A 72,089-nucleotide genomic window follows, 5' to 3' on the forward strand; every position below is an offset into this window, starting at 1 on the left:
AAATACACTTCCACATTGAATTTAAGTCATAGCCATAAACAAACAAACTTTAACATTATAATCAAGCCATTATTGCATGGCTTATATATACACAAACCAAAATCCAACATTTCCAAGTAATATCTAACCTATACATGCCATAGGTTCGAAATTTGGCTTATAAAGTACCGAAAATAGTCGATAGTGTGATAGACTTTACCGACGATCCCCAAGCTCGTAACTTGATTCCAAAATTTATAAAACAAAAACAAACATACACACACTGTAAGCTATCATACTTAGTAAGTCATAAGAAAATAATAACTCAATCTAATCAAACCAATTTATAATAACATAATCACATTTATATTCATAAGGCCGGATATAATCATTACGTATATTTGTACATAAATCACAAATAAGATATCACTATACATAACCTTTGGCTGAATGTACTTTTCATATACACATATATTCTCATTTACATTATATATGATTTGCAACACATATCAAGTAACCTACTTACCTTATTTCAAATAAGTAATAAGCTATCACATACCTGATCACTTTAGCTTATTCTACACATTCAATTACAACTTATCATTGCCCGTTGAACCATTCAGAATTGTATAGGATACTCGGATAATCACACATATCGTACAATGCCAACGTCCCAGACCTGGTCTTACATGTAATCACATATCGATGCCACTATCCCAGACAGGGTTTTACACGAATCAAATACAATATCGATGTCCTAGACATGGTCTTACAAGTAACCACATATATCGATGCCAACGTCCTAGACGTGTCTTACACGAGAACAAATATCAGAAATCCTATGTCATGACATATGTATCCTAGCTATTCCTAAGGTTCGTACGGGGCATTCGGACGTCGTAACTCGGTCAAATCGAACTCGTACACATAGCTTTCAAGCATATTCACATTCGGCTTTCATATATACATTTTCATATAATTCATTTCAGCATATAAAACTCATATTTATTTAAAATTAACAATATCTATTTGCTTATAAACTTACCTCAGACAACGATGATCGGAACGGCACGACTAATCGACAACTTTGGTTTTCCCCCGATCCAAATATGATTTCTTTGGTTCTTGATCTAAACATATTCAAATTAAACTCATTCAAACATATTTTCACTCAATTTAGTCCAAAAACACATAAATGGGAAAATTACTATTTTACCCTGACATTTTAAACTTTTTACAATATAGTCCAAATTGCATAAAACACAAAACATGCAAAATTTGCACACACCATGCTTAGGCTGAATGTTGTGTTCAAAAAAATCCATACATTTCATTTATTTTTCATTTTAGTCCCTCAATTTATTATTTTTTCAATTTAGTCCTAATTACTCAAAATCATCAAAAATTCCAATACAAAACATATTAATCCAAAACATATCTTTCATAATTCATCAACTAACATCACAAAACTCAATTATTCACCAATGGCCTAACTCAAAATATTCATCAAAATTAGAAATTCAAGCATGGGCTTTGTGACAACCCTATTCTGACCCTAGTCGGGAAGTGGTTTTGGGACCGCTAAACCGAGTCGCAGAAAAAAATTGAATATAATATTTTATGTCTAAAACATTTGATCATGCATGTGTGAAATTTGAATGCTTTGATTTTTGTTAATTTGAATGTGTTTCTAAATAAAAAGGACTTATATGAGAAGCTTTGAATATATGTGTGGCTTATTTTAAGTGATTAATTATTGAATGATGCAAATAAGTGGGTTTGCATGTCAAATTGCCACTTTTAATGTTAGTGCCCGGCCATGATGGTTTTGGTGAGCAAAATAAGCATATTTTATATGTATAATAATGAATTGATATTTTTTTAAGTTGATTATTGATATATTTATTATTATATAGTTATTGATAAAAATAAAATAAGAATGGGGGAAGAAAACAAGAACTCATCTTTGTTTCTTCACCTAGCCGAATTTCATAAAAAGAAGAAGAGTGAAGGATGGTTTTGGGGACCATTCGGTCAATTGGAGGCAAATTTGAAGGTAATTTGATGTGGTTTTGTAAATTGTCGATGAATTAGTGTTTCTCTTTTTTTTCTAGCGAAACCCACTTGATAAATTTAATTTTTATGAGGCATTTTAGATTCGGCCTTAGTGAAAATGAGTGAGGAAATTTGAGTTGAGGATAGAAGATAGTAAACGAATGTTCAATAGACAATTTGATACCAAAATTCATATGTTTATGAGCTTGTTTTTGAAAAGTATGTTACATGTGAGTGATTAGTTCATGAAGGGATTTTCGGTTATGTTGTTTTGTATGAGTAATGGATTGTTGAGTTCATGCTATTATGAATAAAATTGATTAAGAGAGGCTTGAGATAATTAAATATGCATGTTGGTGGTAAGATGAGCATTCAGTTTTTATCATGGAAGCATAGGGAGCTTGTTAAAAGTTGAATTTTAGAAAAGTTAAATGTGTATGTGCTTGTGCTAGTGTCGAATGTGCCTAGGGTGATTTAGCATTGAGTTTGGTGTTATATGAATTGAGTTTTATGGTTTTGGATTTTTAAGTGTTGTTAAATACTTTGAATAATATATATAAGTGGCTTTGATATGTGAAATTCGGCCAAGTGGTTATAAGCATGATTTTAGAAATTCAATGATATTCGGCCGATTTGAATAATTCATGGCACCCCAAGCAAATTAGTTTTAGATGTTAATAAATATTGAAATATTTAAGCATATTACCGAATGTGATTTTAGTTAATGATTCGGTTATGAGTGCTGATTTGTTTTATAATTAGCCGAATGTGTATATGTATACTATGAGGTGGTTTAGCTTAAAGAAAATTAAGGTGCTCGGAAGGTGATTGTCGTGGATAGTTTAAGTAATGAAATTTAATTTCTGTTATGTAAAGTGATGACATTGCTGTTTGCAAATTTGAAGTTAAAAATTGTTGATTGAGCATTAAGAGCTTATGGGGACAAACTCGGATCGAGGAAAAAAAACGAAGGTAGTCGTGTAGTCGATATAGTCGTACGATAACTTTTGAGGTAAGCTCTTAAACGATTAAGTTGAATTTATGTGTGTAAAGATTAAATGAATATAGAATAAAGTTTTAGTATATGTGATATATAAATATATATACTTTCGAATGATTAGTAATGTTCATAATATGAGCCGAAAATGGCTAACTTACTCGATTGAATTGTGCATGGAAATGAGGTATATGCTAAAAGAGTTTTAGAGAATGATATATGATCTCTGTGTTTCGGTTAAGTAATGGTAAATAGAATGAGTATGAATTTAGTGAGGACTTTGTGTGATAGTCAAATGTCTTATGAACTAATATGTGTGAATGGTATTTTGAATACATAAGATAAGATGGAATAACTGAAAGTATCATGAGTTAAGACTCGAATAAATTACTATGAATTTCTTGTAAATGCCGAATAGTGATTACATTTGGCTATGAAATTATGCGTCAAATTCTTGAATGTATTTGAAATCAATATAAGGAAATGGTATTTTAATAAATTATGTGATGAAATTACCGAATGAATTCTGAGATGAATTGTGGATTAATGTTAACAAGTAAGTGAAACTACTAATGTGATTAGGAAATTGAAGAAGGGAAATTGAGATCTTAGTAAGTTCTTAAGTGTTTGAACTTTTGGAAATTTAAGAGTAAATTGTAATAGATCTGCTTGGGACAGCAGCAATAGCGTGATTTTAGAAAATTACCATAAATTGTTGGAGTTGAGTTAGAGGCTAAAAAAATTATGTAATTAAAGCTTAATGACTCTAGTTTCAAATGAAATCAACGAGAACATATTTTGAATTCTTTACAATGAGAAATTTGATTCGAAGTGAAGAGTGGTCAGATTAGTCAAACAGTGAAACAGGGGAAACTTTAAGAAAAATCTGGTATTGATTGGCCAAACAAAAAATTCTGAAAATTTTATGGATGAAAGATATATGAGTCTATTTTCAGGGAAAATTTATGGCACTTGATTTGGAGTTTCGTACCTCCAGTTACAAATAATTTAATGACTATTGCTTAGGAAGACAGCTTGTAGTGAATTTGTGATTATGTTGTAAACATTGATAAAACTGTTTGAGTTGCTTATAAGATATTGATTAAAACCATATGTAAATTTTGAATTGTGACGTTAGGAAATGATATATAAGTGATTTTGATATGATGAAATTGATGTACAAGATATGTATCTGTGGTGAGGCTGAAATGGCTAATATTAAATGTGTGCAAGTTATTTGAAGGGCCTTTATGAAAATGTGTGCTATCTTATTTGTATAGTGAGGCTGAATGGTTACTTAGAAATGTAATATGGCTGAGTGGTTATTTAAATGAAAGAAAAGTATATGATGTATTAGCAAGTAATGATAAAAGCATTATCTTATATATGTGCTTGTGTATGTGGTGCGACCGAATGGGCAAGTGTGAAATGTACATATGTTTATGTGTATATAATGGGGCCGAATGACCAATTGTGAAAAGTGGGTATTATTAGATATTTGATGAGGCCAAAGATAGTAAAAAGTATATAAAATAAATTGTCTTTGAGATCGTATCCGGCTTATAGACCATGAGCTATATGTTGGAATTATATCCGGTTAAATCCGCAGCTTTGTGCCGTAATATATCCGGGTTAAATCTCGAGGCTTCGTCTTGGTAATATATCCGGTTAAATCCATGAGCTTCGTGCTGGTATTATATCCGGGTTAAACTCGCAGCCTAGTGCTGGTATTATATCCGAGTTTAAAGTCCCGTAGGCTTTGTCTTTGGGGTTATGTTTGGGTTTTATACCGCAGCCAAGTGTTAGTGAAATTGATAATGTATATGACTACGAGATCCTATGCTAAGATGATAAATTGAACTCAGTATTACACATTAAGTGATTCACTATGTGATATATATATATATATTATATGTGAGATTGATCGACGGGAATTAAGAATGTGTAATGAGAAGCATATGAAAAGATGTTGTAAATTCATATGTATAGTTGTATATGTGTGCATTCAGTTATTATGCAAAGTTACAAGATAGTTTTCGATATGCTATTTAACTATGAATGTTGAAAGTAAGTGTGGGTAAGAAATGATACACTAGTGAAATTTGAAAGAATTAAAGTTAATCCGGAAGCTTGTAAATACTATGTTTATATGAGTTTGAGTATAAACGGAGTAAAATGATATGTGTTTGTGCATAATCAGCCTAATAGTATTGTACTCAGAAAGTGTTATGTGATTTCGAACATTTGGTTTGTTTTTAAGTTCAACTGTTTAAATTGCTTAAGACTTACTAAGCTTATGAAAGCTTACTTTGAATGTTATGTTTCTCTGTTTATTTTTGTAGATCGTTGACTCTTACTATTAGCTCGGGGATCGTCGGCACTTTGTCACACTATCTACTATTGTAGTAATCATGTGATTTGGACTTAGCTTATGGCATGTATAGGATAGACTATAAATAGAATGATATTTTGACTATTATATATAAGCCATGCGAATATGGCATCTTATGGAAATTTACTTTTATAAGTTTTAACTTCGATCTTTGTTTGTGTCTATTAGTTATATAAATAAATGATCTTTTATTTAAGAAAAGGTTCAAAATTTTACTGTTCTTATCTGATTCCTAATTTTTGGTAACGTCTCGTCCTATTCCAGCGACGGTTACGGGATAGGGGTGTTATAGGATTTGTATATTACACTGCAACAATCTCAAAAACATAAAAAATATAAAAAACGGAGCTAGTTACATACCTTAATCAAGCTCCAACAATGGCCAAACCTATGGAAACCTTATTTCTTTTTCTTTTCTTTTATATTGGGTTGTGCAAAAAGAGTATGAACGCATGGTTTTAATTTTATGTTTTATTTTATACATATTATTACATATTTTACTAAATTAACCTTTATAAAATAATTATACAAACATTATATTCATGTCCTTAATCGTCCATGATTTATAAATATGGTCTAATTGCAACATAAATACCCCATGCAATAAAGACAACAACAATTCGGCTCTTGCAAATTAAACCATCAAATTTTCATTTTACGTGATTATGCCGGTTTAATTAAATCGGGCACTCAAAAGACAAAATTAAAATAGAAAAATTTCACAAATATAAATTCACACATAATAAACACAGAAAATAATTTTTACATATTTTTTTGACTCGGATTCGTGGTCCTGAAACCACCATTCTGAATAGGGTCTAAATCAGGCTGTTACATGGATTGTTTGTTTAGGTGTTATAAATTGGTATCATTTGAACCTTTAGGAAACAGTGAGTGACGCCGCGACATCAAGCTCTCAATGTTGTGAAGAGGACAAGTCAGCAAGTTACCTCGCGACATGGAACCCCCAAGTCGTGACGTCAACCTAATAATTTGAATTCTTTACATTTGTGTCCTCATTTGGTCTCGGGTTATCAAAAGAGTTTTTGTAAGCTCGTATAAGAGTTGAATACGATTGTACAACATGTCATAATGGTGTTTCGAGCTTATTAATATGTATTAATTGTTAATTTGAAATTTAATCTATTGTAGTTTCTCCAACAACGAATATGACATCTCGTATCTTGGACCAATCAATTGGGTTGGGTATAGGGTGTTATAATGCTTGGATATGTCTCACTTATTTTTTGATGTGTCTTAAACTTGTTTTTGTACCAAGGAATAAGTTTGGTGGAAATTTATGGTCATTAGGGATGAATTCTAGCTATTGGTGTAACACCCCTTACCTGTATTCAACGTCGGAACCGGGTACAAAGCATTACTGGACTTAAACTCAAACAAACATTCAAAACTGAGACATGTATTTCCACATAAATTTAAAAATCTTTGAAAATATTCATATTGTTTCTTAAGCAAGCCTACGAGGCCCAAAACATGCACTAGGAGTGGTTCGGGACTAAATCGAGGACTTTAAAAAACTTCTCAACACTTAGAATATTTTTAATCAAAACAGGGGTCACACCCCCGTGTGGCTTTGGGACACGTCCGTGTGGATACACACGCCTATGTCCGTAATCCATGTAACTCTCTGTTTATGACATCATCAACAAATTGAAGTCACACGGCCAAGTCACACACCCATGTGCTCAGGCCATGTAGACGATTTAATTTTCATAATTTTTCATAAAATAGGTGTAAACTTCACATGCCCATGTCCCTAGGCCGTGTCCTTCACATGGCTGAGACACACAGCTGTGTCTCTACCCGTGTGGACAAAATAAGGCTATTTACCAAGCCATTTTTCCATTCTTACTTGCACCAACCTACATCACAACAAGCAACACCAATACAAGCATATACATACAACCAGATCAACCACAAACAAGACATCTGTACATTATTTGCACTTACTAACATCTATCATGCATAAACATCACATACTTTCCTTTCGATTCATGCAAAATTTCATCTTTATGATAAGCATCATCACATAAATATACCATTGACCAATAAGAATAATATTAGCCAACTTCCAATGGCCATATACAAAATGAATCATTAACCATTACAATGCCAACACACTTGGCTAAACCAATATGACACATAACAAAATGACCAAGTCTCTATACATGCCATACTCAAAATATTAAAATCAAGTATACCCAAAACAATCATTTGATAGTGTGAATCGAGCTTCGACATTCCTCGATCTCTGAGCTAGCTTGGCAACACTATAAGGAAAGGAAAGAAAAGTGGAGTAAGCTTTTAAAGCTTAGTAAGTTTGCATGCAAATAATAAGAAACATAAATCATACATTAATCATATAACTACTCAACATAAGTTAGCACAATTATCATCAAGTATCTTAGGCTTAGCCTACTCATTAGCATTCTTACCAAGAGTTCATCTCATACTAAAGTCCATACTCATAAGTTTTACATACATACTTGTAGTAACTCATAACATAGTTGCACACTTTGTCATCTTTGACACACTTTCGGATTACCTGTTGAACACTTGGAATATTATTGGATACACGGAATGTAACACCCTTAACCCTATCCAACACCGGGAGAGGACTTGAGGCATTACCTGAACTTTACACTTTCAGTATACTAACTCAGGTCACAAAATTTCATTTGAATTTAAAACTTTTCAATCATGAACATCTTGTCCCTTATATAGGCCTTCGGGACCTGTAACATATCGAAAGGCAATGCGGGACAAATACGGGAACGTCCGATTAGCCATGGGCTCTTCAGAAAATTTTCCTTAACTAAAAGGGACACACGCCCGTGTAGGTGGATCATGTGGACTCACACGCTCGTGTATCTTGGGGTACGCCTATGCCTTTCAACCGTGGGCAACACTGACTTATCAACACGGCCATGGAACACGCCCGTGCTACCTGCCTGTGGACGAAACTGTCATTTTAACACGGCCATGGGGTACGCCCGTGTGGCCTACCTGTGTACAACTTTGAGCTAAGGTTTTAAGTGCAAGGGACACACGGCCATAGCACACGCCCATGGGAGGGAACCGTGTGTCACACACGGCCTAGACACACGCCCATGTTTCCAACCATGTGGACTTTATTAGGCTATTTTCCAAGCCTTTAGTTACCCCTTTATACTACTTGTGCCTAATGGTTACCAAGTTTGAGAAGAAGCATGATTATATACTTGTAAATAATCTTAATGAAAATAGTTGTATGGAAACCTCATATCATTGGTTTCATACATAAATGGTTATTTCCTATTTAGTGTCATGGGTTCCCATATTACTTTAATCCATCTAAAATTGGCTCATTCATGTGATTCATTGCCAATTGATAGCAACCCATCCTTCATAATTAAAACTATGCATAAAATCGTAGGTCATAGCCTACTTAAATTAAGCCAATTTTCATGGCCATATACAAAGAGATAAACATATTTTTACATGCCTTTACTGGGAAAATCAAATGACATATATAACAAAATACTCAAAAATACTATACATGCCATTGAACAAAATAAACTGAGTCTTTATACCAAAGCTTGTTTAGTTGATAGTGTGCTCACTCCCCAATAGTCTTCCAATCCTTATGAGTCATTGAGCTCTGTGAGACAGGGAAAAAGAGAGGGGTAAGCATTTTCATGCTTAGTAAGCTCGAATAACTAGAAAGTAAACTTACCGAGTAATTAGCATACATCCATATATAAATCATGAAATTAACAATTATGAAATGATTCCCTATCACATGCACTCAATCAATGGGTTAGTCACATGACAAAGTATCATGTAATTTATGTAGATGAGCTCATCATTCATCATCTTATTGACATACATCATATTAATCCCGTTGAGTTTCTAGGAAATCTCGATGGAATACTCATTATCCGTCAATTCTTACGAATGATCATTTCACATATATGCACTCCCGTGAACCTGACATCTCATGGCAGGATTACCAGTCCAGGCTAATTTCCCCATATTATGAACTCATAAGGTGATGTCGGGATTACTAGTCCAAGCTAAATCCCTTATAGCAACAAACACCCTTATTGAGCTCAGATCTGAATTACCAGTCCAGGCTAAATTCAGACCCTAATCGGATTACCTGTCCGGGCTAAATCTATAATGCACACATATTCTTCGAGAGGCTTGATCATTCTAGGAACACCCATCTGGGCTAGATCCTTTCTATACTTGATATCACAGATTACCCGTCCGAGCTAAACCCTTACTGCAACACATGCAGGATCTCAATTCACATGTCAAACAGGGTTTGTCCATCGAATTCCCTATTTCAACCCCAACCGAGACATTTTTCACATGTTATCATCAAATGTACATTTCTATGAAATTGCATGCCAATAATAAATGCAATCATCAAGCATTCATAAATCATACAATTATGCATATTAAGGGTTTACCTTAAGTTATCCGAACTTACCTGGTATTCTTTTCGGAGTTGTGTTTCGGTTATTTCGAAACCTTGCGTTTACCTCAGTCGACCTCCGGAATTTGTTCCTCGGGGTCTATAACAACAAAATTAACTCATTAATACACTACATTATACATTTCAAGTCTAATTCTCACCCTCGGTCTTAATGACTATTTTGCCCCTAACCTTTGACATTTTTACAATTTAGTCCCTAGGCTCGTATAATGAAACACATGAAAATTTCTATCTCACCCAAGCCTAGCCGAACATTTTTCTCTCTTATGGAAGCCCAAATTTTCCATTATTTTCTCATTTCTACCACACATTTACATCTTTTGCAAAATAGTCCCTATAAGGGTTTTTCATGAAAATAAACTAGGAAAAGATGTTTAATACATATTCATCTTTCATATTCCTCCATAATCCATCAAAATACAAGCAACTCGTGCATGGGTAAATTTTTAAACATGAACCCTAGCATGAAATATGGGTAGAAATGGAGAGAGTAAGCTACCGGGATTTCGAAAATACAAAGAGCATGAAAAACGGGGCTTATAAGCACTTACTATTGAGCTTGAAAATTGAAGAAACCCTAGCTATGGTGTCTTCCAAATTTCGACAGCTATGGGAAGAAGATGAGCATATTTTTTCTTTATTTTTCCCTTTTTATTTCATTAAAATGACAAATGACCAAAATGCCCTTATGCCCTTTCTTTAAAATTTCATCCATGTAAGCCCATTTTTGTCCAAAAATTTAGAATTTGGGCAAATTTCTATCCAAGACCTTCTAATTCATAATCTAAAGCAATTTCATACAAATTTCTTCTAGAAACCAAGTTTTTCAATTTATTCAATTTAGTCCCTAATTTCCAATTGGACATCTTATACTTAGAATTTCTTCATGAAACTTTAACACATGCATATACTCATATTCTAGACCTCATAATAATCATAAAATAAAAATTTTGATGTCGGATTTGTGGTCCCAAAACCACTATTCCGACTAGGCCCTATTTTAGGATGTTACACAGAAATTCTTGCACATTAGTGCCACATATGTAGCCAATGCTATCTCATATCTCATAATACATAGGGCTTGTACACGAGCTAATCACAAGCCTGCTCACATAAGTTGTTAGCAAGATGTAGCTACACGGGCTGCTTACGCAAGCTGTCAGGTATCCGCAACACATGCTGGACTACCCAACCACCGATAGGACGTACATGACCAGCACCTAGATTCACATAAATCACATAACTCATGGTTTCCTAGTGATATGTCACTTGTATCCTAAACTATTCCTAAGGTTCAACCGGGATTTTTTCTTATCGTCGAAACTTCGTTGAATATTTCCATAGAAACAATTGTACAATTATGCAATATTAAGCATTAAATACATATTATAACATTACATTATTTATACACAAACTTACATCGGTACAAAATAGTAGGAATTGGACCTAATTGTCAATAACCTTGTTTTTTCCTTTGTCAAGGTCCGAACTTCATTTTTCTTGATCTATAATAGCAAATTTAACTTATTTAATTATCATATTGCTCAATGCTGTCCAAAAATCAACTTATGGCAAAAATTACATTTTTGCCCCTAGACTGACATATTTACATTTTAGTCTTTAGGCTTGTAAAATGAAATGTATCTGTTTTCTTTGTTACCCAAGCCTAACCAAACCTATATCATGCTCATAATAGTCCAAATTTTTCATCAAAAAACATTCCTATTACCCATTTTTACAACTTTCACAAATAAGTCATTTTTATGAATTTTCACTAAAAAATCACTTAGTAAAAGTTGTTTATCACACCTTAAACATACAATATCTTCCATCAAACATCAAAATACATGCATGTCACACATGGGAAAAATTTTAAACATGAACCCTTGTCCAAAATAATGGTAGAAATAGATAAATCAGGTTACGAGGACTTCAAAAATGTAAAGAGCATTAAAAACGGGACTAGGATGTACTTATAATCAAGCTTGAAAGTTGAAGAAACCCTAGCTATGGTCTCCTTAAAAAATTCAACCAAGGTGAAGAAGATGGACACCAATTTTGACTTGATTTTCCCTTTTTATTCTTTTATTTACCAAATGACCAAAATACCCTTAATGCATAACTTTGAAATTTTACCTATTCATGTCCATTTTTGTCCACTAACTTATCTAATGGTCTAATTACCAATTAAGGACACCTAATTTAAAATCTCATATCAATTGGACACCTTTCACAAGTAGAACTCAACTTTTGAACTTTTTACAATTTAGTCCTTTTGACTAAATTGAGTGCCTATACGTCAAAATTTTCAAACGATATTTTCATAGAATAGTTCCATAAACATGTATACCATAAAAATATAATAAAAATGAATTTTTCTACGTCAGATTCGTGGTCCCGAAACCACTATTCCGACTAGCCCCAAAATCGGGATCTTACAGTTGGAAGCATTAAATTTGAGCTTATTTGTAGTTACAAATATATTGTATTGGTAAAAGTGAAATTACACTAGTAGAAGCCTTCAAAATTATGATAGTTGGAGCCTAATATATAGGTAGAAGTCCCACTTGTATTGGTAGAAGCCTGAGGGTTTTAAGGGTTCAGAGTTGTATTGATAGTTATATCGATAGAAGGTGCAGGGGAATTCAAAATTGCTTACTAACTTACTTGTATCGGCTGAAGTCCCCTAAGTATGGGTAGAAGTCTGGAGGTATGCTTAAAGTGCTCTCTGACTTATTTCTATCAGTAGAACTTCCTCCAAGTATCGATACAACTTCCCAAACTTATATAAAATAAGTTTAAAACACTTAAACATATTTTGGATTGACTCAAAAACATTTAGATAAATTAAATCATGTTTAAAGCATGTTTTTGAGTACTTTTACAAGTCTTTAATGCTTTGAAAATGTTTAACCAAAATTTTCAATAACTATTTTCAGCAAATAACTTAGAAAATATAAAAAATTTATCTTAAATATTGTTATATCAAAAGCTTGGAACATGAGAGCTAACATTATAGATAACTAAAATATATTTAACTTTAAACTATAAGCCTTCTCTAAAGAACTATTGAAGTAGTTAAGAAATTGATACTTATTTATAGTGTAAGTGTTTCTTTTCATATAATATATTTATTATTATATATAATGAGGGATAATCTACTTATACCACTATAAAACTTAAATAATTTTACACCATTTTGTAAATTTTAATATGAATTTTCCACTTGTTTCGATCATTTATGTGAAGTTTGGCATAAATTAAAATTTCTATTTGTTTTACGAGAAAGCTTCCAACTGTTACTAATATAGACAATTTTTAGATTGATATGATAGAGATATTGGCTCGATTCAAAAAATTATATGCATGACAAGTAAAAATATCTTGATAAATTCAACGGTTGGATTTTTAAAATATTAATGGTATAAAAGGTTTCAGAAAGGTGTAAAATCACTTAAGTTTTACACTATGGTAAGTGGATCCCCCCTGTAAATAATATACATTATTATATAAATAATATATTTCTATATATAAATTGTAACGCCCCAAAATATGAATTCTTGTTTTGTTGAGATATGTCATAATTAAGTGTTTGTCCCAGTGGTTAAGAATTTGAGTATGTGTTAGAGGTTTGGTCTTTGAGTCTCGGAGTGAGTAAAATGGGAAGGTTTTGCTATATTTTTGTTTATTTGTTCAAGTTGGCCTGTTAGTGGTTAGGTTTGAATTAAATTAGGTTTTTGAGTAATCTGATAAGAATTAAGTAGTTAGGTTGGTTTTTGTTTTATTTTATTTTTAATACTTTATTTTTTTTTTAAAAAAAATCCCAACAAATCCTCTAAATCCCTTTTCAGTTTTGCACGTCCCATTTGTTTCCAAGTTTTTTTCATTTGGTTTTGTACCCAAATTATCTCACGTTTGTTCCTTTTCTAAAACCATTATTCACGCCGTCATCTACTTTCCATGTTTTAGTGTTCTGTTTCTTTAATTTTTGTTCTTTTTCCTTCTTTTCTAATCTTTGTTCTTTTATTTTGATTCTTGATTATTTCTTGCCTTAATTTTCCTTTACTTTCATTTTCTATCCTTTGTTTACATCTTAGGTGGTGGTTATGGCATTTGTTCATTTGGTAAGTTGTGAAATTTTGAAGGGTTGGGGTTCTTTTTTGTGTGGGTTGAGTTCTGGTGGTGGAATTGGGGTTTTAGTTGTGTTTAATTATTTTGTTTGTGTGTTGTTAGGTGAGGACCGAGAGCAATTGGTTGTTCCTCCAACGTCATAAATTTCGTGTAGTGCTGCTCATATCGGTAAGTGCACAGGGGCGTGTTTAGAGGATGTTGTGAATTTGTTGTGTTTGATTCTCGATCAAATGGTGTTTCATTATTGAAATTAGTCATTTAGGCTGAGAAATTTTGTTGTCAATTCGTATGGTTTCGTCAATTTAGGTGCTAGAATCAAGTTGTTGGCTTTTCAGCCGTTGCGCGCTAGTGCGCTTCTGTTTTTCAGCAGGCTTCTTCAAATATCCCAAAAAAGTAGGGGTTATAAACGCATCGGGTTCTTGATCAGGTGTGTTTAGAGGATGTTGTGAATTTTTTGTTTGGGTCGTGTGGACCACACAGGTGTGTGTGAGGCCTTGTGGGCCACATGGGCTAGCTCTTTTGTGCGTGTGGGCTCAACACTATGAAATTTCCCTAAGGCCATACACGTCGTTCCATCGACCGTGTGCCTTCTGTAGGATAGACATGTGACTAAATGTACTATAAAACATGAAATCCAGTCATCTGTTAGTATAAATTCTAATGGTTGTAAGTATATTTGAGTTGCCATGTGAATAATAATCTCGAAAAATGTTATATATGAAATCTGTATCTGATATGTCATGCGTGTAAAATTGTAGCATGTATGATTTTTGTTTTGACTATATCCACTTTTGGGATGGGTTATATTACGTGGAGGAAGTGTTTCTATAAAAGGCGATAATTCACCTATCTATCTGGCAGCACAGCTGCGAATATTCTGTAAAGTGTGTTATCGACACTAAGTGGTGTGTAGGGCTGGGTGGGTGTTTCATAACCCACATGGTGTGTTGTGATAGTCAGAGTTGGTGTGTAGCAAATGGGGGTAGGATTATATGTCAGTATCTGTATTACTCTGATATGATTCTGTTAAATCTGTCTGTTATGCATTAACTATTTAAAGTTGTTCAGTATATACTAAGTTTTGAAAACTCACTTTCTGTTTAACTAATATTATCAAGTAATCATCAGTGGGTCGGTGCGATGGGAGCTCGGTTATATAAGTTTAGCTTTTATTTTAATTATTTTAATTTGGAATTTAAGTGTTTTGTAAATTTTGGACTTTGTGGACTGTTTGGGATTTTTGACATTATTTATCGTTTCTGAATTATACTGTTTAAACGGTTTTACAACAACGATTATTTTCTGCAGAAACAACAAGTTTCAAATATCAAATTGTGTTTTCAAATATAGTACTTTTTATTAAGATATCTGCTGCAAAATCAGAAGTTTTTTTTGAAACATTAACAAACAACGCTTTTAGTAAAATTGTTAAACAAGATACAATTTTGAAAGATCCGTGATTTTAAGAGTTATCATCAGTTTTCAAAATATACGCAAATTAAATTTTCAATCGTTCTATGTAGCAACTCTAGGTTTAGCCATAACGTCTAGGTCGAGTTTAGGGTGTTACATTTAGTGGTATCAGAGTCAGGTTGCAAAACTCGGGCTATGAAATTTAGGCTCAAATTTATTTTTGTTAAAACTGTTTGTTCGAGTAAAGTTTATTTCTTCACGAATATAAAAAAATAATTCTATGAATACTGAGTCTCTGGCGCCGATCCTATATGTACTTTTAACTTAGAAAAACTTTATTTTAGAAAACTCTGTAATGATTAAAACTATACTATAAAGACTGAAATATATTTGAAACTTCTTCTGATGACTCAAGCATAAAATATCTGCTAATAAATACTAGATTGATGCATATAATTCGTAATGTAGATATTACATACAATGAGCACTTGTGGATCATGTAGACGCAATACCCGTGGGCGCAACGGGCTCCGTAGAGAGGCTTAAGTTGAGTCATCGTCGATGGGCAGTATAGGGTGTTACATTTAGCGGCATCAGAGCTACTATTTAGTTGATTCTCGGACTAACATAGCGTGTGTAAGAGTCAAACTATACATGCCATAAATGAACTGTGATAGTGTGATGACTCTTGACAATTTTAAATTTCTGTTTTCATATAGTAAATGGATCCCAACCGAGCTGAGGCTGATGACGTTGAAAGTAATGCACCGGCTTGTGCTCAAGGGGTAGCGTCGTCTGGTAGTAGACCTGCAACGGTTGGTTAGAGAGAAGGGGCTAGGGAAGCCTTTCTCCACATGATAAACAAGTGGTATACAAAGTTTGTTCGAACAAATTCGAATGCCCAACCTCCTCCACCCCCACCTATTCCTCGACCGGTTCCCGTATCTCCACAAGGTCTGGAATTTGTAAGAATGAACAAGCCCCCAGTTGATAAGATCCAAAAGCACAGGGTTGAAGATTTCAGAGCTAATGTGGATAATTATCCTGAGAGAACTGAGTTTTGGCTTGAAAACTCCATTAGGGTATTTGATGAACTGTGTTGTACACTAGCTTGCTTCGTTCTTCGTTCTCTGTTGTCCTCGTTAATCAAAGCTGCTACGAACACTTCAATGTTTCTCCAAAATAGCTGATGAACACCCCTTTTCCAAGGGAGGAAATTGGCAAGAGAGCAAGGGAATTTAGAATGGCAAAGAAGAGAGAAAGTGGAGAGAAGAGAGAAAAGATGTGAAAGATTTGAGGTGTGTTGAATGATCTGCCAAGGGGGTTTTATAGTTGAAGATGGATGCTAAAATTAGCTAAAAATAGCAGCCAAAGAGCCATCCCTTGCCCAGCCACACATGTGACAAGGTTGATAGTTTCAACCTTGCTAAATTTGGCTTGGGGCAAATCTACAAAGCCACAAATTGTAGAGGGGTTTGAATGCAACTTGAACAAGTCTTCCAAGGCCTCTTTGCAAGCTTAAATAATCAGCTAATAAGCCGATTTGGGTCAGCTCTTGGGACGGTTTTGGGCTATCCATTTCTTGGGAGGTTCGGTTTACTTGGTTTGGTTCAACTGGACCACTTTTTCATAATTAATTAATCATAATTTGTTAACCTAAATTAAATTGGATATAAATTAAAGTTAATTATATTATGAATTAATACATATAATTTTGGACCGTCTTAGGTTGAAATTTAGTTCGCCTCAATACTTCAAATTGCTTCTCGATTTTGTGCTTCTAGTAGTGTCTGCCAAGCCATTTTTCGCCTTTGTGCAAATCTGTCGAAAATAACCAAAATTCATCAAAACTAATTATAAAATTAACTAAAATTCAACATGTTCATATTTTAAGTGCACTTTAATTATTTTATAAAACTTAATTATTTTTCGACAAGAATTTTATTGAAACTATACGACTTTAAGTTAAAAAGGTATGTAAAAATACGTAAATTTCCGTGTTTCCAATAAGCCATATACAAATAAAGTCATCACATAACATTTGCATAACAATTCAAATATGCTAAACATAGTTAATCACATTCAAATTCACAAACCTTTCTCATTGAACCTATATTCAATGTCTTAATCGAGATCATCAATTACTTTCCCTTTTTAATACTCGTATGAATTTTGTACGTACCTGAGTCACTTACATATTCTTTCTCGATTTGACTTTGCCTGTTGAACCATTCGAAATTGTTAAGGATACTCAGAAATCACATAAGCTCGTACAATGCCATATCTCAGATATGGTCTTACATGTTATCACGTATCGATGCCACTGTCCTAGACAGGGTCTTACATGAAATCGATTAATGATGCCAATGTCCCAGACTTAGTCTTACACTTAATCTCAATACAATGCTAATGTCCCTGACATGGTCTTACATGTAATCACATCTCGGTAACCTAATATCATGACATCCGTATCCTATACTATTCCTAAGGTTCGTACGGGACTTTCAGATATCGTCACTTTGTCGATTCTTGCTCGTAATTTCTCATTCAACATTCATTTCAATTTAATCATAATAAAACATATATAATTTAATGTAAAGATGTTTATTTGCATATGAACTTACCTCGTAGTCAAAATAGAGAAGCCAAATCGACTATTCAATAACTTTTGACTTCCCCCAATCTAAATCTGATTTCTTTCGTTCTTGATTTATATACATTCAAAATTAACTATTTTATTTATCAACACATTCAATTTCATCCATAAACACATATTTGGACATTTTTGCACTTTAACCCCTAAAGTTACACATTTATTCAATTTGGTTCCTATTTCATAAATACACAAAATTACACAATTTCTTTCAAATACATGCTAGCCGAATTTCTGTAGACTCCATAACAACCTATATTTTCATTTATTTCACACTTTGAACCACAGCATTTCACATTTTCTCAATTTAATCCCTAATTGACATTTTTACTCAAAATCACTTTACAAAACATGTATATCAAATACCAAACTTTCATATTTCATCATCAAACATCCAAGAACACATGAATTCATCAATGAAAACTTCCAAAATCATCAACACTTTCAAAAATTGAGACATGGGCTAGCTAGTACTCAAAGAAACGATCAAAAAAACGTAAAAATCATTAAAAATGATAAAAAATCATACCTTAATTAAGGATCTATATTGCCGAACCCTATAATGCATAAAAGCTTTCTTATTTTTTCTTTGAATTTTTTGGCTAGGTATCAAAAAGATGATACAAAATTTGGTTTGATTTTAATTATATTAACATAATTATAAAATATCAATTTTAACCTTTAATAATAAACATATAAATTACTTAATAGTTGGCCATTTATGTCAAATTCTACTAATCATGGTCTAATTACATCATAAGAGCCTCACATTTAATAAGCCACAGTAATTAAGCACTTTTAATATATGGAATGTAACTTTTGCATTTTACACAATTAGGTCATTTTTCTCAAATTAACCACTTAAATGATAAAATTAGCACACGAAATTTTCACACATATATATTCACATGCCGTAAACATCAAAAATAGTATTAAAATAATTTTACGACCTCGGTTTTGTGGTCCCAAAACCACTATTTTGATTTAACTAAAACCAGGCTGTTATAAATCTCCCCCTTAGGGATTTTCGTCCCTGAAAATCTTACTAGCGAATAGGTTTGGATATTGCTTTCTCATAGCATTCTTGGGTTCCCACATAACTTCTTCAACCCCGTGCCTATTCCATAATACATTTACTAATTCTATTCTTTTATTTCTTAGTTCTTTGACCTCACGAGCTAGAATTCAGATCTGTTCTTCATTATACGATAAATCTGACTGAATCTCAACTTTGGTTGGGGAAATAACATGCGAAGGATAAAATCGGTATCGTCGAAGCATTGATACATGAAACACATTATGAATCTTTTGTAACTCAAACGAAAATGCTAGCCGATAAGCCACTAGTCCAACTTGCTCAATAATCTCATACGGCCTGATGAATCTCGGACTCAACTTGCCTTTACGACCAAATCAAAGTATTTTCTTCCATAGAGATACCTTTAGAAACACTTTATCCCCAATCTGAAATTCAATATCTTTCCATTTCAAATCTGTGTATGATTTATGACGATTCGAAACTACTTTCATAAAATCACAAATTACTTTCACTTTCTCTTTAGTCTCTCTGATCAGATCAACCCCGTGAATCTTATTCTCGCTTAGCTCAGTCCAGTACAACAGTGTTCGACACTTTCGACCGTAGAAAGCTTCATACAGTGCCATTTTTATACTAAATTAAAAGCTATTGTATCAATGGAAAATATTTTTCCCACGTACCTTCGAATTTAAGGATGCAACATCTCAACATATCCTCGAGTATCTGAATAATTCTCTCGGATTGACCATCTATCTGCGGGTGAAATGCGGTACTAAAATGTAGCTTTGTACCCATTGCATATTGTAGTTTCTTCCAAAATCTCAAGAAGAACCTCGGATCTCTATCTGAAACAATAGAAACAGGTACTCCATGTAATCTCACAACCCCGGAGATGTATAACTCAGCAAACTTGTCAAGTGAATAATCTGTACGTACCAGAATAAAATGAGCCGATTTTGTCAATCAATCAACAACAACCCAGATTGCATCTTTCTTTCTTAGAGATAGGGGCAAACTCGAAACAAAATCCGTAGTCACTCTATCCCATTTCCATTCGGGAATCATAATATGCTGCAATAAACTTGACGGCACTTGATGTTCAGCCTTAACTTGTTGACAAATCAAACTTTTCAACATGAAATCTAAAATGTCACATTACATACCATGCCACTAATAGAGCTGCTGCAAATCGTTATACATTTTTGTACTTCTCGGATGAACAGATAAATGACTACTATGTGATTCGTTCAAAATCATCTGAATGAACTCTGAATTCCTCGGAACACATATTCAACCTTTGAATCTTAAACAGTTATCTGAATCAACTTGAAACTCTAAATTAGTGTTCAAATCACAGGGAGCTCATTTTGCTAATATTTCATTATCAACTTTCTAAGCTTCACAAATTTGCTGTAAAAACAATGGTCTTGCTTTTAACTCAGCTACAATTGAGCTGTCATCAGATAGAGCCAACTGAGTATTCATTGCACATAGAGTAAGCAAAGATTTCTAGCTTAAAGCATCAACAACAATATTAGCTTTTCCCGGATGATAGTCAATCACTAACTCATAATCTTTTAACAATTCGAACCATCTCCGCTGTCGCAAATTCAAGTCTTTCAAAGTCATTAGATATTTCAAACTCTTGTGACCTGAGTAAATATGGAATTTCTCACCAAATAGATAATGACGCCAAATATTTAACGCAAACACAATGGCTGCTAACTCTAAATCGTGCGTCAGATAATTCTTTTCATGCGACTTCAATTGTCTCGAGGCATAAGCTATAACTTTGCCTTTCTGCATCAAAACGCAGCCCAAACCATTCAACGATGAATCACTATAAATCACATATTCTTTACCTGATTCTAGTTGTACTAATACTGTAGCTTCAATCAAAAGAACTTTCAGCTGATCAAAACTTTTCTAACATATCTCGAACCATTCAAACTTTACATATTTCTGAAGAAATCTCGTCAATGGAGTCGCAATCATCGAAAGGCCCTTAACAAATCGTCTATAATAACCAACTAGTCCCAGAAAACTGTGGACTTCAGATACATTTCTCGGAGGCTTCCAATCCATTATTGTAGAAATCTTGCCCGGATCGACTCAAATACCCGATGCTAACAGAATGTGTCCCAGAAAACCAACTTTACGCAACCAGAATTCACATTTACTAAACTTTGCATATAACTGCTTATCTTGCAGAGTCTACAATACAATTCTCAAATGCTTGGCATGCTCAGTTTCATCTCTCGAATAGATCAAAATATCATCTATGAACACAACAACAAACTGATCTAGGTATGGCCTGAAAATCCGGTTCATTAAATCCATAAAGACAGCAAGTGCATTCGTTAGTCCAAAAGGCATAACCAAAAATTCATAGTGACCATACCTCATTTTAAATGAAGTCTTTGGCACATCAGAATCTCTAACTCGCAACTGGTAATAACCCGATCTCAAATCTATCTTTGAAAATACTATAGCCCCTTTCAATTGATCAAACAAATCGTCAATTCATGGTAGAGGATATATGTTCTTGATCGTCACTTTGTTAAGCTGTCTATAGTCTATTCACATTCTTATCGTGCCAACTTTCTTTCTCACAAATAATACGGGAGCACCCTAGGGCGAGAAGCTCAGTCGTACAAATCCTCTATCGGTTAATTCTTGCAATTGAGCTTTTAAATCTTTTAACTCTATTAGTGCCATTCTACACGGAGCTATTGATATCGATGTTGTACTCGGCATTAACTCAATACCATACTCAACCTTTCGTATTAGTTGTAAACCGAGTAACTCTTCTGGAAACATATCTGGATACTCATACACAACTAACACTGATTCAATCTTCTTTTCAATCACTTTCGTATCAAGCACATATGTAACACCTCTAACCCATTTTCATCACCGGAATAGGGTTACGAGGCATTACCGGACATATCAGAACATTTACATATATTTAATCATAACATAATCAAAACATATAATAATCATTCACAATTGTCCCTTATATAGGTCTACGAGACCTTAAACATGCTTTAGAAAAGGGTCAGGACTAAACCGAGCTCCTACAAAATTTTTCAAAACTTAAACATTTTTCAAAGTTATAAAGGTCACACGCCCGTGTGAACAGGCAGTGTGCCTCACACAGCATTAGGCACGCCTGTGTGTCTAGGCCGTGGAAAAATAGGGCATACATACTGACTTGTCCACATGGCGACAAAACACAGGCGTGTGCTAGGCCGTGTGAAAATTAGGGTGCCTACTGACTTGGGTCACATGGCCAGTCACACGCCCATGTCTCTAGCCTGTGCTCGAAACTGACTTGGCCACATGGCCTAGCACACGCCTGTGTGTGAGACCGTGTGGTCTGCCCAGGCTCATTTCGAAATGGCCATTGAGCAACACGGCTGAGACACACGCCCATGTCCCTGCCCATGTGGACAAAAATAGGCCATTTACAAGGCCAACATGCCACCCATTTATGGGTCCTCCTTACAAGCATCAAACCACAACATTCTATACCAAATTTTCAACCATAATATACACATCATATATACCATATCATTATCAACCACTTTCATGCTTAATATCTAAACCAAATTATATCATAATCACCTACCAAACACATTCAATCATACATATTCTTACCACAAAGTTTCATATCCATTCTCATCAAAATCAAAATCATGTCGTTTATAAAACTAAATCACATTACCAACTTACCAAATTGACCATTTGTCACAAGGTCATATATATACACCAAATATGCCATTTTTGCATCACATATCCAAAATTAAACCTTAAGTTCAACTATAATCAAGCCATATCACATCGCTAAATATACACTTCACAAAACATATCCACAAACTTCTAGCCTATACATGCCATACTTCAATATATACATTTTCAAAAAGTACAAAAATAGAGTTCGATAGTGTGGTGATGGTCCTCGTTGATCCCCGAACTTCTAATAGCTTCGATATCTATAAAACAATTAAAAGCACACACAAATTAAGCTTTCAAAAGCTTAGTATATACAAATAAACTTAACACATAACATTAATCTAGATCAATTCATTCATATAATTCAAGACAAAATACATTCACATAGTCATATATCTCTTATGGTTCATTTGATTATGATTCACATATATATATCATATCTTATCCTTATAGCAACTCATACTTATATCATGTGTTCACCAAGGTGCATGTACTTACCTTTCATTCTCAAACATGGTATACAATTCAAACGTACCTGGTTCAGATACACATTCACATAGTCATCCATTTTCTCGGAATGCCCATTGAACCGTTTGGAATTAATAAGGATACTCGGATAGCTCAAAAAGCTCATACAATGCCAATGTCCCAGACGTGGTCTTACATCAATACAGCAAAATAGGTTTTTAGCGGCGTTTTTTTTTTGCTCTATAGCGGCGCTTATAAGAGCTGCTAAAACAATTTGCGGTGTTTTTATAAGTGCCGCAAAAAATGCCGCTATAGATAACGCTGCTAAAATTTACGGCATTTATGTGAAAAAATGCCGCTAAAGAACATGACCTTTAGCAGCGCTTTCCCCACAGACGCCACTAAAGAACATGACCTTTAGCGGCACTTTTCTAAAAACACCACTAAAGAGCATAACCTTCAGCGGCACTTTTCCCACAAACGCCGCTAAAGAACATGACCTTTTATAAAAATTATTTTAATTTTAAAATAAATATTTATTTCTATGATAAATATTATATTATGTTTTATTTTTGAAATTTGAACTTCAAACTATATATTTTAAGGATAAATAAAAAATACTATTTAAATTAAATTTTTATGAAAATTTTAACTTTAAAACTAAATATAAAAATTGATGAATTTAAATTTAGAATTTAAAATAATAACTTAATAATGTAATTAAAATCCAAAAGTTAGAACTCAAGTTATCTTAAATATTAAAATAAAAATAAAATATAGAATCAAAACAAAATAAATAATAAAAATTAGATCAAATATAAAGATATAAATAAAATATATCAAGTCCTTTACTAACAAAGCAAGTCCAAATATAGAATCTTGTTTGCGAACCTAAACAACATTGAAGATTGGAAATTTGGTCTTTTATAAAAGACAAATTGCTAAGTTTTGAACTAGGAATTCTAATATCTCGGAGGACAATGCAAAGTTTAAAGCTTCATAAACTACACTCTCATCAGGACAAGATGCTAATGAACCTACAAACAGAGGGGAAAAATATTATAGATTTGAATAATCTACAAGTGTCTAAAGGATTTTTATACACTTCTCTAGTCTGTTAATGCAGAAGTCATTGAAAAGGCTATGCATAATATGTACCTACAACATACAAAATAATGTAATGTGAAACCCAAATCCATTAACTACAAAATTGCAGGAAAAGAGAGAACAACTTAATATTTCGGTTAATTTGGTTGGTTTTCGTTAACGAAACAAAATTAACCTTCAACATTTTTTCAATGGGTAATTCTACATATCCAACCAAAATATCAGAACAAATAAAAATCTAGAAGCACAATACAATAAAGATATAAAAGTTCAAAATTAATCACCATCAGATGTTAAATTAACACATACTAAAAGTTCAAAACAAATAAAATGAAGGTATAAAAACTTAACAGGACTAATCCTAACTAATAACCAAAATAACATTCAAATATCAAATTTTCTTAAAATCTCTTCTGTTAACCAAACTAAATTTTTTATGGTTAACGAACAAACCGAATTTGGTCAGTTAATTCAGCTAAAAACAAAAGAATATTAGCAACAAATTATAAATTGAATTTCAGGACCATGTCAAATTTTCATAGAAAACTTCTAGTCAATAAAAATTTTGAGAAAGCAGTCCAAAAACTCCAACACTCAAATAAACTACATATGAAAACTACATCCAAATTGTTTAAGATAAGGGTTGATGTATCAGTATCTTAACCTCAGTTTTCTTCAAGTAACCAAATTACATACACTCAACACCTCAAACAGATTATGAAGGTATAACCTTGTAATGACTTACCTGGATTGCGACACCAAAACATGACTCAGCAGTTGTACTACTCTGAAACATTGTTGGGATGTTTTCAAACAATATTTCTAAATGTTGGTGGCACTGAATCCTCGGAACAAAAAAACCAAGTCAGTACAAAATACTCATGAGGCCTTAAATATGACATCATAGTAAATTAATAATTAAGAAACTCCAACTGATATAAGAAAAAAAATTCTCATATATTAAGAACTAGCCTTAGAAAGCTGGATGATAACAACTGTTTCAAAAGGGTATAGATGTCTTGTTTGTCAGGAATGATAATCATCAATGGCTGCAAAATTTAAGACATCAAAATCAGCTGACATTTTTAGGAGGTTCTTCGGTAGATAAAATCAGAGAAAAAGATCATATAAAAACTAAATGGAAGGAGCTTTTAGTGATCAATAAAATTTGGAAATGGACACAGTGCATTCCTGATATATTGAAAATAAATCTCGATTTCCAGAGACAGAAACAGCTAAAAGAGGAAGATGGACCAAGTGAGATGGTCTCCTCAAGAAAACCATGAAGGTTAAACAAAACCTTCTCACAGCAACCCTAATCCCCCCACGTAATGTGGGTTCACAAACACATTTGACATGTTATTAGCACCATGTTTCTTTCTATACCCACCGACCAAGCAGGGGTTTTTGAGATTAGTCAAAGCAACTACTGTTTGTTACCATCCCAAGTAAGAGAGGGTAGGAATTCAGATATTTCTTGCAGCATCATGGTACCTTAGCCAAAAATGCATGGTGCACCAAGTAAAACACTGAACCACCTATTGCCCTAGCTAGAAACTACCTCAGCAAATATTCAGGTCCAAAGAGTCTTCCAATCTACACAATGCAAAGTAATAAGCAAAGAAATTAAAATGGTTGGTGATTAAAGGAGATAAATAAAGGAGCAAAGGACTAGGAGGAAAAACAATGCAGACAGAGCATACAAAAACAAAAAAATCAAAATGTAGCAATCTTGGTTGTAACATGAATTAAATCCCCCAAGTCACGAGAGTAACACAAAAATGCAATGCCATGATGCTTATGTCGTAAATTAGAAAGAAGGAAATATATTGAATTTCACACTAAAGCATTGAGATGCAACAAGTTTTAGTGTTAGACCATAAAATGATGATTCTACTTTCCTAGTATCCAGTTTGGGCATCACAATCTCAAGGCAAGGATGATGGATATTAGATTGGATAACTGATCCTGATTAGGTAGTCTAAAATAGTACTCTCTTTAACATAAGTTTTCTCTTACAACGTAAAGGTAAAAGGACTTTCAGAGACAAATAATAATGCAGTACATTAGTCACACTAGATTAAAAGGCAGTGAGGGAAATGTTAATGTTACAATGTATACAGCTTATTACACTGTTGGGATTGAGCCACCACAAACCATGTTTTGCAAAACGATGCAAGTTTCCAATCAATTTATAAATTCTAGAATAAGTACTTGACTCCTAATTATTTGCATACAAAGAAGTTAAAAAAGCACTAAGTATATAAGGTAGATATCATTACTTAAAGATCGAAAAGAAGCAATTTGTAAGACCTAAAAACTAATAAGAAAAGGAGTAGCAACCAAAATAAAAGATTTCAACAATCATACATTATATCCAAAGAAATAAAGTCCAATCATGTTAGAGACAATGTGCTGAATATCAATATGACTAAAAGCTGAAAAGTGATTAGTGTATGCAATCGTCCACTTTTAAAATTGTCCAAGAAACCTACCCATAACATCGAATAAGTTAGAAGGATAAAATAAAAATAGAATAAAAGGGCAAGTAAAAGATGAACTTCTAAGAATATCTAATCTTGAGCAATATCCTATCAGCAAGCATTATCCCTCAATACATGCTTACAACCAAGGGCTATCTCCCACTAAATGTGCTTAACTATTATATTAGATAAGAAAAAGGATAAAACTAACATTTAAGGACAATAGATTAAAATAGTGGTGTAATAGAAATAAGACTACTATTCAGGGCTCCTCCATTTTTGTACCTAGAAAATCGGATTTAAACTAGAAAGTATATATACAGGAAATAGGAATTTGGAGATTGGTTGATGATTGTCTGTTCAATATGCATACTGAACATTAGAAAAATGACATGAACTGCAATGAAAGACTGAAACAATCAGTTTTCTATGCTAACTTTGTTTGATAAATATAGCTGTAGCCAATGCTAAAAACTTAATTTATTTTATCACTTGAGCACAAAGGCAATTTGCCCACATCTTAATCATCCGTACACCATAAGACCAATTGTTCCTAAACCAGAAAGCAAGAAATAAAACGAAATGCAGCCCAGAAAAGGCCACACCTACTTGCAGAGGTAATGCAAGATTTTGAAAATTTTCCCAGAAAAAAGAAAGAAAGTAAACTTATTGTGATTCTTGGGTTTTGATTGATTTCTTTATTAAGTCCTCCATGAGAGAAACTATCCATGTCGATAACAAAGCTATTGGGTTTATCAGCTGTGTATTGAAACCCACTTATATGATCTGAAACCGAGATTTTTTGTGTTGAGATCTCATTGGAAGAAGCCAAATCATATCCCCAAATTCGAAGATAAATTTTTTTCTAGGATTTATATTAGAAATGAAACGATTGATTACGATGATGAAAAAAAAAAACCTATTGAACAGTAAATAAGGCGGAAAAAATGAAGCAAACCTAAAGAGATTATACTTACCAACTTGGGATTTTCCGTCAAGTCCAACATTTTCTCAAGAAAATGAAATGAAGAGGTGGAATTAAGACTTTATAAAGCGTCAACGATTGCGTATCCAATTGGGTAACTCTTTAAATCAAAATTTCAAAACCTTGTAGATAAAATGAAAGAAAGAAAATAGAGACACCCTCTAAAATGGTGAAGAAAATCTTCCAAACACAAATAAAATATTTTATTAGAAACCAAACAAATCTCGTGATTTATATATAAAAGAACAAAGACTGATGCTTTTTTAAAATCAAAATCTTGTATGGGAAAAAATGAAGAAAACCTAGAGAGATTATACTTACCAACTTGGGATTTTCTGTCAAGTCCAACATTTTCTCAGGGTGGAATTAAGACTTTATAGAGCGTCAACAATTGCGTATCCAATTGGGTAACTCTTTAAATCAAAATTTCAAAACCACTTGATTGTAGAGAAAACGAAAGAAAGAAAAACAGAGACACCCTCTAAAATGGTGAAGAAAATATTCCAAACACGAATAAAATATTTTCTTAGAAACCAAACAAATCTCGTGATTTATACACAAAAGAACAAAGACTGATGCTTTTTTAAAATCAAAATCTTGTACTTGGGTATAAAGGTTGAAGCTTTAACTGATATATGTTGCAGAGAGATTTAAAATAAAAAACACATAAAAATCAATAACGGAATGAAATTTGAAATGGGAATTTGGTTAAGATGAAGGGAAAAATTGATTTTAGAGGGAAAAATTAGGGGTTTTAGGGGTGGGGAAATTTAAGGATAAAAGGGCACGATTTTTAAAGTAAAATAATATTTTGCGGTGTATTTTTAAAAAACACTGCTATTGCCTATTTTTTGCGGCATTTTTCATAGAAACGCCTCTAAAATTTATTTCATTTTGAACAAAATGACGCTGTTTTGCTCTACTAAAAATCCTTTATTTTGTCTGCTAAAAATCATTAATTACGTGATTTTATAAAACGTTTATTATTATTATTTTTTATAAATTGGATTTTTATAAAAAAGTACTCTAAAAATAAATATGATATATTTTAATAAGAATATAAATGATTAAATGGTTGCAATTAATTATTAAGTTAGAATTATCCAATGTAAGCAATCAATCTCTCACATATCAAATTTCTATTAAAGACCGAGATGTTAATCATGGTTTTATATTATTCTTTTCCGATCTAATCTTCATTTTATTAGAGATATTTCTTCCAAACTATAATATAACTATTTTACTAGATGTTCGATGTGGAATGATTTAAGTTTTTGTATTTCATCTTTATTTGTTATAATTTGGCCCTATCCAAAATAGATAGTTACCTATTCATATCAATCATTAGTTTATTTTTTTATTTATCAATGTTTTTTCTAAATCTAATATTTAAATATATCAAATGGTTTAGATTAAATATTTTTAAATATAAAAGAATTAATTGATTGTATAAAATTTCATCATTTAACAAATCTCAAGTAAACCTTAAATCCTAAACCGCTTAATATATATATATATATATATTTTATCTATTATATCTTAAATAATTTAAACTATAATCATAATTTTAATATATTAAAATTAAAATTATCTCTTTTACAATTATATAAGAAATTATTTAATATATAAATTAAAAACACTTATTACTTTAAACCCTAAACTCCTAACCCTTATCCCCTAAACCCTAAATCATAAAACATATCCCAAAAATGCTGAACCCATAACCCATAACCCATAACCCCTAAACCTTAAAACCAAATCCTAAAACCATAAACCATAATCCCTAAACATGTAATCCATAAACCTTAAAATAGTAACCCATAAACATTAAACCCTAAACCATATACCATAAACCCTAAACTATAATGATAACTAATTTTTTCATTTTTAACAAATATTTTTCTATGTTTTACTTTCAAATTTTTCTACGTGTCATTATTTTTTTCTCAAGAATTTAAATATTCAATTAAAAATAAATTATATTTTAACTAATATAAATAAATCGGTTAAATAATAAATAGACAGATAATTTTTTTTTTGCGGCGTTTTTGACAAAGATCTGTTAAAGCTCGATCTATAGCGACATTTTTCAAAAAGTGCTGCTAATGCCACTAAAGGTCAATGATAGTGTTGTGTTTAATCTTTTTGCGGCGCTTTTTTATGGTCGACCTATAGCAGCTTTTTTTGAAAAGCGCCGCTTATGGCCTACCTATCGTGACATTTTTTAAAAGCGCCGCTAATGCTTAATCAATAGCAGGGTTTTTCAAAAAGTGTCACTAATGCCACTAAAGCTTGACGGCTTTGTGCTTAATTTTTTTGCGGAATTTTTCAAAAAGCGCAGCTAATAGTCGACCTATAGCAGCGTTGTTTGAAAAGCGCCGCTAATGCTCGATCTATAGCGGCGTTTTTTAGAAAGTGCCGCTAATGCTACATCTATAGCGGCATTTTTCAAGAAGCGCCGCTAATGCTCGATCTTTAGTGGCGTTTTTTATCCAAACGCCGCTAAAAATCTATTTTGCTGTAGTGCATGTAATCAAATATCGATGCCACTGTCCCAGACAGGGTCTTACACGAAATCAAATACGATGACGATGTCCCAGACATGTCTTACACGTAAATCATAAGTCAATGTCGATGTCCTAGACGTCGTCTTACACGATAACACATATCGGATCCTATGTCATGACATATGTATCCTAACTATTCCTATGGTTTGTACGGGGCTTTTCGGACGTCGATACTTTCTCAGATATCTCATGCTCAACTCATATAATAATTTATCACTATTTAATAGCATATAAACATTAATAATTCAATTCAAAACACATTTATTTGTATATCGACTTACCTCGTATGGATCCAAACGAACGGAGTCGACTACTCGACGACATTCGACTTCCCCCGATCTAATTCTGTTTTCTTTTGTTCTTGATCTAAACACATTCAAATTTAACTCTTTTATTCACCATATCATTCAATACAATCCAAAAACACATATTTAGAGCATTTTACAAATTAGCCCTCATATTTTCACATTTTGACACTTTAGTCCCTAATTCACAAAATCACAAAATATATAAAATTTCCTTTTACACATACTTGGCCGAATATTCATAGTCTTCACATAATTCTACATATTTTGTTTATTCCACATTTTAGTCCCTCAATTTCTCATTTTCACAATTTAGCCCAAATTACTCAAAATCATCAAAATTTCAAAGACAAAACATGTTAACCCAACATCAAGCTTCCATATACTATCATCAAACTTCATAAAAATCATAGTTTCATCAATGACATAACTCAAAATCATCAAAAAAATCAGAAATTGAGACATGAGCTTAGTAAAACACAAAGCAACGATCACAAAAACATAGAAATTGTAACAAACAGAACAAAAACACATACCTTAATTCAAACTCAAAGTGCTGAAACCCTAAAAACTCTTTTTTTTTTGTTCTTCAATTTTTGGCAAATACAACATAAAATGGCCTAATTTGATGTTTTGTTTTAATTATAATAGGTTATTTACATATTTACTTATTTAGCCTTTATGTAAATAAACACATTATATGGTCATTAATGTCCATTAACCATGTTAATGGTCCATTTAAAACATAAGGACCTCTCAATTAAAAATACATAGCAATTAAGCACTTTAACAAATATAAGGCAACTTTTACATTTTACGCGATTAAGTCCTTTTCGCAAATTAAACACACAAATGATAAAATTTTCATAAGGAATTTTCACAGATATCAATTCACATATAATAAGCACAAAAAATAATATTAAAATATTTTTATGACTCAAATTTGTGCTCTTGAAATAACTATTCTGACTAGGGTCTAAACCGGGCTGTTACAACTCTCCCCCCTTAGGGATTTTCGTCCCTGAAAATCTTACCGTTGAACAGATTCTGGTATTGTTGTCTCATAATATCTTTGGGCTCCTACGTAGCCTCTTCAACACCATGTCGATGCCATATTACTTTTATTAATGAAATATTCTTATTTCGCAATTCTTTAACCTCGCAAGCTAAGATATGAATCAGTTCTTCTTCATAGGTCATATCGGACTGAATCTCAATCTCAGACGGAGAAATTACATATAAGGGATCAGATTTGTATTATCGAAGTATTGATACGTGAAACACATTATTAATCTTTTCTAGCTCTGGTAGCAACAACAATCTAAAAGCAACCGGCCCGATACGCTCGGTAATCTCATACGGCCCGATGAACCTCGGACTCAGCTTGCCTTTTCTGCCAAATCGAAGTACTTTCTTCCACAGTGAGACTTTCAAAAACACTTTATCATCGATCTGAAATTCAATATCTTTTCGTTTCAAATCTGCATAAGATTTCTGACGATCAAAAGCTGCTTTCAAACTATCTCAGACCACTTTTACTTTTCGTTTAGTCTCTTTTATCAAATCAATCTCGTGAATCTTAGTCTTGCTGAGTTCAGTCCAATATAAAGGTGTACAACATTTGCAACCATATAAGGCTTCGTACGGTGCCATTTTAATGCTCGATTGAAAACTATTATTATAGGCGAATTCAATCAATGGCAAATACTGTTTCCACATACCTTCAAACTCAAGAATGCAACATCTTAACATATCCTTGAGTATCTGAATAATCTGCTATGATTGAAAATCTGTCTGTGGGTGAAAAGTAGTACTGAAATATAATTTCGTACCTAATGCCTCTTGTAGTTTCTTCCAAAATCGTGAAGTGAATCTCAGATCTCTATCTGACACAAGAGACATTGGCACACCGTGCAATCTCACAATATCGAAAATGTATAACTTGGCTAATTTATCAAGTGAGAAATCAGATCGTACTAGAATAAAATGAGCTAATTTCGTCAATCGGTCAACCACAGCCCACAAGCATCTTTCTTTCGCAGAGATAGGAGCAAACCTGAAACAAAATCCATCATCACTCTATCCTATTTCCTTTCAGGAATCATAATTGGCTATAACAAACCTGATGGCACTTGATGTTTAGCTTTAACTTGCTAATAGATCAAACATTTCGAAAAAAAGTCAAAGATATCTCATTTCATTCCAGACCACCAGTAATGTTGTTTCAAATCATTATACATTTTCGTACTACCCAAATGTACAGATAAACGATTATTGTGAGCTTCGTTCAAAATCATCTGAATTAACTCTGAATTTTTCGAAACACAAATCCAATCTCAGAATTTCAAACAATCATCATTATCAACTCAAAATTTTGAATCAAAATCCAGATCATACTGGGCTCGTTTTGCTATAATCTCATTATCAACCTTCTGAGCATCAATAGTCTATTGTAAAAACAACAGTCTCACTTTCAATTCGGCTAAAACCAAACCATCATCAGATATACACAACTAAGCATTCATAGCACGTAATGCAAACAACGATTTTCGGCTCAAAGCATAAGTAGCAACATTTTCTTTTCCCGGATGATAATCAATAACAAGCTCGTAGTCTTTTAACAATTCTAGCCACCTTCTCTGTCCCAGGTTCAAATCTTTTTGAGTCATCAAATATTTCAAACTTTTGGGATCGGAATAAACGAGAAATTTCTCACCGAATAGATAGTGACGCCAAATCTTCAAAGCAAACACAATAGCCGCCAATTCCAGATTGTACGTCGGATAGTTCTTCTCATGCATTTTAACTGTCTCGAGGTATAAGCTATAATTTGGCTTCTTGCATCAAAACGCAACCCAGACCATTCAACGAAGCTTCACTGTAGATCACAAATTCTTTACTCGATTCTGGTTGTACTGACACTAGAGCTTCAGCCAATAGGGTTTTCAACTGACCAAAGCTTTTTTGACACTTTTTAGACCAATCAAATTTCACATCTTTCTGAAGCAATTTCGTCAATGGAGTCGCGATCATTGAAAAGCCTTTTACAAATCGTCTATAATAACCGACAAGTCCCAAAAAAATGCGGACTTTAGAAACATTTCTTGGAGGCTTCCAATCTAGAATAGCTGAAATCTTGCTCGGATCAACTCGGATACCTGATGCTAACACAATATGTCCCAGAAATCCAACTTCGCGTAACCAAAACTCATATTTACTGAACTTCGCATAAAATTGCTTATCACGCAAAGTCTATAACACTATTCTTAAATGTTCAGCATGTTCAGTTTCATCATGCAAATAAATTAAAATGTCATCAATGAATACAACGACAAATCGATCTAAATATGGTCTAAAAATATTGTTAATCAAGTCCATAAAAATAGTAGGTGCATTTGTTAATCCAAGAGGCATAACTAAGAATTCATAGTGGTCGTACCTAATTCAAAAAGTAGTTTTCGGAATGTCTGAATCTTTTACTCACAACTGATAGTAACCTGATCTCAAATCTATCTTTGAAAACACAGTAGCTCATTTCAACTGATCAAACAAATCGTCAATTCTGGGAAGAGGATATTTGTTCTTGATAGTCACTTTGTTCAATTGACGATAATCAATGCACATTCTCATTGTACCATCTTTCTTTTTCACAAGCAGAACAGGAGCACCCCAAGGTGAAAAACTTGGCCTTGTGAATCCTCTGTCTGTCAACTCTTGTAACTAAGACTTTAATTCTTTTAACTCGTTCGGAGCCATTCTATACAGAGCTATCGAAATTGGAGTAGTTCTCAATACTAACTCTATACCAAATTCAACTTCTCGGATTAGAGGTAGTCCTGGAAGTTCTTCAAGAAATACATTAGGAATTTCACAGATAACAGGCACTGATTCCACTTTCTTTTCTGTTACTTTTGAATTGATCACATAAGAAAAGTAAGCTTCACAACCTTTTCTCACAATACTCATAACTTTCATTGATGAAATCACAGCCAGTTACCCATTCAAATCACTAGATTCAATTCAGACTATTTCATCATTCTTGTATCTCAAATCAATAATCTTTCATTTGCAGTTTACAATAGCATCAGGCAAAGTTAACCAATCCATACCCAGAATTATATCAAACTCATCAAAGGGTAATAACATCAGATCAACCGGAAAACAAATGTCTCGAAACATTAACAGACAATTCTTACAAACTTTATCAACCAAAACACATCTGCCTAGGGGGTTCGATACTCTAATCACGAATTCAGTAGACTCTACAGGCAAAGTCTTACTAGATACTAAATTCATGCATATATAAGAATGTGTTGATCCAGGATCTATCAATGCAATCATAGAAATATCATAAAGTGTGAAAGTACCAGTTATAACATCGAAAGGCGAAGCTTCCTCATGAGCTCGAATGGCGTAGGCTTTGGCACTTGCATGAGCCTCAGATCTAACAGTCGTATCTTTAGTTTTCCTCTGACGGCCACTTACATTACCCGTATTTCTAGGAGGTTTACCTCAAGCTGAGGTGTTACTCGGTCTCAGATTTTGCACAATCTCTTACCCAACAGACTCGGGACAATCACGGATAAAATGATATAAAGATCCACATTTGAAATAAGGCCGATCATACAATTTACAATTACCGATACGTCTTTTACCATAGTGTTTACACTTGGGTCGATCGGAACAGACATTTCCAAAACTTGCAACAGAAGTAGCTAGAGCTCTAAAGCTTGAATGCGACCTAGCACGATCCACACTCGAATGCCCCATATTAGCCTTCGAACGACTATAATCATCTCGAAATTTCTTTGACATAGACTAAAATGATTTACTTATAGATCTCTTCCTCACATCTCTAGCTTCTGAATCAGCTTTTCTTTTCTCTTTCCAGAGTTCTTCAGCTTTACATGCTCGTTCGATAAGCACAACGAACTCTTTTATTTCCAAAATACCAACTAACAAACGAATATCTTCATTCAAGCGATCCTCAAATATTTTGCACATGATTGCTTCAGTCGAGACACATTTTCGTGCATACTGGCTCAACCTCACAAATTCTCGCTCGTATTCCATAACAGACATACGGCCTTATTTAAGCTCAAGAAAATCTTTACGTTTGTAACACTCCTTACCCGAGTTCGACGCTGGAATAGGATACGAGGTTTTACCGGACATAATCACATACAAACATTCATTTCCTTAATACGAAATCTCGCTCCAAATTAAAACTTTTCACAATACTTTAATATCCCTACTATAGTCTTACGAGGCCCCGAACACACTTTGGAATTAATTTGGGACTAATCTGTGCACTCTAGAAAAAATTGTAAAATTTCAAGCTGACAGGGGCACACACCCGTGTGTCTTCTTAACATGGCCATGTTGAAGGCCCGTGTGACTCACACGACCTGAACATATCGGGACATGCCCGTGTCCCTAGCCCGTGCGAATTTATTTTTCAAATCGAACCTATAGGGGTTTTCATACGGCTTGGCACACACCCTTTTCCATGAGCCGTGTCCCCCATACGGCCATGACACGCCCGTGTCTTAGCCTATGTGCTAAAACATTAACATTCTATTTTTGACGTCAGCAACCCCGTTAATGGCACACGGCGAAGGCACACACCCGTGTGTTAGGCTGTGTCGTCCATACGGCTGAGACACACAACCGTGTCTTTGCTCGTGTATTTACTACCATGCATACTGACTTGAAATAATTTGAGGTGCAGGGGACACACGTCTGGACTACACACTTGTAGGGCAGACCGTGTGTCACACATGATCTAGACACACGCCCGTGTGTCTGCCCATGTGGACAAAAATAAGGCTATTTACCAAGCCTTTTTGCCACCCTTACTTGCACCAACCTACACAACATCATCCAAAACCAATCCAAGCATAACACACATAGCCAAAACCATCACAACCATGAGAAATTTGCATCGAATGCATTTAATAATAATTAATATTAGCCAACATTAATGGCTTATACAAAATGAATATCACATCCATCATATGAGCCAACTCTTATGGCTAAACTAACAAGACGCTAAACAAAAGATTCAAGTCCCTATACATGCCAAAATCAAAATATTAAACTAGCTATACCAAAGCTTCAGGTGATAGTGTGATAGATGCCTCCAACATCCCTAGATCCCCAACACTAGCTTGGCGACACTATAAAAAAATGGAAAGGGGAGGGAGTACGCGTAAAGCTTAGTAAATTACATATAAATAAGTAACAACATCAACCATGCATGTTATAAATCAACACAACATTCTTGAGTGAACATGGGTAAATATCACTACATGCTTATATATATCACAAGCATAAACCAAAGATTTCAATATTGTACCAAGATCATTTTCATATCTAGAACTTACTCATGTCATTCTTACCATTAAGGCAACATAACTAGAGTATTGTACCAAGATCATTCTTACCATATAGAATACTAAAGGATATCTGACAAGCTTTACAAAAGAGGGTGAATTGCCGATGCCATGTTCCAAACATGGTCTTACACTAGCTCACATGTCGAGGCCGATGCCATGTCCCAGACATGGTCTTACACTAGCTCTCGTCTCAGTGCCGATGCCATGTTCCAAACATGGTCTTACACTGGCTCTCATAAGGTGGCCGATGCCATGTCCCAAACATGGTCTTACACTAGTGTACATATCAATGCTGATGCCATGTCCCAGACATGGTCTTACACTGGCATTCATATCACCCAAATGTCATAACATAGATATCCAATCTATTCCTAGGTTCAACTGGGACTCTACTACATTGAATTTCATTATGCATTATTCATAAGCAATTTGAACCATATTACGCAAAATTAATGATTCAACACATAATAATGATAAAGTTGCTTTACTTACGTACAATTTACCTAGGTATACAAAAAGTGGACGACTATTTGTATTTAGTCTACTTGCTTGGCCATCCCCTGGTCTAGGTCTGGATTTCGTATTTCTTGATCTAAAATGATAAAAATTCACTAATTTAATCATCATTTTAATCAATGCATAACATAATTCTTATTTTGGCAAAATAACCATTTTGCCCTAGACTTTTACAAAATTATTGTTTTACCCCTAGGCTTGTAAATCGATTTTTATCGAATTTTCTTACTACCCAAGCCTAGCTGAATTTTTTTATACTAGAAGCAGCCCACAATTCCCATTATTTCACACAATCATCACAGAATTTATAACTTATACAAAATGGTCTTTAGTTAGGGTTTTCATGAAAACTACTTCACAAAAGTTGTTTGTTTAACAATCGTGATTCATTTTCTTTCATAATAATTCAAAAACAACATGAACACTCTCATGAAAAAACCTTAGACTTTCAATCATTTTGCAAAATAGTCCCCTCATTCCCAAAAGCACAAAAAATTATCAAGAAAGGCCATAAAAATCACTTACTTGTATGGGTAGAGAGTGGCTGAAATTTTGAAGCTCCAAAACCCCTATTTTGCTGGTATTTTCAGTGGAGAGGAGAAAGATGAAAGGTGTTGTCTTTTTCTTTTTTATTTTATTATAAATCTAATTAATTTAGTCACCCAATTTCACCTAACTTTGACCTTACAATTTCTTTGTCCCTATGATCAGCTCTTAACAAATTTGTGGTCTATTTACTCAATAAAGACATCTAATTTAATGTTCCATAGCTATTTGACACCTTTAGCTAGTAGAACAAAACTTTCACACTTTATGCAATTTAGTCCTTTTTCGCAATTAAGCATGCAATCGCTAAAATTATTTCACCAAAATTTTCATGCACTCATATAATCATGCTAAAACACATAAAATAATATTAAAAATAATTTATCCGACCTCATGTTAGTGGCTTCTAAACCACTGTTCTGACTAGGCCCAAAATCAGGCTGTTACAATTCTCCCCCTTAGGATTTTTGTCCCAAAACCATTAAAAAGGTTTGGGTATTGGTCTCTCATAATTTTCTCGGGCTCCCATGTGGCCTCTTCAACCCCATGTCGATGCCACGGTACTTTCACGAGTGCTATAGTTTTATTTCTCAATTGCTTAACCTCTCGTGCTAAGATCTTAATCGGCTCTTCGCCATAAGTCATGTCTAATTGAATCTCAACCTCTGTTGGCGAAAGAACGTGTGAAGGGTCAGAACGGTAACGATGTAACATCGACACATGGAAAGTATCATGGATCTTTTCTAACTCGGAAGGCAAGGCTAGTCAATAAGCTACCGGCCCAATTCTCTCTGTCACCTCATAGGGTCTAATAAAATGTGGACTTAATTTTCCTTTCTTACCAAATCTGAGGACTTTCTTCCACGGGGATACTTTTACAAACACCTTATCACCAACTTGAAACTCAATTTCCTTTTGTTTAAAATCCGCGTAGGATTTCTATCTATCCGAAGCAACCTTCAAACAATCATGAATTACATTAACTGTAACACCCCAAACCCGGCCTGGACATTATGGCTGAATCTAGCGATGTCACATTGAAGTGTTTTTCGTAAAGTGTAAAATCGTTTGAAAAGCCCACTTTTTATTTAGCCTCTTTATGTGAACTACAAAATGATTTTAAAATTTGCGTCACTATCAAAAAGTATTCACTTTAAAACTTATTAATTAGAAAATTTTGTTTGTCGCGGAAGCTTTTGAAACGGTTTTACGCATTAGTGGTATTTTGGTAATAATGCATATCTTTTGAAAACCCACATCCTACTACTAGCAGATATAAATAAAAAATAAATAAACCCCAAAAATTAAAAATTATAGAGGCCTTATTACATAATGAAACCCAAAATAAAATCTTAATTATAATATTAAAAGAAACTTCGTCGAGTGGCCACCTTTGAGTCCTCCGTCGCCTCGATCCGTCTAAACTTGGGGACTTCTTGCATAGTTAACAGATGGGAGAGTTTACGAAAACTCAGTATGTGAAATCCAATAAAAGCATACAATCAGAGTAAACACAATTTGGGCCTAAGCCCTCGATTTGATTAGGGACTTAGCCTGGCGATGAGATAAGAATGCTGGGCCTAAGCCCATTTCAGCATTAGTGGCAGTCTGGGCCTTAGCCCATTTCAGTAAAGTATGCAAACATAGAATCCTACCTAATCCATCTGCTACGCACCATCTTTGTACTAGCCCTACGCACCATGTGGGGATAAAATCGACCCACCCAACCTTACACACCAAGTCGTACCGGTTACGACACTAAAATAGTATTTACAGTAAAACTGCTAGTAATAGGCTTATATCCTTTCAGTACACTTCCTCTAAAATCATATATCCCACCGCATGCAATGCAAGATCATATAAATGTACATACAGTAAAAATGACATGCTTAAACAATCATACAGCACCTAGGGGTAAAACAGTCATCATAGAAAAAATAAGGGTCCAGGTACACTTACCGACCCAACAATAGGTCTACAGTCGTCTTGGGTGACCTGTTCAACCTTAACAGTCAATTGATGATAATGGGCCTACGGCCCATATTGCGGGCTCATGTGGGCCCACACGCTCGTATGGCCCACATAGCCCAAATTGGCCTTACCCGTGTGGTTTACATAGCCTAGCCCAATAGTAACCACACTTTTACGTGATTGATTTCGTGTGGGGCCCACAAGCCCATTGGGCTTACATGGCCCAATTTGGCCCAAAATGGCCCAGTATCGTTTCGGCCCACGAAGACACTCATGGCCATCTCGTTGACCATACAGGCATGTTTTGTCACACGGCTGACCACACGGGCGCCCACACGCCGATGTGGTGTCAGCAACCCACTTTTTTGGCTTTCCAGCCTTTCAGCTTTTCGACTTTTCAGCCTTTGTAGTTTCACATCCAGTGATAGTGTTAGAAACACCTATTAGGGGGTTGTAACCGAAACGTTTTGAGATCAACACACCTATGATTAACAACAATCCCTCATTAGCCTAAAACCATCGTTAATCTATACTACAATATCAAAAAAGATTCGTTCGATCCACTGTCACTTACCAAACCAACAATCGCAGATCCTTACTAACTTAACAGCTACGTACCACTCCAAAACTTTGACCTTCATAAGAAACATTCGATCAATTCATAAGTATTTAAAGTCCAAAAGTGAATAGACCGTTTGTAATGAGAAGAATAATTGGCCTGAACTTGCACAATAGAATCCACACTCCTAGCAAGATTAGGCAGATCATAAGATGTTTAGATGAAAAGCATACATTCGGCCCTAAAGAGAAAGAGAAGGGGAAAGCCGAAACTTGTCAGTAGAGCTAACAGAGATTCGGGTAGAAAAGTAATAATGAAGTGATTGTAGTTAGCCTTACCAACAACTCAAATGAGTTTCGGCAATAGTCAATCAAGGAGATTTGGCCAAAGCAAGAAGAGTAGAAAGATTTGAGAGAGGGAAGAAAAAACGTATTCTATCAAAGAGGTGATCAATTTAGTCAGGGAGAAGAAGGAGAGATTCAATCAAGACTAAGGGTAAAAACCGAAAGGGTCAAAAAGGGTAAAGAAATGAGGTTATTTGGCTACAAAAGGTATCAAGGGAAAATAGTTGTCTAAGAGTAGGAGGAGAAGAACAACAATCGAGATAGTACCAAAATGAAACTACCCAAAAGCACAAGCCAGAAACAACTGTTACCGAAAGACTTCCTAGCACAAATCAGCCTTAGAAAACAAAAAAGTGAGCAAAACCATAATTTGACGAAATCCTGAAATGAAATGACCAATTTCCAATACATAGCCGAATTTTACCCCAAAAGAAGTCCCCAAATTCGTTTAGCCTTCCACAACCTAAACGCCTCCCCCAACATCCCTACACAACTGAAACACTAAGTGCAAGAGTTCAAACCTGGCAAGAATCTTCTCCAAATTTGAACTTGCTTGATTTTCTCCTTAATTTCCTCCCATCCATCTCTTCAAATTCAGCTAGAAATAACCCCATTTAAATCTGTTCAAACTCTTGGTGTTTCGGTCAAACACAACGTCCTTTCAAGGCCACCAGCAAAAATAATATCCATTTGCACAAGCAGGGATTCAAACCTCAGACCACTAGGACACTGCACACACCACATCCGCTAGACCAGCAAGCCCTTTCTGTCATGTTTTTACCAAAATAAACTTACAACCCTACTAGCCAAAGATAGGGGTTTTATCTTTTAAAAGAAAGACATTGTGGAAGCCAATGCTTGAACCCATGACTTCCCATGCACTTCTAGAGCACACAACCACTAAGCCAAACATGCGTTTGTGTCACTTTCTTTCACAACTAAATATTTATGTGAAGTCTGCTAACTGCACCTACACTCAAGACCTAATACTTCTAGGCCCAAACTTTAGACATTACAATTCACCCCTTCTTAAGGAAATTTCATCCCCGAAATTTCCAACTATCAGATCAGTCACATAATACAGACTACACTACTATGCTCTAGCTGCGCACTCTAATTCCAAAACACTAGCACATTTAACCCGAGGTTTTAAGCACAACACATGTCATATAGAAATGCATAGACCTAACATCAATCAGTGTAAAGTAAGGTACATTATTGATAAAGAACGTACCCGCATCAACATTTGGGGCGTCTCTATCCTCTCAGTAATGTGCAGCATAAACCAGTGCCGGCTGCCTTGCCTCAGTATAACCAGCACCTCTGCCCTCCACTCTATGACCACGGCCCAAACCATTTCCACCTTTAGCTTGACCACAACCTCTTGGTGGCTGCTGAACAGTATTTGTACCAGTAGTTTGCATCTAATCGGGCCTCCGTAGACAATCTCTGATACGGTGCTCCAAAGATCTGCACCTAAAACATGCCTTAATTCTTCGCCAACACTCGCCTTGATGACGGCTCCCACAATCAGCACAGGGCTGCGGTCCAATAATAGCAACAGGGGCCTCAACTCTGATCAGCCTATCAACTCTGGGATTTTTCTTATGCCTCATTAATGAACTCGAAGGCTCTGAATCCCTCTTGTTCCTACCCCTTTCCTTTTCGCGGTTCTGGTTCTTAGCGCGCTTCACATCCTCAACGATCCTCGCCTTTTCCAACAAAAAAGGAAAATCTCGCTCTCTCTGTGGAGCTATTAAAACCCGTAGACTATCTTTGAGGCTATTTTCGAAACAAACGCAGCGCTCATATTCAGTTGCCACCATCCCCCGCGCATAGCGGCTAAGTCGCAAAAATTCAGCTTTATATTCAGCCACTGTCTTATCTCCCTGAGTTAAATTTAGAAATTCCTTCTACAGGCATCCACATAGCTGGCACCCACATATTTAGCCTGGAAAGTATTCTTGAAAAACTCCCAGGTCAAACGATTAGCTTGAGTGCCCTCTTTGACTGTAAACCACCACTGGTATGCCTCAATTGCACCCTTTAGTTTCTGTTCGAGGGTGCAGTCGAGGTCATCCATGATCCTCTCTGTGGCCTTGATCCAATATTCAGCCACACTAGGGGCCATTCTAGCAATACCCTTGAATATCTCAGCCCCATTAGACCTGAGTCGTTTCGTCACAAACCCACGACCCATAGTGCCAGTACTAGGCCCAACGACCATTTCCAGAATCCTCAACATCCCTTGGGACAGTGCGTCGTCCCTAGCCACTCGATTTCGAGACCCGATCCCAGTCATAGGTGAAGTTGGTGCCTCTTTAGCTTCCTCATTAGGCTGGTGCCTAACTGACGAAGACTCAGCCCGAGCACTCCCCCGGCTTTGTCGCGGCCTCTTCCATGAGTACCTCTGGCCCTCATTATTGAATGCACTTAGTCTGTATTAACAGTTTTATGCCAGTCACTTTATTGTTCTAGTATTTATTACAGATATCTTATGAACAATATTATCTTAGAGTTTGTTTTCTCAGTTCGCAGTCTTGCTACGGTCCGTAGTTTACTCTAACTAGAGAATTTTGGTATAGTTTTTCCTACCCTAGGTAGTCTCAGTAATAATATTTCAGTATAAACAGTCAGAAGACTTACAGGATCGACGCAGAGACTCGGTGTACCACTCTTTCAATAAAATATTTCCAAATTATATCAATCATTTTAAACCATTTGAAACAATTCTGTTAAAACTTCCACATTTTTGTAAAAGCCCAAAATTCACAGCCGAGTTTTAGAACTTGACTCTGATACCACTAAATGTAACACCCCAAACTCGACCTGGACATTATGCCTGAATCTAGCGATGTCATATTAAAGTGTTTTTCATAAAGCGTTAAATATTTTTAAGTGTTAACTAGAAAATGATTTTAAAATTTGCGCCACTATAAAAAAGTATTCACTTTCAAAATTATTAATTCAAAATTTTCATTTATCGCGGAAGCTTTTGAAACGGTTTTGCGTATTCATGGTATTTTGGTAAATCATGCATATCTTTTGAAAACCTGTATACTACTACTAGCAGATATAAATCAAAAATAAATAAACCCCAAAAATTAAAAATTATAGAGGCCTTATTACATAGTAAAACCAAAAATAAAATCTTAATTATAATATTAAAAGAAACTTTGTTGAGTGGCCACCTCTAAGTCCTCCGTCGCCTCGATCCGTCTAAGCCTGGGGACTTCTTGCATAGTTAACAGATGGGTGAGTTTACGAAAACTCAGTGTGTGAAATACCATAAAAGCATACAATCAGAGTAAACACAATTTGGGCCTAAGCTATCGGTTTGATTAGGGCCTTATCCCTCTTTCGAAGAGCAAGAATCGCGGGCCTAAGCCCATTTCAAGATCGATGGCGGCCGGGCCTTAGCCCATTTCAGTAAAGAATGCAAACACAGAATCCTACCCAATCCATCTACAACGCACCATCTTCGTACCAGCCCTACACACCATGTAGGGATGAAATTGACCCACCCAACCCTACACACCAAGTAGTACCGATTATGGCACTAAAATAGTATTTGCAGCAGAGCTGCAAATAATATTCTTATAGCCTTTCAGTACACTTCCTCCAAAATCATATATCCCACCCCATGCAATGCAACATGATATATAGGTACATACAGTAAAAATGGCATGCTCAAACAGTCATACATCACGTAGGGGTAAAACAGTCATCTTACCAAAAATAAGGGTCCAGGTACATTTACCGGCCCAACAGTAGGTCCACAGTCACCTTGGACGACCCGTGCAACCTTAATAATCAATCGATGATAATGGCCCACGGCCCATATTGTGGGCCTATGCGGGACCACACGCTTGTATGGCCCACATAGCCCAAATTGGCCTTAGTCGTGTGGTTTACACAGCCTAGCCCAGTAGTAACTACACTTTTATGTGATTGATTTCGTGTGGGGACCACAAGCTTATTGGGCCTACATGGCCCAGTTCGGCCCAAAATGGCCAAGTATCGTTTCGGCCCATGAAGACGCTCATGGGCATCTCGTCGACCACACGGCCATGTTTTGTCACAGGGCTTGCCACATGGGCGCCCACATGCTCGTTTAGTGTCGTCAACCCACTTTTTTTACTTTTCAACCTTTCAGCTTTTTAGCTTTTCAGCCTTTCAAGTTTCACAAACAATGGCAGTGTTACACACACCTGTTATAGGGTTGTAACCGAAACACTTTTGGGATCAACGCACCAATGATTAACAGTATTCCCTCATTAGCCTAAAACCATCGTTAATCCATACCACAATATCAAAAATGATTCGTTTGATGCACTACTACTTACCAAACCAACTATCGCAGATCCTTACTAACTTAACACCTACATACCACTCCAAAACTTTGACTTTCATAAGAAACATTCGATCGATTCATAAATATTTAAAGTCTAAAAGTGAATAAACTGCTTGTAATGAGAAGAATAATCAGCCTGAACTTCAACAATAGAATCCACACTCCTAGCAAGATTAGGCAAATCATAAGATGTTTAGACAAAAAGCATACATTCGGCCCCAAAGAGAAAGAGAAGGGGAAAGCCAAAACTTGGCAGCAGAACTAACAAAGATTCGACTAGAAGAGTAATAATGAAGCGATTGTAGTTACCCTTACCAATAACTCAAAGGAGATTCGGCCAAAGCAAGAAGAATAGAAAGATTTGAGAGAGGGAGGAAAAAATCTATTCTATCAAAGAGGTGATCAATTGAGTTAGGGAGAAGAAGAAGAGATTCAATCAAGACTAAGGCAAAAAACTGAAAGGGTCAGAGAGAGAAAAGAAAAGAGGTTATTCGGCTACAAAAGGTATCAAGGGAAAACAATTGTCAAATAGTAGAAGAAGAAGAACAAAAACCGAGATAGTCCAAAAATTAAAGTACCCAAAAGCACTAGCCAGAATCAACCGATACCAAAAGACTTCCTAGCACAAATTTGCTTCAGAAAACAAAAAATGAGCAAAACCATAATTTGACGAAATCTCTAAATGAAATGACCAATTACAAATACATAGCCGAATTTTACCCCAAAAGAACTCCCCAATTTTGTTAAGCCTTCCACACACTAAACACCTCCCCCAACATCCCTACACAACCGAAACACTAAGTGCCAGAGTTCAAACCTGACAAGACTATTCTCTAAATTCAAATTTTCTTGATTTTCTCCTTAATTTCCTCTCATCCATCTCGTCAAATTCGGCTAACAACAACCCCATTCAAATCTATTCAAACAATTGGTCTTTCGGTCAAACACAACTTCCTCCCAAGGCCACCAGCACAAATAACCTCCATTTGCACATGTAGAGATTCAAACCTCAGACCACTAGCACACTCCACACGCCACTATCCACTAGACCAGCAGGCCTATTCTGTCATGTTTTTACCAAAATAAACTGATAACCCTACTAGCCAAAGATAGGGGTTTTATTCTTAAAAAGAAAAATATTATGGAAGCCAAGGCTTGAACCCATGACTTCCCATACACTTCCACAGCACACAACCACTAAGCCAAACATGTATTTGTGTCACTTTCTTGCACAACTAAATACTTATGTGCAGTTTCCTAACTGTACCCAAACTGAAGACCTAATACTTTTAGGCCCGAACTTTGGGGCGTAACAATTCACCCCTCATTAAAGAAATTTTATCCCTGAAATTCCCAACTCTCAGGTTAGTCGCATAACACAGACTATACTACTACACTCTCGCTGTGCACTCTAACTCGAAAAGACTACCACATTTAACCTGAGGTTTCAAGCACAGTAAATGTCATATAGGAATGCGTAGACTATACATCAATCAGTACAAAGTAAGGTACATTATGGATAAAGAATGTACCCGCATCAACATTTGGGGTGTCTCCATCCTCTTGGCGACGTACAGCATAAGCCAGTCCTGGCTACCTTGCCTCAGTATAACCAGCACCTTTGCCTTCTGCTCCACGACCACGACCACGACCCAAACCATTTCCACCCTTTGCTTGACCACGACCTCTCGCTAGCTGCTGAACAGTATCCGTACCAGTAGTTTGCATCTGATCAGGCCTCTGTGGACAATCTATGATACAGTGCTCCAAAGATCTGCCCCAATCCTTCGCCAGCACTCGCCTTGATGATGCCTCCCACAATCAGTACAAGGCTACGGTCCAGTAACAACAATAGGGGCCTTAACTCTGATCGGCCCATCAACTCTGGGCTTTTTCTTAGGCCTCATTAATGAACTCAAGGGCTCTGAATCCCTCTTGTTCTTACCCCTTCCCTTTTTTCAGTTCTAGCACTCAGCGCGCTTCACATCCTCAGTGATCTTCGTCTTTTCTACCAAAGTAGCAAAATCTTGCTCTCTCTGTAGAGCTATTAAAACTCGTAGACTATCTTTGAGGCTGTCTTCAAAATGAACGTAGCGCTCATATTCAGTGTCCACCATCCCCCGCGCATAGTGGCTAAGTCACAAAAATTCAGCTTCGTATTCAGCCACTGTCTTATCTCCCTGAGTTAAATTCAGAAATTCCTCTTACGGGCATCCACATAGCTGGCACCCACATATTTAGCCTAAAAAGTATTCTTGAAAAACTCTCAGGTCAAACGATCGGCTTGAGTTCCCTCTTTGACAGTAAGCCACCACTGGTATGCCTCGTCTCTCAGCAGTGATACTGCACCCTTTAGCTTCTGTTCGAGGGTACAGTCGAGGTCATCCATGATCCTCTCTTTGGTCTCGATCAAATATTCGGCCACACTAGAGGCCACTCTAGCAATACCCCTGAATATCTCAGCCCTATTAGACCTGATTCATTTCGTAACTGGCCCACAGCCGACAGTGCCAGTACTAGGCCTAGCGACCCTTTCCAGAATCCTCAACATCACTTGGGATCGTGCATCGTCCCCAGACACTCGATTTTGAGACCCAATCCCAATCATAGGTAAAGTTATGCCTCTCTAGCTTCCTCATTAGGCTGGTGTCCAGCTGACGAAGACTCAGCATGAGCACTCCCACGACCTCTGCAGCGGCCTCTTCCACGAGTACCTCTAGTGCTCATTATCGAATGTGCTTAGTCTGTATTAACAATTTTATGCCAGTAACTTTATTATTCTTTTATTTATTACAAATATCTTATGAACAATATTATCTCAGAGTTTGTTTTCGCAGTTCGCAGTCTTGCTACGGTTCGTAGTTTACTCTAACTAGAGAGTTTCGGTATAGTTTTTCCTACCCTAAGTAGTCTCAGTAATAACATTTCAGTATAAACAGTCAGAAGACTTACAGGATCGACACAGAGACTCGGTATACCACTCCTTCAAAAAAATATTTCCAAATTAGATTAATCATTTTAAACCATTTGAAACAATTCTTTTAAAACTTCCACATTTTTGTAAAAACCCAAAATCCACAGTCGAGTTCTGCAACTTGGCTCTGATACCGCTAAATGTAACACCTCAAACCCAGCTTGGACATTATGGGCGAATCTGGCGATGTCACATTGAAGTGTTTTTCGTAAAGCGTGAAATTATTTGAAAAGCCCACTATTTATTTAGCCTTTTAGTGTGAACTAGAAAATGATTTTAAAATTTGCGTCACTATAAAAAAGTATTCACTTTAAAACTTATTAATTCAAAAATCTCGTTTATCGTGGAACCTTTTGAAACGATTTTACGTAGTCATAGTAGTTTGGTAAATCATGCATCTCTTTTGAAAACCCACATCCTACTACTACCAGATATAAATCAACAATAAATAAACCCCCAAAATTAAAAAAAGGCCTTATTACATAATGAAACCAAAAATAAAATCTTAATTACAATATTAAAAAAAACTTCGTAGAGTGGCCACCTCTGAGTCCTCCGTCGCCTCGATCCGTCTAAGACTTGGGATTTCCTGCATAGTTAACAAATGGGTGAGTTTACAAAAACTCAGTGTGTGAAATCCTATAAAAGCATACAATCAGAGTAAACAAAATTTGGGCCTAAGCCCTCAGTTTTAGTTAGGGGCCTTAACCCCTCTTTCAGTAGCAGTAATAGTCTGGGCCTAAGCCCATTTTCGTATCAATGGCAGTTTGGGCCTTAGCCCTTTTCAATATAGTATGCAAACATAGAATCCTACCCAATCCATCTGCTACACACAATCTCCGTACCAGCCCTACACACCATGTAGGGATAAAATCGACCCATCAAACCCTACACACCAAGTTGTACCAATTACGACACTAAAATAGTATTTACAACAGAGCTGCCAGTAATAGGCTTATAGCCTTTCAGTATACTTCCTCCAAAATCATATATCCCACCCCATGCAATGCAACATGAGATAAATGTACATACAGTAAAAAAGGCATGCTTAAACAATCATACATCACATAGGGGTAAAATAGTCATCTTGCCAAAAATAAGGGTCCAGGTACATTTACTGGCCCAACAGTAGGTCCACAGTTGTATTGGGTGACCCGTGCAACCTTAACAGTCAATCGATAATAATGGGCCCATTGCCCATATTGTTATGGCCTACATAGCCCAAATTGGTATTAAACGTGTGGTTTACATAGCCTAGCCCAATTGTAACTAAACTTTTACATGATTGATTCCATGTGAGGCCCACAGGCCCATTGGGCCTACATGGCCAAGTTCGGCCCAAAATGGCCCAGTATCTTTTCGGCCCATGAAGACGCTCATGGCCATCTCGTTGACCACATGGCCATATTTTGTCACACGACCTGCCACATGGGCCCCCACACGCCCGTGTGGTGTCGTCAACCAGCTTTTCCAGCTTTTCAGCCTTTCAGCTTTTGGGTTTTTTAGCCTTTGCAGTTTCACATCGAATGGCAGTGTTACACACACCTGTTATGGGGTTGTAGCCGAAACGCTTCCAAGATCAACGCACCTATGATTAACAAAAATCCCTCATTAGCCTAAAACCATTGTTAATCCATACCACAATATCGAAAAGGATTCGTTTGATCCACTGTCACTTACCAAACCAACAATCGCAGATCCTTACTGACTTAACACCCACATAGCACTCCAAAACTTTTACCTTCAAAAGAAACATTCGATCAATTCATAAGTATTTAAAGTCCAATAAAAACACATCTCACTTAAAGAACTTACCCCAAAAGTGAATAGACCGCTTGTAAGGAGAAGAATAATCGGCCTGAACTTCCACAATAGAATCCACACTCCTAGCAAGATTAGGCATATCATAAGATGTTTAGATGAAAAGCATACATTCGACCCCAAAGAGAAAGAGAAGGAGAAGGGGAAAGCTGAAACTTGGCAATAGAGCTAACAGAGATTCGGCTAGAAAAGTAATAATGAAGCGATTGTAGTTACCCTTACCAATAACTCAAATGAGTTTCGGCAATAGTCAATCAAAGAGATTCAACAAAAGCAAGAAGTACAGAAAGATTTGAGAGAGGGAACAAAAAATGTATTCTATCAAAGAGGTGATCAATTGAGTCAGGGAGAAGAATGAGAGATTCAATTAAGACTAAGGCTAAAAATCGAAAGGGTCAGAGAGAGAACAGAAAGGAAGTTATTCGGCTACAAAGGGTATCAAGGGAAAATAGTTGTCAAAGAGTAGAAGGAGAAGAGCAACAACCGAGATAGTCCCAAAATGAAAGTACCCGAATGCACTAGCCAGAAACAACTGATATTGAAAAACCTCCTAGCACAAATCAGCTTCAGAAAACAAAAAATGAACATAATAATAATTTGGCGAAATACTTAAGTGAAATGACCAATTACCAATACATAGCTGAATTTTACCCCAAAAGAACTCCACAATTTCATTTAGCGTTCCACACACTAAACTCCTCCCCCAACATCCCTACATAACCAAAACAGTAAGTTCCAGAGTTCAAACCTAACGAGACTCTTCTCCAAGTTCAAACTTGCTTGATTTTCTCCTTAATTTCCTCCTATCCATCTCTTCAAATTTGGCTAACAACAATCCCATTCAAATCTGTTCAAACTCTTGGTGTTTCGGTCAAACACAACTTCCTCCCAAGGCACCAGAAAAAATAATCTCCATTTGCACAAGCAGGGATTCAAACCTCAGTCCACTAGCACACTCCACACGCCACTATTCTCTAGACCAACAGGCCCATTTTGTCATGTTTTTACCAAAATAAACTTATAACCCTACTGGCCAAAGATAGGGGTTTATCCTTAAAAAGTAAAATTTTGTGGAAGCTAAGGCTTGAACCCATGACTTCCTATACACTTCCAGAGCACACAACCACTAAGCCAAACATGCGTTTGTGTCACTTTGTTGCACAACTAAATATTTATGTGTAGTCTCCTAACTGCACCCACACTCAAGACCTAATACTTCTAGGCCTAAACTTCAGGGTGTTACATTAACTTTCTCTTCGGTCTCTTTGACTAAATGGACCCTGTGAATTTGATTTTCTCTAAGTTCAGTCGAAAACAAGGGAATTCAGCACTTACGCCCATATAAACCTCATAAGGCGCCATTTTCATACTCGACTGATATCTATTGTTGTAGGCAAACTCTACCAACGGTAAATATTTTTCCCATCTGCCTTGGAATTCTATGACGCATCGCCGCAACATGTCTTCAAGATTCTGAATTACTTTCTCTGACTGACTGTCAATTTGCGGATGGAAAGCCGTGCTAAAATTCAACTTTGTCCCCAAAGCTTCTTGCAACTTTTTTCCAAAACCGCAAGTCAACCTTGGATCCTTATCCGAAATAATCAACAAGGGCACTCCGTGAAGTCTCACAATCTCAGAAATATATAACTCAACTAGCTTATCAAGTGAGTAGTCGGTATGTACCGAGATAAAATGAGCCAATTTCGTTAATCGGTTAACTACGACCCAAACGACATCTTTCTTTCTGGGTGACGACAATCCCATCACAAAATCCATGGTAATTCAATCTCATTTCCATTCGAGAACCATCACAAGCTGAAGTAAACCTGAAGGTACTTGGTGCTTGGCTTTCACTTGCTGACAAATTAAACATTTCAACACAAACTCTGAGATGTCTCTTTTCATGCCCGACAACCAATACAATCTCTTCAAGTTATTATACATCTTAGTACAACCTGGATGGATTGACATATAACTACTATGTGCCTCATGAAGAATTTTCCCAATAAGCTCATCATCTCTAAGTATACAGACCCTATCTCAGAACATCAAACAACCGTCGGTACCAATCCAAAAATTTGATTTGTCAACTGTCTCACACTGAGTCATCTTGGCTTGCAAATCTTTACCACTCTTCTAAGCTTCACAAATATCTTGAAGAAACATAGGTCTAGCTCTCAACTCTACTAGAATTGAACCATCCTCGATTATGGACAACTGAGTATTCATAGCTCTCAAGGCAAAAAATGACTTCCTACTTAATGCATAAGCGACCACGTTCGCCTTTCTCGGGTGATAGTCAATTAGTAACTTGTAATCTTTAATCAACTCCAGCCACCTTCGTTACCGTAAATTCAAATCCTTTTGAGTCATCAAGTATTTTAGGCTTTTATGGTCAGTGAATACTTGGCACTTCTCGCCATACAAGTGTCTCCGAATCTTCAGTGCAAACACTATGGCTACTAACTCTAAGTCGTAAGTCGGGTAGTTATTCTCATGTGGCTTTAGTTGTCTTGATTTATACGCTATCACCTTACCTTCTTGCATGAGCACGCATCCTAATCCATTCAAGGATGTATCACTATACACTACGAATTCTTTTTCTAGTTCCGGTTGTACTAAAATTGGAGCTTCAGTCAACAATGCATTTAGTTTCTCAAAACTCTGTTGGCATTTTTCCATCCAGTTGAACTTGATATCATTCTGCAGCAACCTAGTCATCGGAGTCTCAATCATGGAGAATCCTTTAATGAATCGTCTCTAGTAACCCGCTATGCTTAGAAAGCTTCTAATTTCTGATACATTCCTCAGCGATTTCCACTCAACAATAGCCAAGATTTTACTCGGGTTAACTCTAATCCTATCACTTGACACGATGTGTCCCAAGAATCCAACCTCTCAGAGCCAAAACTCACTTTTACTAAACTTGGAATATAGCTGATTACTCGTAATGTCTTCAAAACGGTTCTTAGATGCTCTATGTGCTCACTCTCATCACGAGAATAAATTAATATATCATTGATAAAAACAACTATGAACTTATCCAAGTATAGGCGGAAAATGTGATTCATCAAGTCCATAAACACAGCAGGAGCATTTATTAAGCCAAAGGGCATGACAAGGAACTTATAGTGCTCGTATCTCGTCTAAAATATGGTTTTCAACACATCTTGCTCCTTAACTCTTAGCTGGTAATAGTCGGATCTCAAGTCTATCTTAGAAAACATTGTGGCTCCCTTTAGTTGATCAAACAAATCATCGATCCTTGGCAAGGGATACTTATTTTTCACCGTCACCTTGTTGAGCTATCTATAGTCTGTACATAACCTAATTGACCTATCTTTCTTTTTCACAACAAATACCGTGGCACCCCGTAGGGAATAGCTCGGTCTCACAAAACCCTTGTCTGTTAATTCTTGTAACTGTACTTTTAACTCTTTTAACTCCATCAGAGCCATCCTATATGGAGCAATCGAGACAGGTGTCGTATTAGGGACTAACTCAATACCAAACTCAACTTCTCTAGTTGGAGGTAATCCGGGCAATTCTTCCAGAAACACATCTGGGTACTCAAATACTACTGGTACTGACTCAATCTTTACTTACGACTCTTGGGTACTCAACACAAATGCAAGATAGGACTCATACCCTTTTCTCATGTAAATCTTAGTAGTCATAAAAGAAATCAATACTGGTAAGCTGTCTGATTCACCTGATTCAACCCGAATAATATCCCCATTTTCACATCTCAATTCAATAAATTTACTACCACAATTTACTAACACGTTATGAACAGTCAACCAATGCATGCCAAGAATTAGATCAAATTCATCAAAAGGTAGTAGCATGAGGTTAGCCAAAAAACAGTGGCCCCTAACCATTAAAGGACAGTTTCTACACACTTTGTCAACTATTACATGTTTGCCTAACGGGTTGGAAACTTTTACCAGAAATTTAGTAGACTCCACTAGTATATTCGTACTAGGTACCAATTTCATGCAAATATAAGAGTGGGTAGACCCTGGGTCTATCAAAGCAATCATAGATATATCATAGATAGAAAAGGTACCCGTAATCACATCAGGAGACATAGCATCTTCGCAAGCGCAAATGGAATATGTCCTTGCAGACGCTCTGCCGTTAGACTTCACAGTAGAATCTCTAGGCGTACCTCCATTGCCAGCCCCACTCCCAGGGTTCTTCTATGGTCTATCCCTCGAGGGAGCATTACTCGCTCTCACATCTTCCTTTTTGTCTTTCTCCTCCATCTCAGGACAGTTTTGAATAAAGTGGTCTAATGAACCACACTTGAAGCAGCCTCTATCATTACCTCGGCACTCATCAAAGTGTCATCTACCACACTGCGAACACTTTTGTTTATTTGGTCGAGCACTACCAATGCTCAAAATGAAAGTGGTCTGAGCTTTAGACGCCGCATACTGCTTATTCTTATTTCTGCTCGAGAATCCTGTCGACGCATTTGTTCAAGTATGAAACTCTCTCGATTTCTTGGATGAGGTCTGAAATGATCTTACCATTTATCTTTTCTTTGATTCACGTGACTCAATGTCATCTCTCCTCTTCTCTTTGGCCAATTCTTCAGTAGATATGTACCCTCTAGCATATTTTCTAAGTCTCACAAACTCACGCTCATTCTCCGTTACTGTCATTCGGCCTTGCTTGAAATCTAGAAATTTTTTCCTCTTCTGGTCTATAAACCTCTGACTAATATACTTCTTTTAGAATTATTCCTAAAAAAATTCCTATGTAATCCTTTCCTTTGGTACAACTGACACAAGGGTGTTCCACCATTGGTAGGCTTAGTCTCGCAAGAGGGACACAATGTACTTCATGCACTCCTCAGGGGTGCAAGACAATTCATCGAATACCCTAATGGTATTTTCCAACCAGAACTCTGCTCTCTCTGGGTCATCATCAATTTTAGCCTAAAATTCCTCAGCCCCGTGCTTACGAATTCTATCTACCAGAGGTTTTTCTCTCCTAGCCATTTCTACTCCTTGGGGAGCCATATGGGCAGGCTGAGGAATCAGAGGAGGTGGGGAGGTGGAATGCTCAGATTTGCACGAATGAACTCCAAGTACCAAGCATCCATCATATGGAGGTAGGCTTCTCTAGCCCCTACGCCCTGACTCAATGTCACGGGCCCACTTTTGACTAGCACGGTCCCTTCAGCGAGAGTCGGCGCACATTACTCTCCACATCATCCACCATGGCTCTGTTAGGATCTATTTACTATATAAAAACACAACTTAAATTTGTCAGGAGTCGTCACACTATCACAATATATTTATAGCATGTATAGCTAGATTCGTGCTCATGCTAGGTTAGTCCGAGAATTGACTAAACCATAACTCTGATACCATTAAACATAACACCCCTTACCTGAGTTCGACGTCGAAACAGGATACGAGGTGTTACCGGACTTAATCACATATAAACATTCATTTCCTTAATACGGAATCTCGCTCAAAATTAAAACATTTCACAATACTTTAATGTCCTTACTATACGCTTACGAGGCCCCGAACACACTTTGGAATTGATTCGGGACTAATCTATACACTCTAGAAAACTTTGAAAAATTTCAAGCTAACAGGGGCACACACCCATATGGAAGGGCGACACGCCCGTGTGTCCTCTTAACATGGCGATGTTAAAGGCCCGTGTGACTTATACGGCCTGAACATATTGGGACACACCCGTGTCCCTAGCCAGTTTGAATTTATTTTTCAAATCGAACCTACAGGGGTTTTCACACGACTTGGCACACGCCCGTGTCCATGACCCATGTCCCCCACATGGGCATGACACACCCATGTCTCAGCCCGTGTGCTAAAAACTTGACATTCTGTTTCTAACATCAACAACCCTTTAAGGGCACACGGCCAAGGCACACTCTCGTGTTTTAGGCTGTGTCATCTACACAGCTGAGGCACACGATCGTGTCTCTGCCCATATGTTTACTACCATGCATACTGACTTGAAAAAAATTAAGATGCAAGGGACACACAGCCAGACTACACGCTCGTGGGGCAGACCGTGTGTCACACACGGTCTAGACACATGCCCGTGTAGACAAAAATAAGGCTATTTACCAAGCCTTTTTGCTACCCTTACTTGCACCAACCTACACAACATTAACCAAAACCAATCCAAGCATAAAACACATAACCAAAACCACCACAACCATGAGAAATTTGCATCAAATGCATTTAATAATAATAATATTAGCCAACATTAATGACTTATACAAAATGAATATCACATCCATCATATGAGCCAACTTTTATGGCTAAACTAAAAAGAAGCTAAACAAAAGATTCCAGTCCCTATACATGCCAAAATCAAAATATTAAACTAGCTATACCAAAGCTTCAAGTGATAGTGTGATCGATGCCTCCGACATCCCTAGATCCTTGACACTAGCTTGGCGGCACTATAAGAAAATAGAAAGGAGAGGGAGTAAGCATGAAGCTTAGTAAGTTGCATATAAATAAGTAACAACATCAAGCATGCATGTTATAAATCAACACAATATTCTTGAGTGAACATAAGTAAATGTCACTACATACTTATAAATATCACAAGCATAAACCAAAGATTTCAATATCATCCCAAGATCATTTTCATAGCTAGAACTTACCCATGTCATTCTTACTATCAAGGTAACATAACTAGACTCATATCTCATGAGTTCTGAATAAGAACCTGTACCACTCACAACATGATTATATCATTCCATATAATTTTCATAAGCTTCTAAAAAAAACCTGTGAAACCATTTGGAATACTAAAGGATATTTGACAAGCTTTACACAAGAGGATGAATTATCGATCCCATGTCCCAGACATGGTCTTACACTGGCTCTCATAAGGTGGCCGATGCAATGTCCCAGACATGGTCTTACACTAGAGTACATTTTCATGCTGATGCCCTGTCCCAAACATGGTCTTACATTGGCTCTCATGTTGTGGCTGATGCCATGTCCCAGACATGGTCTTACACTAGCACAAACATCAACGTCGATGCCATGTCCCAGACATAGTCTTACACTGGCTCTCATGTTGTGGTTGATGCCATATTCTTACTGTAACACCCCTAATTTTGGGCCTAGAAGTTTTATGCCTTGAGTGGGTACTGTTAGGAGACTGCACATAAATATTTAGTTGTGTAAAAGTGTGACACAAGCGTGTATCTACTTCAGTGGTTAAGTGTTCTAAGTGTTCTGAGAGTGCCTGAGAAGTCTTGGGTTCAAGCTTGAGCAAATGCAAAAAAAGTTTTTATTTTTTAAGGAATAGGCATTGTCTCTAGGCTGTAGGCTTTTAAATAAATATGGATAAAACATGACAAAAAGGAGCCTGTTGGCCTAGAGAATAAGTGGCATGTTGCTAGTGTCTGAGGTTTGAGGTTCGAATCCCTGCTTGTGCGAATGAAGATTATTTTTGCTGATGGCCATGGGAGGAAGTTGTGTTTGACCAAAACACCAAGGGTTTGAATAAGTTTGAACAAATTTGTTATTAGCCGAATCTAAGGAGAGGTTTATGGGGGATTTCGATTGTTTGAATTGGTGGAGAGGAGGAAATCGAGCAAGTTTGAATTTGAAGGAGAGTTGTGCCATTTTTGAATTTTTGCTTCCTAAGAATTTGGCTAGGCAACTATTTCTCTCCATTTTCAGTTTTGTGATCACTTTTGGTTCTTTTCTACACTACTTGATTGCCGAATTCTACTGGGGATGTTTCGGGTACTTCTCATTTTTCCCATTTCGGTTTTGTCTTTCATTTTAAATACCCTACTGACCGATTTCGCCCTTCTCCCTCTACTTCTTTAGCAACCATTTTCCCTTGTTGCTATTAAACCGAATTTTGTCTTTGGTTTTACTGCTTTTCCACCTTTCATTTTTCTCTCTTTATGGGACTAATATTTGCTTAGAGACCATTCTGTGTTTCTCATTTTATTGTTTTGACTTTATTTTTCCATACAGCCTTACTCTGCTTCAATTTTCTTTCTTCCTCTACTCCTCTGACTGACATTCTATTCTTTTTCTCTTTGGTTGAATATCCTATTCTCCTTTTCTCTCAATTCTTTTAGTTTAACATATCCTATTCTTTTTATCTTATTATGATAACCGAATACTCTTTTATCCCACTCTCTATTTTTACTTTCAGTTTGGCAATTGTTCTCTGACAATCGGTAAGTGCTCTTGAATATCCCTTTTTGTTTCTCTTTATCATTATGATCTTTCTTTTAGTATCTCCTCTTCTCTGCCGGTTGCTAGTAGGTGTACGGTTGTACCACTTTGTCCCTATCACTCCGTGTACCTTCGGCTTTGGTGTGGGTGTGGATCGATTATTCTTCCCTCCTAATCTGGGCGTGGCGGTTTTGGTAAGTGATTGTTTATCTAGTTCAAACTGTTCATTTATTTGATTGTTGTTAAGGGTTAGTTGGAATGCAGGAAACCCCTAAGGCCTATTGTTTAGGGCTCTTGCAAATGGATTTAGTGAGCAAGCCATAATCAACTGATCTAATCCAGTAAGAGGTAAATTTTTGGACAAGTAGTTTGGTGGAGGTTTTGATAAGTTGAGTGGGATGCGATTAACCGAAACTTGTGATTGAATGTAGGTTGGAGTGCTCGTGGTCTAGTATCGCATTTTCGCAATCAGGTGTGTAACCACACTACTATAAACGTAGATCGGCAAAAGCCAGAAAAGTATGATTATTGACACCACACGAGCATTCGCTCGCTCGTGTCCTAATTCGAACGCGTGAAATGTAGGAGTTTGACCGTAGAGGCTACCATGAGTGTTTTTATGGGCTTTGGCCATTTTGGGCCATGTTGGGCTGAAATGGGCCATATGGGCCCCACAGGCTCGTGGGCCACACGGTTAAATCACACGAATGTGTGGAGATTTTTTAGCCAGACTGTGTAGTTCTCACAGCCAAGGCCATTTTTAAGCTTATTGGGCCACACGGGCGTGTGGGCCCACATGGGCTGTATTATGGGCTTTGGGCCCATTTTCACTGTTTGACCGTTAAGGTTGCACGGGTCGCCCGAGACGACTGTGGACCTACTGTTGGGTCGGTAAGTATACCTATACCCCAATTTGATGAAATGACCATTATACCCTTATGAGGTAAATGACTGATCTACCCCTATGTGATGTATGACTATTTGAGCATGCCATTTTTACTGTATATACATTTATATTATGTTGCATTGCATGGGTAGGATATATGATATTGGAGGAAGTGTACTGAAAGGCTATAAACCTATTACTGGCAACTCTACTGCAAATATTGTTTTAGTGTCGCAATCGGTGCTACTTGGTGTATAGGGATAGGTGGGTCTATTTTATCCCCACATGGTGTGTAAGGTTGGTACGGAGATGGTGTGTAGAGGCTAGATTGGGTAGGATGTTCTAATTGCATACTGCACTGATTCTGTAATGTGCTTAGGCCCCACTGATACTTTTACCAAAGTGGGCTCAGGCCCACACTGTTTCTGATTCTGAAATGGGCTAAGGCCCTAACTAAAACTGAAAGGGCTTAGGTCCAAATTGTTTTTACTCTGAATGTTTGCTTATATGGGATTACACACTGAGTTTTCGTAAACTCACCCATCTATTTTAATTATACAGGTAATCCCCAGTCTTAGGTGGATCGGTGCTGCGAGGGACTCAAAGGTGGCCACACAATTGCTCTTGCTTCTTTATTGGATTTTTAATTTATAAATAGTTTTAATTAGGTATTTTTATGTAATAAGGCCTCTATAATTTTTAATTTTGGTGTTTTATTTATTTTGATTTATATCTGCTAGTAGTAGAATGCAGGTTTTCAAAAGATATGCATGATTTACCAAAATACCACAAATACACAAAATCGTTTCAAAAGCTTCTGCAATAAACGAGATTTTGAAATTAATAACGTTTTCAAGTAAATAATTTTGTTAGTGACGCAAGTTTTAAAATTATTTTCTAGATCACCCAAAGAGGTAAATAAATATTAGGCTTTTCAAACAATAGTGCGCTTTACGAAAAACACTTCAATGTAACATTGCCAGGTTCGACCATAATGTTCAGGCTGGGTTTGGGGTGTTTCACTTACACTAGCACACTTATCAATGCCGATGACATGTCCCAGACATGGTCTTACACTAGCACTCATATCACCCAAATGTCATAACATAGATATCCAATCTATTCCTAGGTTCAATCGGGACTCTACTACATTGAATTTCATCATGCATTATTCGTAAGCAATTTCAACCATATTACAAAAAATTAATCATTCAACACATAATAATGATAAAGTTACTTTACTTATGTACAACTTACCTCGGAATACAAAAAGTGGATGACAATTTGGATTTAGTATACTTGCTTGGCCTTCCCTTGGTCTAAGTCCGGATTTCGTATCTCTTGATCTAAAATGACAAAAATTCACTAAATTAATCATCATTTTAATCAATGCATAACATAATTCTTGTTTTGGTAAAATGACCATTTTTCCCTTAGACTTTCACAAAATTACTATTTTACCCCTAGGCTCGTAAATTGATTTTTATCTAATTTTCTCACTACCTAAGCCTAGTCGAATTATTTTTATACTAGAAGCAGCCTACAATTCCCATTATTTCACACATTTACCACACAATTCCCATTATTTCACACATTTACCACAAAATTCCCATTATTTCACACATTCACCACATTTACCAAAATGGTCCTTAGTTAAGGTTTTCATGAAAACTATTTCACAAAAGTTGTTTGTTTAACAACCATGATTCATTTTCTTCCATAAAAATTCAGAAAAAAACATGAACACTCTCATGGAAAAACCCTAGAATTCAACCATTTTTGCAAAATAGTCCCCTCATTAGCTAGATTATGCTACAAGGGTCCCAAAAGCACAAAAATTATCAAGAAAAGCCATTAAAATCATTTACTTGTATGGGTAGAGAGTGGCTAAAATTTTGAAGCTCCAAAACCCCTATTTTTTTTGGTATTTTCGATGGAGAGGAGAAAGATGAAAGGTGATATCGTTTTCTTTTTTATTTTATTATAAATCTAGTCAATTTAGTCACCCAATTTCACCTAAATTTGACCTTACAATTTCTTTGTCCCTATGATCAGCTATTAACAAATTTGTGGTCTATTTACTCAATAAAGACCACTAATTTAATGTTCCATAGCTATTTGACACCTTTAGCTAGTAGAACAAAACTTTCGCACTTTATGCGATTTAGTCCTTTTTCGCAATTAAGCATGCAGTCGCTAAAATAATTTCACCAAAACTTTCATGCACCCACATAATCATGCTACAACACGTAAAATAATATTAAAAATAATTTATCTGACCTTGGGTTAGTGGTTCCGCAACCACTATTTTAACTTGGCCCAGAATCGGGTTATTATAAAGTTTCTGATCGATAAATCTCTGATTGATGTATTTCTTTCGAAATTCAGCTTGAAAAAAATCCCAGGTGACTCGTTCTCTCGGAACTACGGATATCAACCTCTTCCACCAATGATACGCCGTATAACTCATAAGCGAAACAACACACTTAAGGTATTCATCTTGAGTCAATGACAATTCATCAAACATTGGTATTGTATTCTCTAAGCAGAACTCGGCTCTCTCGCCATCATCATTAGTAGTAGCACGGAACTCTTCGGACCCATATTTTCTAATTTTGTCAACCGGAGACTTATTCAACTGAATCGGATTAAATTGTGGCATGATAGGGACTTGCGGAGGATTGACTGAGGGTGAAGGTTGTGGCACAGTCGGATTAGTTCGGATATATTGGGTGAGCCAATCGTTCATCATTTGATAAAAAGCTTGCTTAGCCTCTCTGTCATGACTACTAGTAGTTGGTCTAGAATTAGATGGCACTGTCCCTTGAGCGGGAGCAGGCGCATTACTCCGACATCGTCAGCTACGGCTCGTTCGGGATCCATTTGCTATATAAAAACACATTTTCATTGTCAGGATTTTTCACACTATCGCAGTTCATATATATGGCATGTATAGCTAGACAGACATACGCTATGTTAGTCCTAGAATCGACTAAACCGTAACTCTGATACCAACCAAATGTAACACCCCTAACCCGTATCCATCACCGAAATAGGGTTACAAGGCATTACCGGACATATCGAAACATTCACATATACTTAAGCATAACATAATCAAAACATATAATAATCATTCATAATTGTCCCTTATATAGGTCTACGAGACCTTAAACATGCTTTAGAAAAGGGTGGGGACTAAACCGAGCTCAGACAAAATTTTTTAAAAGTTAAACATTTTTCAAAGTTATAAAGGTGAAACGCCCGTGTGAACAGGCTGTGTGCCTCACACGACATTAGACACGCCCGTGTGTCTAGGTCATGGCAAAACAGGCATACATACTGACTTGTCCACACGGCCACAAGACATACCCGGGTGCCAGGCCATGTGAAAATTAGGGAGGCTACTGACTTGGGTCACACGGCCAGTCACACACTCATGTGTCTAGTCCGTGCTCGAAATTGATTTGGCCACACGGCCTAGAACACGCTCGTGTGTGAGACCGTGTGGTCTGTCTAGGCTCATTTTGAAATGGCCATTGAGCAACATGGTTGAGACAAACGCCCGTGTGGACAAAAATAGGCCATTTACAAGGCCTACATGCCACCCATTTATGGGTCCTCCCTACAAGCATCAAACCACAACATTTCATACCAAATTTTCAACCAAATCCAACCACAATATACACATCATATATACCATATCATTATCAACCACTTTCATGCTTAATATCTAAACCCAATTATATCATAATCATCTATCAAACACATTCAATCATACATATTCTTACCACAAAGTTTCACATCCATTCTCATATCAAAATCATGCCATTTATAAAACTAAATCACATTACCAACTTACCAGATTGACCATTTCTCACTAGGTCATATATATACACCAAATATGCCATTTTTGCGTCACATATCATAATCTAAAATTAAACCATAAGTTCAACTATAATCAAGGCATATCACATGGCTAAATATACACTGTACAAAACATATCCACAAACTTCTAGCCCATACATGCCATACTTCTATATATACATTTTCAAAAAGTACCAAAATAGAGTTCGATAGTGTGGTGATGATCCTCGATGATCCCCGAACTTCTAGTAGCTTCGATATCTATAAAACAATTAAAAACACATACAAAGTAACCTTTCAAAAGATTAGTAAGCCATATACAAATAGACTTAACACATAACATCAATCTAGATCAATTCATTCATATAATTCAAGGAAAAGTACATTCACATAGCCATATATCTCTTATGGTTCATTTGATCATGATTCACATATATATATCATATCTCATCATCATAGCAACTCATACTTATATCATGTGTTCACCAAGGTACATGTACTTACCTTTCATTCTCAAACATGGTATACAATTTAGAGGTACTTGGTTCAGATACATATTCACATAGTCATCCATTTTCTCAGAATTCCCATTGAACTGTTCAGAATCAATAAGGATACTTAGATAGCTCGGAAAGCTCATACAACGCCAACATCCCAGCTGTGGTCTTACATGTAATCAAATACCGATGCCATTGTCCCAGACAGGGTCTTACACAAAATTAAATACGATGTCGATGTCCCAGACATGGTCTTACACGTAAATCATAAGTCGATGCCAATGTCCCAGACGTGGTCTTACACGATAACACATATCAGATCCTATGTCATGACAAATGTATCCTAACTATTGGTATGGTTCGTACGGGACATTTCGGACGTCGATACTTTGTCGATACTTTCTCAGATATCTCATGCTCAACTCATATAATCATTTATCATTGCTCAATAGCATATAAACATTAATAATTCAATTTAAAACACATTTATTTGTATATCGACTTACCTTGTACGGATCCGAACGAACGGAGTCGACTACTTGACGACTTTCGACTTCCCCTGATATAATTTTGTTTTCTTTTGTTCTTGACCTAAACACATTCAAACTTAACTCTTTTTTCACCAAATCATTCAATTCAATCCAAAAACACATATTTAGAGCATTTTACAAATTAGCCCTCATAGTTTCATATTTTGACACTTTAGTCCCTAATTCACAAAATCACAAAATATACAAAATTTCCTTTTACACATACTTGGCCGAATATTCATAGTTTTCATATAAGTCCACATATTTCATTTATTTCACATTTTAGTCCCTCAATTTCTCATTTTCACAATTTAGCCCAAATTACTCAAATTCATAAAAAATTCAAAGATAAAAAATGTTAACCAAACATCAAGCTTCCATATACTATCATCAAACTTCATAAAAGTCATAGTTTCATTAATGGCATAACTCAAAATCATCAACAAAATTAGAAATTGAGACATGGGCTCAGTAAAACACAAAGAAACGATCACAAAAACATAGAAATTGTCAAAAACGAAACAAAAACACATACCTTAATTCAAACTCAAAGTGTCGAAACCCTAAGGACTCTTTTCTTTTCTTTTGTTCTTCAATTTTCAGTAAATACAACATAAAATGGCCTAATTTGATGTTTTGTTTTAATTATAATAGGTTATTTACATATTTACTTATTTAGCCTTTATGTAAACATATAATAAACACATATTATATGGTCATTAATGTCCATTAACCATGTTTGGTCCATTTACAACATAAGGACCTCTCAAGTAAAAAGACATAGCAATTAAGCAGTTTAACAAATAGAAGGCCACTTTTACATTTTACGCGATTAAGTCCTTTTCGCAAATTAAACACATAAATGATAAAATTTTCATACGAAATTTTCACAGATATCAATTCACATATAATAAGCACAGAAAATAATATTAATTTTTTTTCACAGAAAATAATATTAAAAATTTTTTTACTTAGATTTTTGGTCCCAAAATCACTATTCTGACTAGGGTCTAAACCGAGCTGTTACAACTCTCCCCCCTTAGGAATTTTTGTCCCCAAAAATCTTACCATTGAACAGATTCAGATATTGTTGTCTCATAATATCTTCAGGCTCCCACGTAGCCTCTGTAACACCCCACACCCGAGCCCTACGCTGGGATGGGATATGAGCCGTTACCACAGTTAATCACATGCTTACAATCATATCAATGTCATTAAGACTCAATCAAATTTAAAACTTTTTCAAACTTTGTTTAAACTCCTTAATATGGGCCTACGAGGCTACAAACATCCATTGGAAACCATTTGGGACCAACCCGGGTCCTTTAACCAACTTTACAAAAATAACTCTTGAAATAGGGCACACGCCCATATGAAAGGGCAACACGCCCGTGTGATCATTATAACACAGCCGTGCTAATGGCCCGTGCGACACACACAGCCTAAGCATCTAGGGACACGCCCGTGTCCCATGCTTGGGTGAATTAAATTCTAAATTCGAATTTACAAGGGCTTTCACATGGCCTAACACACGTCGGTATCTATGTCCTGTGTCTCTCATACGGCTATGACACGCCTGTGTCCTAACCCGTGTCCAAAAACCTTGACATTCTGTTTCTAAAGTAAGCATCCAATTTAGGGCACACGGCTAAGGCACACGCCTATGGCTAGAGGCCTTGTCCTCCATACGGCTAAGACACACAGCCGTGTCTCTGCCCGTATGTTTACTACCATGCACACTGACTTGCAAATTTTACGTGCAGGGGACACACGGCCAAATAACACCCCCATGGGCTGACCGTGTATCACACATAGTCTAGACACACGCCCGTGTGTCTACCCGTATGGATAAAATAAGACTATTTACCAAGCCTTTTTGCCACCCTTACTTTCACGAACCTACACAACATCTAACGTGACAAATCCACACAACAATACAAGGTCTAATCATCCACACAAGGCATTATCTCATTCATGCAATTTACTCATCCATGAAAATATCATCATTTGCATATATCAATAATGAACATTAGCCATTATCCAAGGCTTTATTCAAAATGAAGGGGTTCATCTCAAGCCAAGACATTTGGCCAAATTAACATTGACACAAAACTCAAAAGTCTAAGCCCTATACATGCCATATTCAAAATAATAAAACCAACTATACCAACTGCTTTGGTTGATAGTGTTATCGATGCCTCCGACATCCGATGATCCTCGAGCTAATTAGGCGGCACTATAAGAAAATGGAAAGGAGAGGGAGTAAGCATAAAGCTTAGTAAGTTGCATGCAAATAAATATAACAACAACTTTACCATTCATCATCATGCTCATCACTATCCAATACAATTCACAAAGCATATATTGAGCTCACATCTCATACATTTCAAATAGGTACCTGTACCACTCACAACATGGTTATACTTTTCTCGTTTAACTCAAATTGTAACTCTCACCATTCAATCATTTGGAATATTATTAGATATTCACTAAGCCTCAAAGATAGGGTACAATGTCGATGCCATGTCCCAGACATGGTCTTACACTGACTATTGAAATCGAGGCTGATGCCATGTCCCAGACATGGTCTTACACCAGCTCTCACATATCTGTGCCGATGCCATGCCCCAGACTTGGTCTTACACTGACTCCTCTCGTAGCCGATGCATGTCCCAAACATGTCTTACACTGGTTTACATCTCGAGGCCGATGTATGTCCCAGACATGTCTTACACTAGCTCTCGTCTCAATGCCGATGCCATGTCCCAGACATGGTCTTACACTGGCTATCATAATGTGGCTGATGCATGTCCCAGGCATGTCTTACACTAGCAGACAAATAACCCGAATGTCATGGCATAAATATCCGATTTATTTCTTAAGGTTCAAATGGAAGTTCTACTATCTCAATATTCATCATATATAATCATTTCCACAAACAAGAAATTTATGCTATATCAATTCAAACATATATAATAACAATGTAATTGTATTATTTACATACAACTTAAATCAGATTACAAAATGTAGACGACTAGTTCGGCTTAGTCCACTTGTTTTGCTTTTCCCCGGTCTAGGCCCGAATTTTGTAATTCTTGATGTAAAATGATAAAAATTCATTCATTTCATTCGCATATTAATCTAGACACTCAAAAATTCATAATTGAGCAAAATGACCATTTTACCCTTAGACTTTCACAAAATGACCATTTTACCCTTGGGTCCAAAAATCGATTTTTATCACATTTTCTCACTAACCAAGCCTAGTCGAATACTGTTTTATACTAGAAGCAGCCCAAAATTCTCATTATTTCACACATTTTCACCTATTTTACAACTTATGCAAAATGGTCCTTAGTTAGGATTTCCATGAAAACTACTTCACAAAAGTTGTTTATTTCATAACCATGATTCTTTTCTTCCATAAAATTTTAGAAAACAACATGAACACTCTTATGGTAAAACCATATACTTTCAATCATTTTCAAAATAGTCCCCTTATTTGAAAGCTCATGCTACAAGGGTTCTAAAAGTACAAAAATCATCAAGAAAAACCATCAAGATCACTTACTTGTAGAAAGACTAAGTGGCTGGAATTTCAAGCTTCAAAAACCCTCTCATGGTTACTATTTTCGATGGAAAAATGGAGAAGAAAGATGACCCTTTTGATTTTATTTTAATTTTCAATTTGCTAATGTCATCAATTACCAGCCCTAGTCATCTTTTTACTTTTTGACTCCTTATGTCTCTATGGCCGGCTAGCTTGTCTTTTAAAAGTCTAATTTCCCTTTATAGACCCCCAATTTAGGTTCTTTAGCTATTTGACACCCTCAGCTATCAAAATAGGACTTTTGCACTTTATGTGATTTAATCCTTTTTCACAATTAAACATGAAATCGGCTAAATTAATTCACCAAAATTTTCATACTCTCATATAATTATGCCACAACACATAAAATAATATGAAAAATAATTTCTCCATTCTTGAATTAGTGGTCTCGAAGCCACTGTTCTGGGTGCGCCCAAAATCGGGCTGTTACAATTCTTCCCTCTTAGGGATTTTCATTCCCGAAAATCTTACTGATGAATAGATTCGGGTATTCGTCTCTCATGGTCTCCTCGGGTTCCCATGTAGCTTCTTTGACTCCACTTCTATTCCATAATACCTTAACAAGTACAATACTCTTATTCCTCAATTGTTTTATTTTTTGAGCCAAAATCTTAACCGGCTTTTCGTCATAAGTCATGTCCGGGCTAATCTCAACCTCTGTCGATGAGATCACATGCGAGGGGTCCGAATGATAGCGACGTAACATAGACACATGGAATACATTGTGTTTCTTTTCTAACTCTGATGGCAACGTTAATTGGTATGCTACTGGTCCAATTCTCTCAATCACCTCATAAGGACCAATAAACTGTGGACTTAATTTGCCTTTCCTTCTGAATCGAAGAACCTTCTTCCACGGGGATACTTTCAAAAACACTTTATCCCCGACATGAAACTCGATCTCTTTTCATTTCAAATCTGTGTAGGATTTTTGTCTATCCGAAGCAGCCTTCAAACAGTCGCAAATCACCTTAACTTTCTCTTCGGTCTCTTTAAATAAGTCAACCTCGTGTATCTGATTCTCTCTCAGTTCGGTCCAATACAAGGGTGTTGACACTTACACACATACAAAGCCTCATAAGGTGCCATTTTTAGACTTGACTGATAACTGTTGTTGTAGGAAAATTCAACTAGCAGTAAATACTTTTCTCAACTACCTTGAAACTCAAGAACACAACACTATAACATATCTTCTAAGGTCTGAATCACCCTTTCTGACTGACCATCGATTTGGGGGTGAAAAGCCACGCTAAAATTCAGTTTCGTCCCCAATGCCTCTTGTAACTTCTTCCAAAATCGCAAGATGAACCTCGAATATCTATTCAAAGTAATCGACAAGGGCACTCCATGAAGTCTCACGATCTCAGAAATATATAGATCAGCCAATTTTTCAAGGGAATAGTAAGTATGCACTGGTATAAAAGTGTTGACTTAGTAAGTCTATCAACAACTACCCAAACTGAATCCTTTTTCCTTGGTGTCAAAGGCAACCCTGACACAAAATCCATGGTTACTTGGTGCCACTTCTACTTGGGAACCATCACAGGCTGAAGTAAACCTGAGGATACTTGGTGTTCGGCCTTAACTTTTTGACAAACTAGACACTTAGAAAAAAACTCAGAACTGTCTCTTTTCATCCCCGACTACCAGTACATTTTCTCTAAGTCGTTATACATTTTGACAATACCCGGATGGATAGACAAGCGACTACTATATACCTCTTGTAAAATCCTCTGAATAAGCTCATTATCCTTGGGTACGCAAACTCTGTCTTGGTACATTAAGCATCCGTTGGTACTAAACCAAAAATCTGATTCAACACCCGACTCACACTAAGTTCTCTTGGCTTGCAATTCACCGTCGTTATTTGAGCTTCACAAATTTCTTGGAGAAACATCAGTCTAGTCTTTAATTCTGCTAGAACCGAACCATCTTCTGACAAGCCCAATTGGGCATTCATTGCTCTCAAAGAAAATAAGGATTTTCTACTCAATGCATCAGCGACCATGTTCACCTTTCCCGGATGGTAGTCGATAATCAACTCATAATCCTTTATCAACTCTAACCACCACCGTTGCTGTAAATTCAACTCCCTTTGAGTCATCAAATACTTTAGACTTTTATGGTCAGTAAATACTCAGCATCTCTCGCCATACTAATGGTGCCTCCAAATTTTCAACGCAAACACAATGACGGCCAACTCTAAATCGTGCGTCGAGTAGTTTCTCTCGTGTTACTTAAGCTGTCTCGAGGCATAGGCTATTAGCTTGCCTTCTTGCATAAGCATGCACCCCAATCCATTCAAGAAGGTGTCGCTATACACCATGAATTCTTCGCCTGATTCTGGTTGTACTAAAACTGGATCTTCGGTCAACAAAGCCTTTAATTTCTCAAAACTCTATTGGCATTTGTCTGACCATTCGAACTTGACATCCTTTTGTAAGAACCTTGTCATTGGAGTGGCTATCATAGAGAATCCATTCACAAATCCTCTGTAGTATCCAGCCAAACCCAAAAAGCTTCAAACTTCTGTCACATTCCTTGATGGTTTCCACTCAACGATAGCAGAGATCTTACTCGGGTCAACTCTGGTCCTGTCAACCGACACAATGTGTCCCAAGAATCCGACCTCTCGCAGCCAAAATTCGCTCTTAGTGAGCTTGGTATATAATTGCTTATCTCTTAAGGTTTGTACAACCGTTCTCAAATGCTATGCATGTTCACTCTCATCACATGAGTAAATCAGTATGTCATCGATAAAGACGACTATGAACTTATCTAAGTACAGTAAAAAAATACGATTCATTAAGTCCATAAAAATCGTCGGGGCATTTGTTAAGCCAAAGGGCATGACGAGGAACTCATAGTGGCCATACCTCGTCCGAAAAGCAATTTTTGGTACATCTTGCTCCTTAACCCTTAACTGGTAGTAGCCTAACCTTAAGTTTATCTTAGAAAACACAGTGGCTCCTTTCAAATGATCGAACATATCATTGATTCTTGGCAAGGGATACTTGTTCTTCATAGTCATCTTGTTGAGCTATCTGTAATCTATACATAACCTCATCGACCTATCTTTCTTCTTCACAAAAAGTACCGGAGCACCCCACGAGGAAAAACTCGGTCTCGCAAAACCCTTGTCGGTTAACTCTTGTAGTTGAACTTTCAACTCCTTCAACTTCATAGGGGCCATCCTATAAGGAGCAATCAAGATGGGTGTCGTACCGGGGACTAACTCGATTCCAAACTCAACTTCCTTAACTGGATGAAATCTAGGTAATTCCTCCGGAAACACGTCCGTAAACTCACATACCACTAGTACCACTTCAATCTTAGATTCAGACATTTGAGTATTCAGCACAAAAGTGAGATAAGCTTCACACTCTTTTCTCAAATATATCTTTGTAGTAATAGACGATATCACTATAGGTGAGTCATCTGATTCATCTGGTTCAACCTGAAGAACGTTCCCGTCTTCACATTTCCACTCAATAGATTTCCTTCCACAGTCCACTACAACATTATGAGAAGTTAACCAATCCATTCCAAAGATTTCATCGAATTCATCAAACGGAAACAACATGAGGTTAGCCGAAAACATATGACCCTTAATTGTCAAGGGACAATTTCTACATACTTGGTCAACTAACACATGCTTGCCTAACGGGTTAGACGCTTTTACTACAAATTCAGTAGGTTCAACTAAAATATTCATACTGGGTACCAATTTCATGCAGACATAAGAATGGGTAGACCTCGGATCAATTAAAGCAACAACAAAAATATCATGAAGAGAAAAAGTACCCGTAATCACATATGGTGAAGATGCCTCTTTGCAAGTGCGAATGGCATAAGTCCTTATAGGCGCTCGGACCTCAGACCTCATAGCTGTATTTCTAGGAGTACCTCTACTGCTAGCCGTACTACCCGGGTTCTTCTGTGGTCTACCCCTTGAAGCAGCACTATTCGCCCTCATATCTTGCTTTTTCTCTTTGTCATCTAATTCTGGGCAGTTCCAGATGAAGTGGTCTAGTGATCCATATTTGAAGCAACCCCTCTCATTCCCTTGACACTCGCTGAAATGACGCCTACCATATTGTGAACACTCTAGCCTATTTGGCCGAGCACTACCAACACTTGCGATAGAAGTGGGTTGAGTTTTAGACGTCGTGTGCTGCTTGTTCTTGCTCTTG

This window comes from Gossypium arboreum, chromosome 6 (assembly GCF_025698485.1).
Source record: "Gossypium arboreum isolate Shixiya-1 chromosome 6, ASM2569848v2, whole genome shotgun sequence".
NCBI lineage: Eukaryota > Viridiplantae > Streptophyta > Magnoliopsida > Malvales > Malvaceae > Gossypium > Gossypium arboreum.